Source organism: Lampetra fluviatilis, chromosome 4 (assembly GCF_964198595.1).
Source record: "Lampetra fluviatilis chromosome 4, kcLamFluv1.1, whole genome shotgun sequence".
Lineage (NCBI taxonomy): Eukaryota > Metazoa > Chordata > Hyperoartia > Petromyzontiformes > Petromyzontidae > Lampetra > Lampetra fluviatilis.
This window is the reverse complement of record NC_136278.1, coordinates 14,608,673-14,680,761: the sequence shown is the minus strand read 5'-3', so window position 1 is coordinate 14,680,761 and position 72,089 is coordinate 14,608,673. Positions and strand designations below refer to the sequence as shown.

General features: G+C 46.6%; 3 protein-coding genes across 4 annotated transcripts; all 3 read right to left on the bottom strand.

The window, feature by feature from the left end:
- Nucleotides 1-2,628: 2,628 nt before the first annotated feature.
- On the bottom strand, nt 2,629-3,573 carry LOC144931298 (proteinase-activated receptor 1-like). Its single transcript, XM_078855104.1, has one exon. The coding sequence runs from the start codon at nt 3,571-3,573 to the stop codon at nt 2,629-2,631; it is 945 nt and encodes a 314-aa protein (XP_078711230.1).
- Nucleotides 3,574-22,737: 19,164 nt separating this feature from the next.
- NELFA (negative elongation factor complex member A) lies at nt 22,738-42,400 on the bottom strand. Of its 2 annotated transcripts, none has more exons than XM_078855639.1 (11): nt 42,032-42,400; nt 39,399-39,570; nt 38,289-38,450; nt 36,264-36,353; nt 35,512-35,639; nt 29,755-29,824; nt 29,386-29,474; nt 28,560-28,671; nt 27,757-28,109; nt 24,907-25,006; nt 22,738-23,719 (listed from the first exon to the last, which is right to left on the bottom strand). In XM_078855639.1, the coding sequence occupies exons 1-11, from the start codon at nt 42,239-42,241 to the stop codon at nt 23,535-23,537; spliced, it is 1,671 nt and encodes a 556-aa protein (XP_078711765.1). In that variant the 5' UTR covers nt 42,242-42,400; the 3' UTR covers nt 22,738-23,534. The 2 variants fall into 2 exon arrangements, with proteins under 2 accessions (XP_078711765.1, XP_078711766.1); XM_078855640.1 differs by lacking the exon at nt 42,032-42,400 and adding an exon at nt 40,659-40,965.
- Nucleotides 42,401-55,914: 13,514 nt separating this feature from the next.
- LOC144931597 (uncharacterized) lies at nt 55,915-68,377 on the bottom strand. Its single transcript, XM_078855644.1, has 2 exons — nt 65,790-68,377; nt 55,915-58,239 (listed from the first exon to the last, which is right to left on the bottom strand). The coding sequence occupies exons 1-2, from the start codon at nt 68,044-68,046 to the stop codon at nt 57,503-57,505; spliced, it is 2,994 nt and encodes a 997-aa protein (XP_078711770.1). The 5' UTR covers nt 68,047-68,377; the 3' UTR covers nt 55,915-57,502.
- Between the last annotated feature and the right edge of the window lie 3,712 nt (nt 68,378-72,089).

The following is a 72,089-nucleotide window of genomic DNA, read 5'->3' as shown; positions in this document are numbered from 1 at the left end:
CCCCTAGGTCGACTCAGCCTCAAACGAAGTAACTGCTGTGGTGTGTGAACATCGCCACTGGGGAGACAAAGGCGGCTGGGCGTGATGAAGTCCCGGGCGAAGCCGTGTAGTACAGCTAGTTCTATATAAAACTTTCGTGACTGCAGGAATTCAAGTTCTTTCGGTAAAGTCGCGTGACTTTATCGAAAGAACAAAAGAGTATGAGATCCTCTCTATTTGCTTTAATTGTTGTCAATTGCTCGAGTTGACTGCGATTAACCACAGCAACGCTGTGATTGTCATGGTAACTATGGAAATATCCCAAACTACCTAAATGTTGGTGTACTGCAGTACGTATCTGATTCATAATGAGTTGATTTTGGGTTAGATCGAGCAGGAGGTGTGAAGCCACGTTTTAACGATAACCCTTCACCACCCGACAGAGCCAATACAATCAAGTTGTTACGTAGACAAATATGCAAATCAGCTTAGTTTACGCGATTTAACCCACAAAAACCCTCTATTATTGATGATATTGGTCGCGAAAGCCTACGTGTTAAACTAGCTTAGTTTATTTTCTTGCTGTGGTTTTCCCACCTGATGATGATTGCTTGTGTTGCAATCGAAACGTCGTGATTTGTTTTATTGTATTTCTACCTACCTGACTTTACTGAAATAACCAAAGAGTATGGATTCCTGCAGTCACGAAAGCTTCAAATCAAAAACAAAACCGGAATGTTGAAGGGCAAGCATTATGTTTGACAATTTATATTGGCCTTTTCGATGAGTATTACTTCCAGCGTCATTATCACCACCACCACCATGACCAGGTGACGCTTCTGGCTGTGAGGCTGGTCCCGGTTGTGCGACCACGGCCTGCGCTCCTTCCCACCACGTGGGGCGGACTCTATGAATGTTTTGAACTGTAGGTCACGTGAAACGAGCCCAGCTCAGCGACAATAGAAGACACGAGGTGGACAGGGAGCAGGCGCGCTCGCAAGGCCGCCACGGGTGGGTGACGTTCACTGACTGCGTGGCGGTGGTGGTGGTTGGTGGTGGTGGTTGGTGGTGGTGGTTGGTGGTGGTGGTTGTTGGTGGTGGTGGTTGGTGGTGGTGGTGGTTGGTGGTGGTGGTGGTTGGTGGTGGTGGTGTCCACGGGCCCTCGTCGTGAAACGGCGCTCGTCACTGGAAGTGCCCCATTCCGTGGGAGCTCCTCTCCTGAACGCGACGGCGTGTGCTGTCAGCTGCAACAGCAGCAGCAGCAGCAATCTTAGCCAACGGTCCAGACCAATTATAATACCAACACAGGCGCCATTCGCCACGAAGTGATGGTGACGTCACCACGGCGCCTGTGCCAGGCAAGGTGCACTTTGAGGCCACGTGAAGTGTCGAAGGCTCGCTGGCAGGAGGTCATGGGACAGACCCAGCAGGTGCCACGGGCTGACTAAGATGACCGGCAGATGCACCAACTGTGCCCCCTACTGCCGTCCAGACCACGAGGTCAATCACCCACTACCTCCCGTCAAAATATACTTTTAGAATACTTTTAGGACTCATTCGGTGCTTACTTAAAGGATTAACCCATAAATAAAGGCGACTGCATTGGACAATACTCATGTTTACCATTATAACAGTGGGTGTGCTTCAAAGTGACATCACGAACCTTGCAAGAGGGCTGCTGACACGCAGCAGCGCCTTCCGTGTCCGTCCCACGGGAGGCGGAGAGCGGCGCCGTCTCGAATCGCCCTGCTCGAGGCTAACCCTGAGTCACTTTGCCATGGCATGGGACAATCTTGCTATAGATCAACCTCTTCTGACCTCCCACAGTCGTACTCATTTTATACAAATAATAATATTAATAATACCCTCACTGCTGTTAAAGTTCAGGTGCACGACTTTGCTCTTTGCCGATGAACACTTCCCTATGAAACGTCTTAATTCAAAACTCACCGTACTATCACCTCCTATCCCTCTGCCCTCTAAACCTATATCCTTCACTCCCTCCCTTCTGGAAAACAAACATCAATCTGACGTCAAATTCCCGACTCTTTTCCAAGGCCTCTCCACGCACACATCCCATATTCACAAGAACATTCATTATCCACTCACGATTGTCCATTCATCAGAGCCCCTCCCTCCAATCACTGTGTCCTGCACTCTTTCTACAGCCCCCTCTTCTTTCGCATAACCCTCTCTCAACCATCTCCTCGTCTCTCCACACCACTCGGACTACCACGACCTCTCTCCACACCCAGCATGAGTCCACTCGGCCGCTCTCATCACGACCCTTTCCATCGGTGCCGTTGCCATATTCATTCTCTCCTCCTCGTTGCTCTCTTCCTGACAGTCCTGACGTCACCGCTCTTTCTGACTTTGACCTGCAACTTTCCGACACCACAGTCAACAAAACAGGGCTTGGACTCTGCATGTTACAGGGACCACGTTCGCGGTGTTATACAGGAGCAACTTCAATTCCTCAGTCTGTAGTTCCTTGTCTATTTCTTGTATATTCTACACAGGGAACGAACGACTAAGGGTTCTAGAGACATATCCAGACTCAGAAAGATGTTTGGCTTCAGCTCTAAGGCGTGGTGGTAATGGTGCAGATGTGCTGTTTGCGTGAGCTGTGCAGTTTGCGATGCGGCTCGGTCAAGTTGCTGCATCTTCTATGCGGTTTTTTAAAAGTCTACACTTGATGATACTTTTGCACGAATTCCTAAATGAGGACGATGCAACGAAGGCAACCACGGGGTCGAAGAGGCTGTTGAGAAGGCTGAGGCCCAGTGCAATGTCTCGCAGCAGAGCCAAGCTCTCCCAGGACATGCTGTTGTATCTACTCTCGATGAAGCCGATGATATGAGACACGTTGTAGGCGGTGAAACACACGAAGAAATTGCTGATAACCAAGACGGTCAGCTTGATGGCGCGGATCTTCTTGTCGCGTTTCATCACCTCGACCCGATCGTCGACTTTGAACAGAGATTTGATGACATTGATGTACGAGAAGAGCATGGCGACTAGCGAGGGGAGGTAGAGGGAGAAAAACAAGTAGAGTCTGTAAACGGTCAAGAAGTCCATGTCGCTGGTTGAGAACTTCTCGTAGCACTTGATGGTGGGGGGAGCACTGCCGTTGGTGGCGTTGACCATCACGGTGAACGTGACGTTGTTGATGGGCGCGATCTCGGCGATGGTGATGACCCAGATGACGGCGCACACGATCCACGCCGTCCTGGGCTCCCGCCAGCGCGACATCTCCAGCGGGTGCACCACGGCCTTGTAGCGGTCGACGCTGATCGCCGACAGGATCATGATGCTGGCGTAGATGTTGGTGAAGAATATCAGGTTGCTGACGCGACAGAGAAATATGGGGAAAATCCAGTTGTTTCCGTTGAAGGTGTAGCCGATTTTCATCGGAACGACGGCCAAGTAAAATAGGTCTGCGATGGCGAGGTTCAGCGCGTAAATGGACATGGAGTTTTTTTTGGTGCGTCCCAGAACCCAGCACACCATGACATTGAGGGGCAGACCTGCGAGAAACGCCACTAAATAAATTGGGAATACAAAGCAATATTTCACCAACTCTTGAGGATTCATTTTTCAAAAGCCAAAGGAAACCTGAAAAAAAAGAAATTAAGCAAATTTTACGATAAAAAAAACTAATTAAAATAAAACAATTTGTGTATACAACAGTGCACGTACATAAGTGAGACCATGTGATCCATGACTTCACTCCCTCCACAATTTCAAGATCCCACTCACTGCCTTCAAGATCTTCCATAATCACCCCTGCCTCCCTCTCTTCTCTCATCTCACTCTACTCTCCTTCACGCATTCTCCTACTTGTCCCTTCTGATCTCACTCTACCCCCCCCACCATCTCCTCCCTATCCCATCATCTCACTCTACTCCCCTCCACACATTCTCCTACCTCTCCCCTTTCATCTCACTCGACTCCCCTCCATGCACTCTCCTACCTCTCCCCTCGCTCTACTCCCCTCCACACACTCTGTCTTCCAGCAACCAAGACTTAATTTATTATTTGGTTCTTTCGGTTAAGTCACGTCTAAAGATAAAATAAAAGATAAGCTTAAAACTTCCCCGTAGAAGTGGTTCAATCTTAATTTTAGAACTTTCGTGACTGCAGGAATTATTATTTGGTTCTTTCGGTTAAGTCACGTCTAAAGATAAAATAAAAGATAAGCTTAAAACTTCCCCGTAGAAGTGGTTCAATCTTAATTTTAGAACTTTCGTGACTGCAGGAATTATTATTTGGTTCTTTCGGTTAAGTCACGTCTAAAGATAAAATAAAAGATAAGCTTAAAACTTCCCCGTAGAAGTGGTTCAATCTTAATTTTAGAACTTTCGTGACTGCAGGAATTATTATTTGGTTCTTTCGGTTAAGTCACGTCTAAAGATAAAATAAAAGATAAGCTTAAAACTTCCCCGTAGAAGTGGTTCAATCTTAATTTTAGAACTTTCGTGACTGCAGGAATTATTATTTGGTTCTTTCGGTTAAGTCACGTCTAAAGATAAAATAAAAGATAAGCTTAAAACTTCCCCGTAGAAGTGGTTCAATCTTAATTTTAGAACTTTCGTGACTGCAGGAATTATTATTTGGTTCTTTCGGTTAAGTCACGTCTAAAGATAAAATAAAAGATAAGCTTAAAACTTCCCTGTAGAAGTGGTTCAATCTTAATTTTAGAACTTTCGTGACTGCAGGAATTATTATTTGGTTCTTTCGGTTAAGTCACGTCTAAAGATAAAATAAAAGATAAGCTTAAAACTTCCCTGTAGAAGTGGTTCAATCTTAATTTTAGAACTTTCGTGACTGCAGGAATTATTATTTGGTTCTTTCGGTTAAGTCACGTCTAAAGATAAAATAAAAGATAAGCTTAAAACTTCCCCGTAGAAGTGGTTCAATCTTAATTTTAGAACTTTCGTGACTGCAGGAATTATTATTTGGTTCTTTCGGTTAAGTCACGTCTAAAGATAAAATAAAAGATAAGCTTAAAACTTCCCCGTAGAAGTGGTTCAATCTTAATTTTAGAACTTTCGTGACTGCAGGAATTATTATTTGGTTCTTTCGGTTAAGTCACGTCTAAAGATAAAATAAAAGATAAGCTTAAAACTTCCCCGTAGAAGTGGTTCAATCTTAATTTTAGAACTTTCGTGACTGCAGGAATTATTATTTGGTTCTTTCGGTTAAGTCACGTCTAAAGATAAAATAAAAGATAAGCTTAAAACTTCCCCGTAGAAGTGGTTCAATCTTAATTTTAGAACTTTCGTGACTGCAGGAATTATTATTTGGTTCTTTCGGTTAAGTCACGTCTAAAGATAAAATAAAAGATAAGCTTAAAACTTCCCCGTAGAAGTGGTTCAATCTTAATTTTAGAACTTTCGTGACTGCAGGAATTATTATTTGGTTCTTTCGGTTAAGTCACGTCTAAAGATACAATAAAAGATAAGCTTAAAACTTCCCCGTAGAAGTGGTTCAATCTTAATTTTAGAACTTTCGTGACTGCAGGAATTATTATTTGGTTCTTTCGGTTAAGTCACGTCTAAAGATAAAATAAAAGATAAGCTTAAAACTTCCCCGTAGAAGTGGTTCAATCTTAATTTTAGAACTTTCGTGACTGCAGGAATTATTATTTGGTTCTTTCGGTTAAGTCACGTCTAAAGATAAAATAAAAGATAAGCTTAAAACTTCCCCGTAGAAGTGGTTCAATCTTAATTTTAGAACTTTCGTGACTGCAGGAATTATTATTTGGTTCTTTCGGTTAAGTCACGTCTAAAGATAAAATAAAAGATAAGCTTAAAACTTCCCCGTAGAAGTGGTTCAATCTTAATTTTAGAACTTTCGTGACTGCAGGAATTATTATTTGGTTCTTTCGGTTAAGTCACGTCTAAAGATAAAATAAAAGATAAGCTTAAAACTTCCCCGTAGAAGTGGTTCAATCTTAATTTTAGAACTTTCGTGACTGCAGGAATTATTATTTGGTTCTTTCGGTTAAGTCACGTCTAAAGATAAAATAAAAGATAAGCTTAAAACTTCCCCGTAGAAGTGGTTCAATCTTAATTTTAGAACTTTCGTGACTGCAGGAATTATTATTTGGTTCTTTCGGTTAAGTCACGTCTAAAGATAAAATAAAAGATAAGCTTAAAACTTCCCCGTAGAAGTGGTTCAATCTTAATTTTAGAACTTTCGTGACTGCAGGAATTATTATTTGGTTCTTTCGGTTAAGTCACGTCTAAAGATAAAATAAAAGATAAGCTTAAAACTTCCCCGTAGAAGTGGTTCAATCTTAATTTTAGAACTTTCGTGACTGCAGGAATTATTATTTGGTTCTTTCGGTTAAGTCACGTCTAAAGATAAAATAAAAGATAAGCTTAAAACTTCCCCGTAGAAGTGGTTCAATCTTAATTTTAGAACTTTCGTGACTGCAGGAATTATTATTTGGTTCTTTCAGTTAAGTCACGTCTAAAGATAAAATAAAAGATAAGCTTAAAACTTCCCCGTAGAAGTGGTTCAATCTTAATTTTAGAACTTTCGTGACTGCAGGAATTATTTGGTTCTTTCGGTTAAGTCACGTCTAAAGATAAAATAAAAGATAAGCTTAAAACTTCCCCGTAGAAGTGGTTCAATCTTAATTTTAGAACTTTCGTGACTGCAGGAATTATTGTTTGGTTCTTTCGGTTAAGTCACGTCTAAAGATAAAATAAAAGATAAGCTTAAAACTTCCCCGTAGAAGTGGTTCAATCTTAATTTTAGAACTTTCGTGACTGCAGGAATTATTATTTGGTTCTTTCGGTTAAGTCACGTCTAAAGATAAAATAAAAGATAAGCTTAAAACTTCCCCGTAGAAGTGGTTCAATCTTAATTTTAGAACTTTCGTGACTGCAGGAATTATTATTTGGTTCTTTCGGTTAAGTCACGTCTAAAGATAAAATAAAAGATAAGCTTAAAACTTCCCCGTAGAAGTGGTTCAATCTTAATTTTAGAACTTTCGTGACTGCAGGAATTATTATTTGGTTCTTTCGGTTAAGTCACGTCTAAAGATAAAATAAAAGATAAGCTTAAAACTTCCCCGTAGAAGTGGTTCAATCTTAATTTTAGAACTTTCGTGACTGCAGGAATTATTATTTGGTTCTTTCGGTTAAGTCACGTCTAAAGATAAAATAAAAGATAAGCTTAAAACTTCCCCGTAGAAGTGGTTCAATCTTAATTTTAGAACTTTCGTGACTGCAGGAATTATTATTTGGTTCTTTCGGTTAAGTCACGTCTAAAGATAAAATAAAAGATAAGCTTAAAACTTCCCCGTAGAAGTGGTTCAATCTTAATTTTAGAACTTTCGTGACTGCAGGAATTATTATTTGGTTCTTTCGGTTAAGTCACGTCTAAAGATAAAATAAAAGATAAGCTTAAAACTTCCCCGTAGAAGTGGTTCAATCTTAATTTTAGAACTTTCGTGACTGCAGGAATTATTATTTGGTTCTTTCGGTTAAGTCACGTCTAAAGATAAAATAAAAGATAAGCTTAAAACTTCCCCGTAGAAGTGGTTCAATCTTAATTTTAGAACTTTCGTGACTGCAGGAATTATTATTTGGTTCTTTCGGTTAAGTCACGTCTAAAGATAAAATAAAAGATAAGCTTAAAACTTCCCCGTAGAAGTGGTTCAATCTTAATTTTAGAACTTTCGTGACTGCAGGAATTATTATTGGTTCTTTCGGTTAAGTCACGTCTAAAGATAAAATAAAAGATAAGCTTAAAACTTCCCCGTAGAAGTGGTTCAATCTTAATTTTAGAACTTTCGTGACTGCAGGAATTATTATTTGGTTCTTTCGGTTAAGTCACGTCTAAAGATAAAATAAAAGATAAGCTTAAAACTTCCCCGTAGAAGTGGTTCAATCTTAATTTTAGAACTTTCGTGACTGCAGGAATTATTATTTGGTTCTTTCGGTTAAGTCACGTCTAAATATAAAATAAAAGATAAGCTTAAAACTTCCCCGTAGAAGTGGTTCAATCTTAATTTTAGAACTTTCGTGACTGCAGGAATTATTATTTGGTTCTTTCGGTTAAGTCACGTCTAAAGATAAAATAAAAGATAAGCTTAAAACTTCCCCGTAGAAGTGGTTCAATCTTAATTTTAGAACTTTCGTGACTGCAGGAATTATTATTTGGTTCTTTCGGTTAAGTCACGTCTAAAGATAAAATAAAAGATAAGCTTAAAACTTCCCCGTAGAAGTGGTTCAATCTTAATTTTAGAACTTTCGTGACTGCAGGAATTATTATTTGGTTCTTTCGGTTAAGTCACGTCTAAAGATAAAATAAAAGATAAGCTTAAAACTTCCCCGTAGAAGTGGTTCAATCTTAATTTTAGAACTTTCGTGACTGCAGGAATTATTATTTGGTTCTTTCGGTTAAGTCACGTCTAAAGATAAAATAAAAGATAAGCTTAAAACTTCCCCGTAGAAGTGGTTCAATCTTAATTTTAGAACTTTCGTGACTGCAGGAATTATTATTTGGTTCTTTCGGTTAAGTCACGTCTAAAGATAAAATAAAAGATAAGCTTAAAATTTCCCCGTAGAAGTGGTTCAATCTTAATTTTAGAACTTTCGTGACTGCAGGAATTATTATTTGGTTCTTTCGGTTAAGTCACGTCTAAAGATAAAATAAAAGATAAGCTTAAAACTTCCCCGTAGAAGTGGTTCAATCTTAATTTTAGAACTTTCGTGACTGCAGGAATTATTATTTGGTTCTTTCGGTTAAGTCACGTCTAAAGATAAAATAAAAGATAAGCTTAAAACTTCCCCGTAGAAGTGGTTCAATCTTAATTTTAGAACTTTCGTGACTGCAGGAATTATTATTTGGTTCTTTCGGTTAAGTCACGTCTAAAGATAAAATAAAAGATAAGCTTAAAACTTCCCCGTAGAAGTGGTTCAATCTTAATTTTAGAACTTTCGTGACTGCAGGAATTATTATTTGGTTCTTTCCGAAAGAATGAACATTGGCATTTACACGTTTAATTAATTAATTAGTATGTTTTTATTGGACATTTATGTTGGAAAAAAAACAGACTGCAAGGTATTCATCAAAGTACCACTTAGTTTCGAGACTGTCCGACTCGTTTACAGATCGAACTGCAGATCTGCCAACCCACTGATTATAGTAAAATCTCGCAGATCGTTCTATGCTCTGCGCACCAACGAGTCGTCTCGCGACCCCCGTGCTCTGTGGCGCGTTGTGCGGGGTCTGCTGCACACCAACCACCCATCAACTAGTCAACGAGGTCTGTGCACAGTATATGCGATGTTCTTCGCCAACAAAATAGTGACGATCAAGACGTTTCTAACATGAAGGCAACGCATTCTCCTGGTCTGCCATCTGTGTTGGATCAACATCAACGTGGGAACAATGCAAAACTCGAGACCCATCGGTGGTTATAGGTGTCCATGTTCATTGCACCGCTGCCGAATAAGACATCGCCACTTGACTACATCCACAAGTCGATTGTCAAATCATGCTTGGACGTTTCTTGTGCCGCTGATTGTCCACCTGGCATGTATTTCATTCAGTGAGGGCCGTTTCCCAGACCGGTTCAAAATGGCGCGGGTAACAGCGCTCCTAAAAAAAGTTTGCTTGAGCCATAGTGACCCCACAACTATCGCCTGATCTCAGAATTGAGTACCATTTTAAATGTCATAGTCTTCAAACACTTCGGTTACAAATACCATCCTGAGCTCCTGGAAGAATCATGTGGCCTCCTCGTTCACCATGTGGCATAACTCCCTACTCGCCCTAGCAGCCTTAGAACATCTGCGTCGTAAACTGAGGAATAGGGAAGGGGAATCCACCGAGATCTGAGGGGCCCTCGTTAGAAGTGCCGTGTCCAGGCACTTCAAACCAACCCGCGTGGTACAGCATCAGCCCAATGCCAATGTGCATGTTGTAACATTTCTCTAAACATTCAAACCCTGACTAACACGTAGAGTCAGCCTGCTCATTGTCAGTAGACAATTCTAGCTCCAATTATTAACGCTGATTGCCAAATATTTTATTATATTATGCGGACATTGCTGCTGCTTGCTGCTGCGATGATAAATTTCCTGGCGTGTTTTTGTGCAGGAATAAAATGTCCCACCGAAATGGAGCTGTTTTGGGTCTTTCTGCTGTGAAAACAGAGCAGGCGATTCGTAGCGCGGCATTTATCACCACCACCACCGCCTCCTCCTCGCGGACACCCACCGCTTGTCATCGCTGCCATTTTGCCGGCAGCGATGACTGCGTTAATACAACAGAGCGGGAGACCCTGCCAGGTGAACAACCTGCACACAGCACACACCGTGGGACGCACCACAGAGTGGATAACACGTGGTGTATGAACGACAGTGTGGGACACACAACAGAAACACACGTGGTGTATGAACGACAGGGTGGGACACACCGCAGGGTGGGACACACCGCAGGGTGGGACACACCGCAGGGTGGGACACACCGCAGGGTGGGACACACCGCAGGGTGGGACACACCGCAGGGTGGGACACACCGCAGGGTGGGACACACCGCAGGGTGGGACACACCGCAGGGTGGGACACACCGCAGGGTGGGACACACCGCAGGGTGGGACACACGTGGTGTATGAACGACAGTGTGTGACACGCAGGGTGTGTGACCCACAGTGTACACACCACATAGTGAGGTATAGATCACAGAGTACAGACCACCGTATGACGTTGTATAGAAGGCGGTGTGTGTGTATATCACTGTGTTGTTGTTTATTCATTTCCCTGCGCCCTTCCATTAATCATGTCGAGGCTGCCCCCTTCGTGAGCTGCAGATCTGCCCTCGCAGTGCCACGGTCGTTGCCTGCTGCTGCTGCCTAGAAGTCGGCGTCATCAGCAGACTCGCTGAAGAAGCGAGGAGCAGGTGTGGCTCACACACGCAGAGCGGCTTCTCCTCACTGAGATGCCCTCCCGTGCGAGCCCGAGAGCCGTCGCATGCTAACGCCAGCTCAAATAGTTCACCCCAACTCGGTGTTAGTCACTTTTAAATTACCGCACATTTATTCGAATTTTGAATTGCAATCCTAACCATGTTTCTTCATGCAAGTATCGAAATAACTTTATACGTAGACTTTCACGAACAATATTATGATTCCTAATTCGTATTTTTTGGGTTAGATCATCGTGTAGGTATAATGTAATTATTCAACTCTACCCTCCGCCAATTGTAACAAAGAAAATCCTTTGGCTTTTCAACAATTCTCCGGTTTGCTGACAAACCAAATCAAGTGGCACATTTACCCACGCGACAACTTGATTTTACTTACTATGTCGGGTGGTGGAGCGTGCAGCTAAAATTTGGCATTACAACTCCACGACCTAGTCCAAAAGAAAGGAAATATGTATTCAATAAAACAGATGTGCACTGTAAATTAAAAAAAAACATACTTTATCAGTAACGCTGGTGCACACTTAATCAGGTTTCACATTTTGACTTAAAACTTTCGTGACTGCTTCTTTCGTTAAAGTCACGTAGATAGAAAAATAATTTAAAAAATAAGTGAATAAAAAATAAGTTTGGTTAGTGTAAGAACCAGGCTACAGTCTACATTATAGACTGACAGTACGCTCACCGAGGTTAAGAACCAGGCTAGAGTCTATATTATAGACTGCTAGTACACTCACCAAACTTAATAACCAGGATACAGTCCACATTAGTGTTTGTTTATTTTTTTTATTCACCTTTTATATTTGTATTGTTTTATCTACGTGACTTTACCGAAATAACCCAAGAATACAGGTTTCACATATCACGCTTGTTTCAGAGATATTTGTAAAATAAACGCCAACATTGTAATCTTGATTTGAAGCTTTCGTGACTGCAGGAATCCATACTCTTTGGTTCTTTCGGTAAAGTCACGTAGGTAGAAAATAAAATAAATCACAACGTTTCGATCGCAACACAAGCGGTCATCCCCAGGCGGAAAAAATATAATCCAGCAGTGGAACTTCTGATCCAACACTGTAGTTGAGCACTGAGAAGACAAAACCCCGTTGCCTCGGCTGGACACCCAAACGGGAAGTAAATAGCTGAGGGATAAATATCGCCTGTCCATCCACGGGATGAAAATAATCAGCTGCGTGTTTACCTTCACATCAGCTTATAATAAAGACATGCTAGAGGGCCGCAACTGGGCACCTGCTCACTGCATTGTGTTTGCAGTAGGAAATAATGAAGTGTAAACACTTACCCTTGACTTAATTTACCAATGAGTCCTGCAAACTTCGTTCTCTCCGTGTGTGTGGAATCGGAGTGGGTGGCCCTGTGCGAGTTCCTCTCTCAAACCCTCGCTCTACTTATACCGACGTGGGAGGAACCTTCAACTGCTGTGGCCCCTAAGTGTTTGAACTGCACTAATTGCTGAACTTTGGCGGTAGCAGCTTAAAGGTTGCCGGAGCCATTACGCAGACGGTACGATCGCGTGCGCCTGTGTGTCACAGTATGTCCGCACGCAGAGTTCAGCCATTGCACCTGTCCACAGTGTTCTGCCCCTCGAATAAATACATACAAATCATCATCCATTCTCGCCCGATGCTGACCGATGGAAATTCTTTGCCACAGCATACTCCGTCAGACGGCAATAAAAATGGTCGATCCTGGAAGCCAAGTTAAGATGTACTTGTCTGTGTGTGACTTAGATCAAGTTTGTACAATATTCTACAATCATGTACAATCATCCAATCAGCTGTAATCACACGTCACACGCTGGAGAGGGAGCAGTCACGCGAGTGATGACTCAATTGAGATGCCCCCCACACCTGCGGGATGGCCACGTGGGAGGCTCCCATGGCCGCCCTGATGTTTGCGTCGTCTCCTTGCGCTCTCGCGTCGTCTCCTCGTGTGTCGCAGACTTCCCACTCCCTACCAACGCGTGCAGTGGCTGCGACACAGCTCACCAGCGGCGCTGTGCCATCCACGCGACACACCGCCACGTCAGTGATACCGTGACCTCCGTGCGTAAAGGTCACCACCAGTGCCTCTAACGTCACGAGCTGCCCGGCCACGGCTGGGACGGCTCGCTCCGTGTGGCATCACGCATCGGAGCACTGCAACGGCACGATCGTTTAAAACGGTTGTGGTCTTCGGCTAAGGATTTTACCGAACAATTTCGAGCAACAAAACTCAACACACCAGCACCTTGCGCGTGGCATTTCCAGAATTTCTTATGAAGACTTATATTTGCATGTACAACCTGACTATTTAAATAAGTGTTTTGTTATTTCGACTTCAGTTTAGCAAGATATTTCATTCCGATGCCTCATTCTGCCATGTAAGTGTTCTGTGTGAGGGTTACACGCTCTCTCCGATCCACACATTCACGTCAACTCGCCGAGCTTTTAGATGATCCATTGCCCTCATTCCCGTTGTTGTCATTTTACATCATTACCCAAAAACAGGAATGTATTTTCCCGACATTTCCTCCTGCGCTGTGCAAACGGAGCACAGGGACGTGGCATTATTCATGTGTACGGTGGCCTCCCGCACTAGAATGATTCCCTGCACTGGTTTGACAGCCATGTGTTTGTTGTGCCATGACATATCGCGATCTAAATGACTGCTCAGAAATAATAACGCGTGCGACAGACAATGCGTGCGAGCCATTTCGCAGAGACAACAGCAGCAGCTGATCGCGGCTTTGGCGTGGGTTTCTAAGACGCCGCCTACGCCATACGCAAGGGAACAGGAGATCTCTGAACTCGTCCAGTTCAGCTTTGTTTTGAGGCTGCACGTAGGGTCCAAATTGATCGTGTTTAGCACGACCCAAAATGTAGGTTCTAAAATAACTGTGAACATTCGTACGAAGGAATACACGATGGGAACATGGCAGAGCCTCTCGAATATTTTGAGGGCCACTTTGTAATAAGTGTACGGAATTCATGTGCGAGACACTCGCATCCTCTGCAACACAGCCAGCACCATGTATGTGGAATGATAAACTTGTCCGATGTCAATTCGTGGGAAACATATTAATGAGAAACATTCATCCACTGGCCATAGCCTGATTGTCAGAGTATTTCCTGTCGTTAAACGAACCTGCTTCCCTATGTATCTATTTAAATGCAATTCATTCACTATTCTTGAATATGGCAACGTGTTCAGGAGCTATATGGCAATGCCGAGGTCTGCTGGCCACGATGAGAGGGCTTCAGGAAGAGAGTTCGTGTCGTTTTGCTTCTCCGATGAAGGGGCGTTCGCCCCAACGGTCACGCATTATTTTCGTGTCACCTTACACACAACTAACGCCGTCACCTGGGCGAAATCTACGTCATTAATTAATTCACCGTTGGGGCAAAGGTGCTTCACGTGGACAGGAGATGACCCCGGGTCACGCCTGGAGTTGGGTGTCACCGGAACATTGCGTCCACAGTCGCTTCCTTCTCCCCCCTCCTCCTGCTCCTCGTGTGACCAACACTGCAATTGTTTACGTGGATGCATCGTCTGTTTATGTATATTCTCAACAATGACCCGAATGATTGTTTTGTGTTTTATACGATAAAACAGAATTGGTCAAATATCCCAATGCAGGAAACGTCGTGCGTCAGTGCCGCGACTCGGCACGTCCCCCCCAACCTCGGTCGCGGCGAGGCGGACACCGCCTCTGGTTGTTCGGGTGACCCGGGCGAGGGGGGGGCCGTGACGCACGCAGCAGCACGTGGGGGAACAGGCAGAAGCTGGACCGCACCACGTAGGGGGAAGCACCTCCATGGACTCGATATGCAAATCAGTGTGGATATGGCATCCCTTGTCCACACATTTGTTTTTGTTATTTTACTAGGCGCGGCCGATGTATGTTGTAGAGCGGACGGCTGTGATTGTTCCAAGGGGGTGATCACGAGCCTGATGACTGCGCCACGGGTGGCGGAGTGAGTCGCTGCGATTAGGCCGCCTCCGTGTTTGTGAACTGGGCAGATTCGTTCTGTGCTGCGTGGAGTATTCTGGATGAGCGCAGGTGCAGAATGGAGTGTTTAATTTTCCATTTGTGCATCAAGAATCCGCAGTTGCCGTGGTTTGTGCGGATACGGTTTAATATTTGTGCCCAGGGATAGTCTTCAATGCATGCGTCACAATGGTAGACCTTCTGACACATTTTACAAAAGGGGACATTCACCCAGTACACACATCTTTTAAAATTACATGCCAAGAAGCTCGACATTTGTTCTACAAACTGCAAGTCGGCCACTGCTTAGGGGTGGACCTTGGATGACAACAGCGGTTGGCAGTGCGCACTCTGTTGACGAGGCCGCGGCGTTTGCTTTGGAGGGCACGGGGAGCCAGCAGCGCCGCGCACGTGGTGGCCGCATTGAGCGCAGTGGAAAGAGAGCGCCTCGCTCGACCACAGCGCCCTCTCTCGACGGTGGCCACTGGCCCCGTGCTCGTGGCCCCGTGGCCCCGATCCAGGCCCCGTGCTCGTGGGCTGCGTGCGGCGCCTCCCCCCCCCACCCCGAGGAGCCGGGGTTCACTCGGCAGCGATGCCGCGCTGTGGTCCGCATGGCGCCGTGCGATTAGTCACCTCTGCTGTTCACCCTTCGTCTCGGTGGAGGGGTGAAGGGACGCATGGTGGCGATATCGGCGCTATGCGACACCACGGCATGGCCTCAGTTGCCACAGCAATCAAACGACAGGGGATAATTATAATACTACTGATGTTTTGGTGCCGTGGCACCTCGTACCTTATGCGTGTGAACATTTTAAGTGTATTCATAATGAAGGTTTTTGGGTTAGATCGCGTTATTTATAAATGTGTGGCAACCCTCCACCACCCGACACGGCCAATCAGCAAAAAATGTGTCACGTTGACAAAAGACAAATAGTTCACTACTTTAGCCCAACGGTGTGTTGAAGAGTGAATCCACAACATTTACAATTTTGAGTACGACGTTTCGCTGGTATCCAGCATCCTCGGGCAATTTGCCAGAATGGTGAAGCCCTCTACTTGCTCCCGGTCTTAAATAGAGCAGCAGCAGGGTGACGCCATCGTTTAACCCAATCAGGTGCAGAAATCAGAGGCGGGGGGGGGGTTGTTGTATATGTTGGTTATCAAAATTTGTTATGTTGTATGCGTGCGTGGGTGAAATTATTATGTTGTATATGTGGGTTATGAATATTCAGTGAAAATAATAATAATCAAATGAAATTTGGCCAAATGTGTAATTATCCGGAAATATGTTAATTTATGTAATTATGCACATTTAATTATGCCAATTCGAGAGGTAATCGTAGTAATTATGCGAGTGGGTGTAATTATGATAATGCAAGTCGTTATGATAACCAGACCCCGCCTCGGTGACGAGGGTGGGTTATCGATCGGAATAAGGCAATTAATCGTATGCAGTTATGCAGGTGTGGTGTAAGTATGCAAGATTAACTTAGATTAACTCGGCATCGTTGTCTAGGTTCGTCTCATTCTCGCTTTAACATTCCCAGAGTGGGTATTCGTGGTTATATTTTAGGTCCCCGGTTCACCCCGTTATCGCTTTAACATTTACTGAGTATGTATTAGTGTGTTTATTAAGGTCACCAAGTTCAGATCTCAACGCAGAAGCAGATCTTATGCATAGATTTCAGGAAAGAATCACACAACCACTTCTGTATTAATCAATTTATTACTAATTCAACTTCAACTATGATATAGTATGCGAACTCTCAATCCCGGAACGTCAACACGGCATCAATACAGTATCATCAACGATTGTCTGATTTCACTTTGACAACGGCACATGGATCCCGCATAACGCGATGGTTGTTAGTGAGAGAGAGAGTCGTTAAAATATGCAAATACTATGCTAAGAAAAACCTTAACGTTAATGAATGATTATACTCAATATTGTTCACGCAGTACCGCACTCCTTATTGATCATACGCAACCCTTATCACGTTGTTAGCACCTTGGGTCACGGGACAGTTGAATATTCTGTAGAGGATGCGAGTACGTGCGGCGATTATGACTGAAAGATACTTGAAAGATTATACGGCGATAAAAAAAACACAATCAAAAACAGTTATTATTCTTAAAGGCACCAATCTCAACAGATACATCGGCAGGTTATCTGACAACAGAATGGCTCGGAGTAAGGGCCTGCGACGGTGCTCCTTTCCCGAAGATCGTTATCTTATACCAAGTTTACTAATTGGGGACCAGATCACCTGATAAGGATCTGGTGGGCCACCACTCCCCACGTGAGCGTGGCTCGGCGGAAGGAGGTGCCAAGAATCAATTCGTATTGATGGATCTGTTGGGAATTTATGCGATTAAGAGTACAGCCCACTAAATATTAAAGATAAAAACTACGAATACACTTATAAACGACGGATGGCCATCACTCGGTCTCATTGTGATGCCTTCACAGCCACGGATGGCTTATGGGTTCGAGTGTGTTTGAGTGGTAAGAGTTGTCTTGAATAGTCAGCGTTCGGAGTCGGTTCTTTATGTCAAACAGACGCCTGGTGGTCGTGTGGTGAGGGGGCGGTGCGCGTCATACGTATCAGTCGCTCCCCTGTCACCGTGGTGAACTGGTTCGGATGCTCGTTGATACGCTGTCGCAGTTCGGAACCCGGTCGGTAGGTGGCGCCCACAGCTCGCTCGCAGCGTGCAGTGTTGGGTCGTCGACCAGGGTTAGCACGGAGCCTCGTCGCCAAACCGCGACCCTCACCACTCCGGCGACAGCAGAGACCTCCGACTCGGCAGAGGTTGACCCACGCAGGCCGAGTTGAGCTGTCAAGCGGGTCTTGCCCGCCTGCAGAGGAGATGGGGAGCCGCTTGAGTCGAGCCCCGAGAGCCGGCTCCGGTGAGCCGATCGAACTCGGCTGAGTCCCAGACGAGCTGAAGATGAGTCGAGCCGACCCGCTGGTCACAGCTCGCTCCTGAGTCGACCCTCCCGGTCGAGCTGGTTTCCAATGCTCAGGGTCCTCTCTTTTATGCCGAAAAATCCCTTTGGATCCTGCCCACAAGGCGGGGTTTCTTTCGATTTTTGCTGTGTCAGGATCTGTCCGTAGGTAGGTGTGTCCATGTGTGTGTCCGTACGTCCGTATGTCCTTGTGTGCATCACCCACGGTATATTCCGTTGTCATACTCCCTCCATAAAATCCACGAGCAAACAATCAGATGTTACAAATTGCCTCGAAGTCGTCTCTCTGTCTGGGTGCGATATTATCTCTTGTCTGGCCTTCTTCATGAACCAAAACACAGACGTTACAAATCGTCTCATAGGCGTCTTTGTCCGTGTTGCACCACCTGGAGGGAGGGGCAACACTCCCTCCGACCCTCACCGACGCACAAAGAAATGGTTAAAAAGTTTTAAGTTAACATTTGTCCCTTACCATTTCACAGTTATGATTCTGTATGTAACCTAAGGTCTGTCGTTTCCCATCGTGGTGCTTGACTCAAGTGGAGGTGTTTCCCCGAGCGTATACACACTCCTATCCCGCGCTGCAGGGATACAAAGACGGCAGGGATCTCCCTTTCTCTCCGACCCTGGGTTTAACATCGCTCTTTTATTATGTATTTTATATTCGACCTGGTGGTGATTCATCCCGTTATCCTGGCTTTTCCATAAGTTTTACTTTTGTCTTTTCATGCATATGCTTATTATTATTAATTTATTTCCGATATCTTAGGTTAAGGGGTAAGTTTCTTGATCCTAGGAATTCGTATTCCTTGGTGTCTGCATGGTTATATAAGCGGAATATAGTTTACGGTGAATAGCGTTAACATTGATGTTATGTACGATATTATGTATTGTGATGTCTTTAACTTAACTTGTTTGTCTGGGCTTTACTGACATGAAGTTGCATTCCATAGCCCCGCAGTCTTTGCCCCACCCTATCTCTGCTCGCCGTTGTTGTTGCTGAGTCTGCATCCTTGAGAGATACACAACACTCTTATTCTCGTCTCACTGTGGCCATCCAACCTTCTGCTCTGGGAGTGTTATTCTTAATCAGCTCCCTCCCCTGTGCACACAGCCTTGAGCTGACCCACTTCCTTGGCCTTTTTGGGTTTATCTTTGCTCCCTCAGCTGCAGGAGGACAAGGCGTATTTCTACCTCCTCCCTGTGTGCACGTGTTCCAACTAGCTCGGAATCCCTAAACACACAATCAGTGATGATTCCTGGCTTTCTGTGGTTGTGATTTAGACAAAGGCGCCTCTGCTTCCTTCCATTGCCTTTGAGTTGACACTGCCCTATTATTCGCCCATGTGCTGAGGTCATAGAATTCGTTTTGACTTCAGTAATATTAACATTCAGTATTGGATTAGCAAATGGGCAATGGTTCATTGATGTAGCTCGCAGCCTGGTCTCCAATTTGAGCGAGCGCGAGGATCGATAATTTAGCCTACTCTGTTGTTGAATTTCGAATTTTGACGTTACTTTAAAACCATGCAGGATGGTTGGGCTTTTTGCCTTAACTATGTCTGGCTGACTCTCCCACTGTCTCTGCCGCCTGCACGGGTGACATGTGCCCGTTCATCAGGCCTTATCTTTCCTTGAAGCAAGGTTGCAAATTCTGCCATCCTAGCCCTCCTCCAGTTCATTACTTAACAACACCTGGTGTTTTGCAGTTTGCTGCGCTTTGGTGTGTTTTCATTCTGTGGTTGTGATTTAGACAAAGGCGCCTCTGCTTCCTTCCATTGCCTTTGAGTTGACACTGCCCTATTATTCGCCCATGTGCTGAGGTCATAGAATTCGTTTTGACTTCAGTAATATTAACATTCAGTATTGGATTAGCAAATGGGCAATGGTTCATTGATGTAGCTCGCAGCCTGGTCTCCAATTTGAGCGAGCGCGAGGATCGATAATTTAGCCTACTCTGTTGTTGAATTTCGAATTTTGACGTTACTTTAAAACCATGCAGGATGGTTGGGCTTTTTGCCTTAACTATGTCTGGCTGACTCTCCCACTGTCTCTGCCGCCTGCACGGGTGACATGTGCCCGTTCATCAGGCCTTATCTTTCCTTGAAGCAAGGTTGCAAATTCTGCCATCCTAGCCCTCCTCCAGTTCATTACTTAACAACACCTGGTGTTTTGCAGTTTGCTGCGCTTTGGTGTGTTTTCATTCATTATAAAAAACAAGTAAAAAGATAATATATAAAAATATCAATTTTGGAAGAAGGGGTTAGTATACAACAGGGTGTAGCTATATAATAGACTAGTAATCAGTTAATTGCTCTCTGGTTCTTTCGGTAAAGTCACGTAGAAAGAAAATACATTAAATAATAGAATACGACGTTTCGATTGCAATACAAGCAACCGTCATCAAGTAGAACTACACTGGAGAGACACAACACAGACACGGAGACACAGAGAGACAAAGCACAGACACGGAGACACACAGATACACACACAAGCAGAGAGACAACACAGAGACACACAACATAGACACACAGAGACCCAATGCCTCTGTCGAGGCCTTAAATAGAGAGAAGGGGGGGGGGGTCTGCTGGAGAACTCATTTCTCTCTCGCGAAAGCCTACGTGTTAACTGATTTTAAGTGTAGTTTAATCAGGAAAAGTCTACGTACGTTTTAAGTAGTTATCGGTATTTTGTACTTCTCTCTCACAATCTTGGAATTGCTCGTGTATCTGTGCCCCGAGTGGCTGGGTGCGGACATTCAAGGGCGTCGCGGTGGCGAGACGTTAACCACCTCCTCGCCTTGTATACTCGAGGGCGTGGGTTCCATCCAGACCCTTGACGACTGCTGTATATTTGGACTCTGCATGTCTCTCCCTCTCCCCGTGGTCGCGTGGATGTTCTCCATGCCCACCAGTTTCCCCCTCCACATTTAGAATCAATGTGCATTCGGAGTATTTGGCTGCTATACATTTCCACATAAGCCACTGCGCGTTGTGGCCAGGTCGCTTCTGAAAAAGAGCTGTATAGCTCAGTGGGCCCTGACCTGGATAAAAAAAACAATGCTTAGAGTTCATAAGAGGCGAGGCAAAGCACTAATTGCTGCTACCTCAGACACGTGCGCAATGGGCTCCGTGTATAAACCCAACAATATCTAGTTCCACGACAGGGGACACGATCAGAGGAGTTCACAAGTCCCGGGCAACCTTTGCGTACTCAGCACTGCCGATTTAAATTAGCGCACGATAACGGTTGAGCATTTGCACACACCTAATATTAGCAAAGTTGGCTACGTATGGTGCGAAATAAGTTCAACATATTTACATTGGATAGCTTTCTGGAGAACATAACCCAACATGAGCCAAGCATGCTTTGAGATAACGAAGAGATTGCCCAACAGCTGTGAGATCATTGTTATTTTAGTCCACCGACGCCGTATGTACATATTTTATTGTTCCCATTTAGCCTTCCACTCATCTCTTGTATATACAGCCTCAGTAAAGTCTGCCGATTGACTCCAGCAATGGGCAGGGCCTGCTGTTGCGCCACATTCTAGAGGGGCTTCCAGTGCAGAAAAGTGTCACCTCCTCCTCAACATAGTCCGCAGCGTACAACTGTGCAACGCCCCTTGAAACCACGACTTATCCAGACCACCATCTCAATGTTGAACTTCTTTCACACCGTACGTAGCCAACCGTGCTTAAAGGAGAAATGTCTGGCCATTGGCGTTTTTGCCACCAGCTCTAGGAGCGCTGACAAATGTGGCCGCCCGAACCGGCAGCTGTGCCCACAACAGGGGCCTTCCTCGGGACTAAACGCACAACCCCGGCATAAAGGAGATGTAACATGAACTAAGGATTTCATATTCCACTTTACCAAATTGTTAACTTGACTCAAAATCAGACTATCTTGACCACACTACAATTGAGGCCACTGCTATTTTATGTACATTTACTGTGAAAAGTCGGGGGGGAAAAACATGGTAGAGTAGTATCATGATTCGGTTGAAGGCCCTCAACTCAGGAGAGGCCGAGAGCGGTGCTGTGCTGACCTTGCAGTTCAAATGCCCTTGCAGGTACATGCATCATCACAATAATTTTATTACGTTATTTAGCCATTATATTTCTCCGTGATTAAAGCTTTAGTCCTTTGGTGACTTTCTTCTGCTGCCTGTGATCAGTGTCAATCGCCAACTGTCTTGATAAATCCCCTCATGCACACAGCACCAGCCTCTCGTTCTCCACGCGAGATAGCCAATCGGTATCGGCATGCACAGGTCTCACCCAGGCTACCTTAGGAATGTACTTAATATGGAATTACACAAATGTTGAATTGCTCATTCAGCTCACTTGTGGTATTCCAAGCCACTGAATGGTGTTGGTCAGTAAGGACTTGAGAGATAGGACAACCGGTTTTCATCTACCAAGAGCTAAAACGCTAAAGTCGATGAAAAAGTTAATGTGCCATGTTAGAGATGGCTGGACGGATATAGGTGTATGCTAATGTCTGCACCACAGCACCGAGCCAGGAGAGCCGAATGGCTGGGTTTGAATCCCGGGCCTTGACCTGCAAGTGCGTCGGGCTGTGATAAGTGAAGTTACCAACGACTGAACATTTTTTCAGGATTTTGTTTGGCTTTTCATCCAGCGTTGCCCGTCTCAAGAGCGCTTCTGCTTCAGAGCGACGCTCGACAAACCAGGCGTCCGTCCGCACAGGTGCGTCCGTGCGGTCTCGAGCGAATGCGTGCATCGTCGCCCGTGGGTGCCCCTCTCTCGGAGAGATCGTCGCCGTCGCCACGGCGAACGCCGGCAGGGAACCCGCGCCCGAGCGCTCGTGGGCAACGGGGCGACCGTAGGCACAAGGGTGCGTCGAAGAAACATGCAAAAAGGTCCTTTAAACAGAAGTTTGACGTTGTTTTAAATACCAGAGATTCTCCGAGGTAAATATCAACCATCGAAACAATCTGAAAAATATCAACCAAGGACACCTCTTCGACAAACACGTGACAATTTAGCAATGTTCAACAACATGTAACGAAACCACGGCCATACACACGTCGGGAGGTCAGCAGCATTACACACGTTCATTGTAAAAGAAATCCAAACAGAGACCATGTGTATTGTTAAGCTTTGACGGGATTAACAAATCAAAACAATATTCAGGGAAAGGACACAGGGCATTGCCAATGGCGTTTTACAAAATATGACGGCACTATTAACATCACCACATTTCCATTTTAGAAAACTAATAAGGCAAAGGCATATTCACTTATTTACCATCTTGCGCGAGTACATTTTCGGTAAGTGAAATGACGTGTGCAGTTGGGACTGCTAGTCCGATCAGAATTAGAGTCCGAGAGCAATCGTATGTGATACAGGGCAGTGCTGCTACAAGGGCTCACATCTGACCACTGGACTACACTGGTCAAGACGCTCCCCCTCCTCTTAGGAAGTCTACATTTATAAAATCAGTCAAGTCTCGTGGTATTGTTCCGACAGCGTGAGGAAACTAAAGCAATTTACACAACGCGTTCGTCTCATGTTGTGCCCGGTGCAGGAGAAACGGCAGTCCCGGGTTACGGGGCACGGCGAGGTTTAGCACGGGGCCCGTCACCAGGAGCACAACTCTCCACGAGCGCGCGTCGCCGCCGCCTCAGGAGGTGTTGGTGATGGGCTTGTACTTCTTGAGGCGCGTCCACTGGCCTGTGGCGTAGTTCATCTCAAACACGGTGTCCACCAGCATGGTGGTGCTGCCGGTGCCGTCGGCCTTGGGCAGCACCTCCGTGTGCTCGCTCAGCTTGATCTGGATGATGTCGCCCTGGTCGGGGCACGGGTTCTCTGCGCGTAAAAACACACGGGACGCCACGTGCCGGTGGTCACACACACGCGCGACCCTGCAGCGCGGACGCTAAATAAATGCAATGACGACGCTTGTGAGTGTTGCCGCTGCGAGGCGAGCGCGGCTGACTGGCACAAAGCTGCATTGAGAGTTGCTGCACAGAATGCAATCATTGGCAATGTTTTCACTCCGACTTGCCTGTTAAGTATTCCCCTTAATCGATGAGAACACATTTTCACTTCTTTTTGAATGAATTATCGATTATAACCCAGATTGAGCATTACGATGCACGTGACCGTGATTGCACCAAAATCTTTTCTGAATTGTGTAACAACAACAACAACAAAACACTTAAAATAATTACTTATTTTCAAGAGCGTCCTGTCAAAGAAGTTTGGCCCCATACCTAGGTGACAACTTTGGTTAATTTGGGAATAGACTGGGACACTCAAAGAAAACTCACAAATACGTGGAAGAACTACGACTCCACACGATCAGTGAAGAAACTGGCTGCTGTACTGCCTTCTGAAGACACGCTTTTCTCTCTCTCTGTGCATGTTCTACCAGTGCCACCACGCCCCGCGATCATCCACTCCGAAACCCAGCACAAGCTGCACGTCTACAAATAATAAATCTTGAGCGAGGAATGCATTGGCGTGTGGATTTTGAGAGTGGGAGTGCCTGTAAGATATACTACTCTCTAGAATAATGGTTTTTAACCATTACTGCAGCCTTGTACCCCTTTTGTTTTCAATCGTAAAAAAAAATGCACAATGTCAATAAATACATAGGTTTGATGAAACCAAGTAGATGTACTTGCGTGCCTAATTTGTTTCGATGATTTACCTTCTAAAAAAATCTGCCCATGTCCCGCACCCCCAGAAAAGGTCATTTCGCACTCCCAGGGGGTGCGTGCACCCCAGGTTAAAAACCACTGCTCTAGAGTAAGCCGGAGGTCCTAGAGAGCTGGGCTGATATTAAATGTGGCCTCCAAAAGGATGGAAGTTGTAATGTAGCGGCATGGAACCACGCATTGGTCATTGCGTCAAAAGTTTTGGTTATATTATAATATATTATCACTACAACAGCTCTACCTCCGATAAGCAGTTGGCTACGTCTGGTGCGAAAGAAGTTCAACATCAATACATTCACACTCGGCATGAACCCAGGCAAGAGCACCACTCACCTCTGGATCCGGCCATGAATCCCAAGATCAAGGCCTTCTCTGGCCTTGTAACTTTGTTTGCAGTTTTAAACATCTCTTGCGCAGCATACATCTGTTCTCTCTGTAGCATAACACCAACAAAGACAGAGAATGAACACAAAACATGCAGAAGTATTCAGCATGTACACGACAGGAAAGAAAATATTGAGAACCTCGCCGTACACATTTTTCAGCGATACCCCTAATCAGTCCCTCCGATACAGTGAGAAGCGTTTGACTCCACAGTCGCACGGCCCCTGAAGCTTCGGGACAAGAAGCAGTGTTGGGCTGCCCTGCATGGCTCCAATCTGCTTTTCGGCAGTGGTGCAAACAAAGCCATGAGTAGAAAAGCTTGGCTACCTGGGGCCAGCGATCAACTTACATTAGTGTGATCACCGTGCAGGCTGGTGGCACCGACTCGCGACTACATTTATTTTTAAACGTTCGCGTACCAGTGACTGCGGGATTTATTGTGAAAGTAATTTCTGTGGTTTGTGAGCATGAATGGCGTGGAGGCTCTGGGCCGGGATGGTGTGTGGCCTGCGGGTGGGGAGACACAACCCCAAGGGCCAGACACGAGAGCCAGCGGACAGCGGCTGCCCATGTCACTGCCGGCTAAGATAACTACTAATCAGACATTAATTACTACCGATTTAAAAGAATGGAATAAATCTACCAATTGCAAATATATATCTTGTCCATTTTAATATTGTGATGGTTGTCTAAGAGTGTTTCGGAACACACCGATGTTGAGATGGGTCATCTGCAAAGTCGCAGCCATAACCCCCAATTGTTATTCCTTGCTTAATGGGCGTGACCACTAGGCCTGGGCATCTGCGTTTTACAACTATAAGTGGCGGCTCCGTATCTTGCGAGTTCATCTCCGGCTATCTGGCTGAGTGTTAAGTCATCGAGGAATGCAGGAACCATAAGGCCTGGCTTTGAGACAGGCACTATTTTACTTTACTTTACCGAGTGTTAACATCCCCAGTGTTTAACAGTACTCTCTTCATTGTTCAGCCAGCATTGGTATAAACATGGGCATTTTCGTTCTTTTCTATCATGTGTATCAGGCCTCCCCTCCCACTCTCTGTCCAATGCGTTGGCGTGTGCAGCAGTAGTCGCTTGTGCTCAACCGCTTCCACGCCGTCGCCCATCCTTTTGGCCCCGCCCCCCCTCCCCCTCCCGATGCGTTGTACGTAGCACTCCGTGCCGTCTTTGAGCCCCGCCCCCCTCCCTCCCGATACGTTCCATTCATTGGCTACCACATTCTGATGAGCTCCCCCCCCCCCTCTCCTCCCCCCTCAACTTGCTTTTAAGGGATTACATCTTGAATCATTGCCTCACTTGATGCAGCTAATCTGGCTGTGACGGTCCCACCTGATGACGGAGACTTGTGTTGCCTCCGAAACGTCGTGATCTTTATTTTATTTTAATTTTATTTTTATTAATTTTGATGTTTTACCTACGTGACTTTACCGAAAAAACCTAAGAATATGAATCCATGCAGTCACGAAAGCTTCAAATCTAGAATTAAAGCATAATAAATTATTCTGGGATGTTGAGGCCAAAATTCCCATTTAAACTGCACTGCGTAGCACACAAGTCGGCTTTTTGCTCTCGCAAAGCTCCGAGTGCTCTGCTCGTAAACAAAAATACTTTGTGTCACTACTCTGCAGAATGGCGTAGCCCATGAGCAGAACTGCCTACAAGTAAACGTTGTCTGATGCAATACGAGAGTTTATACATCTCACCGTCTAAAGTGTGTGTTTCTATGCATGCTTTGAGCCAAACCGCTCGCTACTTTAAACGTGTGTGATTGTTAACGCACAGGCCTCGAGGCCCTCCCCTCGCACATGTGTCGAACTGGTAGTTGTGCACAACTCCGGCCTCCAACCTAATACACGTTAAGTCACTGATTGAGCGCACTCATTGAGTTATGATGAACTGCAGCACTGCTAATGGCATACTTACTAAAGAGTGTGCCTTATTAATGTGCATGCTCATTTTATTCGGGATAAGGTGAAGGGTGCATGTTTAACGGAGTGTGACAAAGGCATTTCCGTGCGTGACACCGGGAGGAACACAGAGATGCACTGTGATCTGGAGAGACGCACGACAGCTGTTCATCAGCACAGGTGGGGCCGTAGCGGCCAGCTGCAGCCTTACCGGGTGATTGTGGACCTCGTGTGGCTGAGATAGAGACTGGTGACACTCTTAGGCATCACTTGCTTGTGCAAATAAGATATATTCGCATTGAGAGATAGGAGATCTGGCCTTGCGGGTAGGTCTGCTATACCTAGATCACCACATCATACCTTTCAGTTAATAATCTCACTTCAGGACATGTAGGAGCCTTGCAGACTCAACTTCATACAAACTCGGACACCTAAATGTTGCCTATATGGCGTGTATGTGGCGCGTGTTATGTCGATCGAGCGGGTTTTTCTTTAATCTTCTTGTAACAAGTGGTGCTAAATATTATTGATACAATGCTTGAAACTATGATGTTATTAAAATACCAAGATGTCTTGGATGCTGCAGTGGTTTTTTATGAGTCCATGTAGTGTCCCTCAATTGTCTTAGTCTGTATCCTGCTCGTGAGAACTTTGGGGCGAGATCTTTAATTGCGAAAATGATTAAATCTAATGTTATTTAATGAAGAGCAACCTCTGCAAAACTGGTCAGATATAAATTCAAGACCGCTTTCTTCCAAAGTCGACGAGAACCACTGTACGTGCCACCATCGATTACGATCGCCGTCCAACACTCGCCAGACCAGGGAAACGCTCTGCCCGGACTCGGGAATGCACCTCCGAGCCGGCCACTCACCGTGAGCGAGAGGTTCTTCTTAGGCTGGCTCTGCTGCGTCTGCTGCGTCTGCTGCTGCTGAGCGACGGTGGCGGTGGCAGCAAAGGCGGCGGTGGCGGCAGGAGGCTGTGGAACGGGCACAGGCTGCTGCTGGCTAGCAGGGGCCTGCGTGAGGGTGGGGGTGGTGGGCTGCGGCGTGGTGGGGCTCGGGGAAGCGGCGGGGGCGGTAGCGGAGGAGGGCAGGGCACTGCTGTAGAGAGGCGCCTGCTGCTTGAACGGGTTCTGCACCATGGGGACGGTCGGGGAGCTGGGGGGCTCCTCGGGGGTGCGGTTCGACTGCAGGGCGTCGCGGATGGCCGCTGCCCCACTGGCGCCTGTGAGCCGCAACATACACGCCGAGCGGTGCTTCCATGCGGACCTTCACCACGACATACAGTCTGGCAGTTTCGCTATTGCTGGTATGAGCGAGCATGCAAGTTTACTGCCGCTTTTAAGTATGATTTAAAAAAAAAATGTGTCCATTGACAATGATGGAGCAAAATGTCCAGGTTTGTGTGTTCGGGCTGTTTGGTCAAGATGTCAATCCAGCCTGAGATTATGTATAATGCTGAGGTTCACATTACATTCCACAAACAAGGATGCATTGAATTAATCTGTGTGGCAATTCACTGCAGCCATTAACAGGGTGGATAGGCCTAACGCGTGTAATTTGCATAGCATGTTTTTAATCGATAATATCTCCGATGGAACGGACCAGGGAAATCGCGACAGAAGCAATCTTTGCATGCAGCTGTGCGACAGGGTGGGGGGCGAGTTTCTCTCACCAGAGGGGGCGTCTGCGCTGGGGTTGTAGGACGAGGAAGGGATCATGCTGGGTGTGGCCGGCAGGTAGCTGGTGGAAGGCATCGAGCTGTCATTGCTCAGTGCTCCCAGTTTCTGCAAGACAGAGGGGCGGTAGGCGTCACCTTTCGCGCTGCTACGTTACTAAACAACAGAGGAGGCAGTTCACACACGGGCAGACGTTGCATCACACATTGCACTTGCATAAACAACCCTTTGTTTTTCTTGCCATTTTAATAATTTTTTTATACTCAACCTCATAACCCTTCAAGTCAAGTGGCCACATCATGCGAGTTGGGTTGTAGTTGCGAGTCGTGCATGTGGTTAGCGAGTATGGTGCGAGTGTGTATGTGTATGGTGTGAGTGGGGTGGGAGTGAGTGGGGTGGGAGTGAGTGGGGTGGGAGTGAGTGGGGTGGGAGTGAGTGGGGTGGGAATGAGTTGGGGTGGGAGTGAGTGGGGTGGGAGTGAGTGGGGTGGGAGTGCAGTGTTAGTGAGTGAGTGAGTGGGGTGTGAGTGCAGTGTTAGTGAGTGCGGTGCGAGTGCGGTGCGAGTGCGGTGCGAGTGCGGTGCGAGTGCGGTGCGAGTGCGGTGCGAGTGCGGTGCGAGTGCGGTGCGAGTGCGGTGCGAGTGGAGTGTGAGCGAGTGGCGCGAGTGCGGTGTGATTGACTGGGGAGTGAGTGCTGTGTGAGTGGGTGAGTGCGGTGTGAGTGGGTGAGTGCAGTGTAAGTGAGCGAGTGGCGTTTGTGTGCAATCGGGTGTGAGTGCGGTGAGCGAGAGAAGTGCGAATGCGGTGTGAGCAGGGTGAGTACCGGAGTTGATACAAGTCCAGCGGCGTAGTCTGGGGTCACGGGGTTCACGGCCGCCTCATCCTTAGCCGCCTTCTCCCCCTGCTCCGCCTCTGCCAGAGCAGAATCACATCGCACAAGACGGCGCGCACATCGTATTCAGTGTGCCGGGGCAGGATACGCGACGATAAGGGACGGCCGAAGGTCAAGCACGAAGGTTGACCACTGTGGAGATGTTGCAACGAAATCAGTTAATGTTAGGGAGTGAAACGAATTGTCATCATAGGATGGCGAGAGTTTGTGACGGCGTGCGGGAAGCCATCGTCCGGCGGTGGACAAACGTTCCCGAGAGGAGCAGGGGCTACGAGGAGACCCAGCACTGGGAATACCGACCTGGGGCCTTTTTCCTCCGCTTGGCCTCGCGGCCAGCTCCCACCGCGTCCAGCTCCGAAATGTCCAACAGCTGCAGATGGGCACGCACAAAGGCACGAGCAGACATGGGCACGAGCACTCAGATGGGAATGTACATGGGCACAAAAAACATCCCATATATAAGATTTAACAAACTGTTAGGGCAAGTTCTAATAGGAAGGACATATTGTTGTACAAGTACCTTTTCCTAAAAACTTATATTAAGAGTGCTTCTGCCTATTTTTTATGTCATAGTGTTTTTAGATCTGGATTTAGCGCTGTGGCACAAACACGTGGTGAATCACCCCCCCCCCCCTGCCTCGACCACACAAAAGACACCTGGAGGTTAATACTTCACTAGCTGGCTTGAGAAAGTCATAAAATGTTATATAAAACAGCAAGCCCAATGGGGGCTAATGAAATTCCCGGGGAAACCCCGAAACTGGCTTCTCAGAGGAAGCAGCAATAAAGGAAGACGAAATAAAGAAAATGACACACAAAGACAGAACCCCACAGGGGACCAGGGGCCTTCCACCAGACAGCAACATCCACCAATGGGCGGTTAATCATTACAAGCTGGCTGGGGAAAGTTTAAAAGTTCAACAGTAGAGTTACAAGCTTAGCTATATCTTCAACATCAGGATATATATCAAAAGATAACGTGAGAATAAGAAGCACGGATTCTTGGCGATAAAGATGGTGAACTGATGTATTTTCGGTACAAGGAAAAACGCTGGACGACGGCTCGTCGCCATCTGGACCCCAGAACCACAGTTAGCAGAGATAGTACGTTGACAACTCAAACCATGCTACCCACTACAATAATATGATTGGACCTCGTGGTGACTGCCCTCCAACACACACACACAACGCGCATATCGGTACCAATAAGATGTTTCCACGGGGTTTTTGATTCGAAAAGGGTTGCCATTCCAAAGTGGTGAATTAATTACACTGTGTAACAATTTGTTTTGTTCCTGGGTAGCAAGTGTTATTTTCTATTTGCTTGTGCCTCAAAAGTACAAAAAACGGCTATTATTATTTCCCACAAACTTTGCTTTTGTGACCAGGACAGTGATATTATTAAATTTACCTATTTTCCAGAACATTCCAGATAGATTCAGTGCTAAGTAAACTTCGAGTAACTTCTAGAACATTCTAGAACTTTCCAGTAATAAGCCCACCAGTTCAGTTTAGGTTTAGCTGCCTAAGTGGATACATATCTGCATTTTTCTGGGATGACATCAAGAGGCTGCAAGCATCCGGCAGATACATTTTTGCTTGGTCTGTGGCTAATTTATCAAGACAAGAGCGAAAAAGTACTCTGTGGAAGCATTTGCTAAGATGTGCGAGGCCTATTTCGGCATGCCTGTCGGGGATCAAGACAAACCCTGGGCACCTCATTTCACCTGCGAGCAACGCAAAAAAACTCTGGAAGGTAAGATGGACAATTGTTGCTCAGAATTTTATGTTATAAAATTTGTTACAATTTTTTTTATTGGAAAAGTTTTTCATTTTTAAATGTTTTACAATTTTCAATGTCATTGAAAAAATATATATCATACATGAAAAATGTTGCGAGAATCTCTTACATATTAGTCATGGGTGAAATTACTATATTTTTGTAGGATGGTACAGAGGGGAAAAGAGAGCCATGAAGTTCACTATCCTAAGAATTTGGCAGGAACCCACTGACCACGAAAGCAACTGCTACTTCTGCATGGTGGACCCTTCCAAACGTCAGACTGGCAAGAATGCACCTGCTATCACGTATCCGGACCTTCCTTCATCCATCGCCCCGGTGCCACACTGCCATGAGCTCCCCGTACCCACTCCTCCGGAGAGAGAGCAGCAAGTCAGAGAGGGAAGAAGACGTTGTAGATCCAGATGACAATTTCAGAGGTGGAGCTGAGGAGAGAAACCCATACTACCTCAACCAAAAAGACCTCAACGACTTGATCAGAGATCTTGGTCTCACCAAGTCCAATGCCGAGCTTTTGACATCTAGGCTCAAGCAGTGGAACTTGTTGGATGAAAGTGTGCAAGTCGCAGATCAGAGGAAGCGTTACCAATCTTTTTGCAGCTTCTTCACCTGTCAAGATGGGCTCTGCTTCTGCCACAATGTGACCAGTCTGTTCGAGGCAATCTGAATCACCTGTAACCAGAATGAGTGGCGCCTCTTCATTGACAGCTCATCCAGGAGCCTCAAAGCCATGCTGCTCCATAATGGTCACAAGTAGCCATCTCTTCCCCTGGCTCACTCGGTGCACCTCAAAGAGGATTACAACAGCATCAAGACCTTGCAGGACGCCTTGAAGTATGACGAGTACGGCTGGGAGGTCATCGGAAACTTCAAAATGTTGGCATTCCTGATGGGTCTCCAAGGCGGTTTTACCAAGTTTCCCTGCTATCTTTTTCTTTGGGACAGCAGGACACCAAGGCGCACTGCCACAGGCGGGACTGGCCACAGCGGACAGAGTTCTCTGTGGGGAGGAACAACGTCAAGTGGGAGCCACTGGTGGACCCCCGGAAGGTGCTGATGCCACCACTGCATATCAAATTGGGCCTTATGAAACAATTTGTCAGAGCTGTAGATAAGGAGTCGGCAGCCTTCAAGTACCTTCAAGACTTCTTCCCGAAGATGTCTGAGGCAAAGGTCAAAGCCGGTGTCTTCGTCAGACCACAGATAAAGAAGATCCTGCAGTGCAATGAATTCTCCAAGAAGCTCACTAGTAAGGAGAACGTGGCTTGGAACAGCTTTGTCACAGTGGTTCGTGGCTTCCCGTGCAATCACAAGGTCGAAAACTATGTGGAGCTGGTTGAGACTCTGGTGAAGAATTACGGCACAATGGGCTGTAGGATGTCCCTCAAAGTCCATATCCTTGATGCTCATCTTGATAAATTCAAGGAGAACATGGGAGCGTACTCAGAGGAGCAAGGGTGAGCGCTTCCACCAGGATATACAGGTAGTCCCCAAGTTACGATGGTCCAACTTACGATATTTCGATCTTACGATGGCGATACGACAAAATTGCCATCAGCAACCTAACATCGTTCAAGTATGCAGACGACGGACAGAATCTTGGTGAGTACAGTACAATATGATATGTTACGATGCGTTCAATGCATGTATGATACGTAGCTTCAGCGATTTCATTTTAAGGTTACCACAATACAATACGTTCAATGCATGTTAAAAGTTTTTATAACAGATGGGATTGTTTCCTGAAAAAACTTTCTATTAAATTGCAGTTCATATAGGTAGGCTAAGAATTTACCTTGGTTTTTTAACTTTACTGTGCAATACAGTATTGTAATTAATTAATACATAGAGTATATAGTTTACAGTGCGGTACTGAAAATTGCTCTGTTTTGCTAAATTATCACCATTCTTTAAGACTCCTGGGTAGGCTAAGCCATCTTCGACTTACAATATTTTCGACTTACGATGGGGTCGTCGTAACGCATCTCCATCGTAAGTAGAGGACTACCTGTACTGGACTTTGAACGCCGCTACCAAGGACAGTATAACGTGAACATGATAGGAGACTAAATTTGGGGGATGATTCGTTAAAGTGATTTACAGTATAATCATAAATCTCGAAAAACTACTCACTTCTAAATCTTTTGGAGTCATTTTTTTATTACTTTAGGATAAATACATGTTAATTTTGATTCATGTTTTTTTTCTGACTTTATGTCAACGAAGATTCAAATTCGCCTGTTTTCTCATTGAAAATAGGGAAATTTCAAAACATCACTCTCCTGGTCACAAAAGCAAAGTTTGTGGGGAATAAGACATTTTCTATACATTTTAGGCATATGCAATTACGAAAGAACACTTACCACCCAGGAACAAAAATTGTGTTACAGTGTTGTTCTGCAGCATTGTTCTGTCCCTAAAGTTGCATGAATACGGTCGTTTAGAAGTATTTTAGTCATTCGTTTTCTTTTCATCACATAATCTTACCAATGAATTCACACTAAACATTTATAAGCATCTACGTCACGAATCTCCACTCACATGAATATTATTGTTTTGAGATTTCTTGTAATTGCATAATCTTACCAATGAATTCATTGATGTCCCACTAGCCATTTGATAAGCATCTATTAGCCAAACCTACACACTCGCATGTACACGATTGTTTCGGATATTTATTTAATTGCATAATCTTACCAATGAATTGATGTCACACTAAACATTTATAAGCATATATGCTACGAATCTACACACTCGCATGAACACTATTGTTTTTAGATATTTATTTTAATCATCTAATCTTACCAATGAATTCATTGATGCCCCCTTTTGCCTTTGGGCACATGTTTCTTTAGCACGGTTCAGTATGAAGTCATTTTTAAGGACTTTCCTATCGTCGTGTATTGTCGCGCTACTATGAAGAGTTAGCCGATTGTTCTATTGCTCAGTTTAACAACGTAACCATTGAGGTTTAATTGGACGGATCGACGAGTATGATATCTGCAAGAGCACTGTTGTGGCAATTCCGATCATAAGTGTGTTCGCATATTAGAGTGTTGATAGATATTAAAGTTGCTTCACACAGAAGAGCCCGAGTGGTTCCTTCCTAAGTTCATGCATAATTATATTAATTATAAGAACTGTATCCTGTAGCGAGATCCGAATCCTGAGACCTGACATAATTCCACTAAAATCATAACCAGAAAATGTTTAAGCGAGAATCATGATCAGTAAAAGTTAAAGCTAGAATCATTGTATTATCATGATTGGTAATACACCTCGACACAACGAAGCTAAGCATCACACACACACCGTCACACACATAAGATACACCCCTAGACAATGAAGCCGAGCATCACATCACACACACATCAATCACAAATAACCACACACAAGATACACCCCCTAGACAGCGAAGCAAAGCCAATGATAATACACATAACTACATGCACACCTATCGATCATAATACAAACTAACACACACACACACATTCATAATACTCCTATATACACACACATCGACCATATACATACATTTTCACGTAATATTTTACACACATACGATTGATCACATTACACTTGCACTCAATAAACATCAATTAACATGAAACACGTTAAATTATTTGATACATTTTTTATCATTTGCATAATTTCATAAATTCCCACAGTTTTCATTTATTTTATTCTTTTTCACAACACAGTATATACAACACTATGAATGCCTGTATGGCACACGAGGGGAGGCCCGGGACCAGTTCAAATATTGGACTCTGTTATTGGTCGTGAGCAGACATTTAACTGTTCACCGGATTTGTAGCGCAGTGCGCTAATCACTAAACAAACACTCCCCACACAGCCACACACGAGCACTCACACGGGCAAGTACATGCGGACATGCAGGGCAGATGCTGCACATGGCACCCCTCTACACATTCACATAGAACCATTCATGTTCACAGGTTCACGTCACCACTCGGCACAGTTCGAGATTTCCCAAAAAACTTCAGAACATTCCTGATCAATCAGCAGCAAGTCACACGATTTGTATATCGACACCGACAATGGGCCCGCAATGTTACAAAACCAAATATTCCCGCGTTGTGTTTGGTATCCCGCGCCGTTATCTCAGGGTAAAATATCATGCGGCCTCTCCGGGGCGCACGCTATCGCGTTTCGTGCTGCACGGTGCAGCCACAGTGGTAAAGCAACGAGGGCAGTGTTCGCGGCGATCGTGGAGCCGGGCCGCCGGGCCTCACCTTGACCCCGCGTTCCTTGCGGAGTGGCGTGCGCGCTGAAAGGGGCGTGCGTGTGCCGGGGGAGCCGAAGCCGGGGGAGGCGCTGGGGCTGCGGAATGGCGCCTGCTTGGGAATTCCTTTCAGTGGCGCTGCACAACAACCACCACCACACATGGTCAGGTGTGAACCACAACCACCACCACACATGGTCAGGTGTGAGCAACAACCAGCACCACCACCACCACACGGGTCAGGTGTGAACCACAACCACCACCACAAACTGTCAGGTATGAATAATGACCACCACACATCACGTAGAATTAGTTCAGCAAAGAGGGAGCGGATGATAATTTCGGACCCAGGAACACAAACCTATTTTTTCCACGAGGTCTATTATTTTTCAAACGCAATTTTGCCCAACACGGCATTTTCTAGGAACATAACCCCCACATCCGGCGAGATATTAGCGTATATGTTTACCTTTGGCATGTGGTTACATGTAGATGCTTGACTAATCAATTGCCATATTTGAATACAAAAATTATTCACCTGGATAATTGCGAGGGTGTCCAGGGACTTCATTCACTTGTTGGTGAAAGCAAATGTTTTCGAATTCATGGGATTTATAGGAGGTTTAAATCACTAAAAACTGCCCAAGAAAATTCCGGGCTGGCTTACGAACGTCGTTAATGTAAACGTTAACACCAAACTTAAGATTTAACGAATGCGTCGAGGTGATGCATAGTTGAATAATGGGCGAAGCAACGACTCACTGGTGGTGTCAATCTTCTTCACAAGGCCCCTCCCTTTGGCATGGAAGGGGATTCCTGAAGTCTTCTTCAGCTGTTGTGCCGTTTCCGTAGCTGTGAAATAAACACCGTCAAACAACATCATGGCCAAATCGACAACAGCTCATCTTTACATCGACTCATCCATTAACAATGATTATTAAGCTCATGATATGTAGATTGAATCGTGTATGTGGGAATCAATGTTTCTTAAAAGGAATGTGTTGTATGAATTGGGATAACATCAACTATTTTTATTTTACCAGGTAAGGCCCACCGAGCTATATAGCTCTTTTTCAGAAGTGGCCTGGCCACAAATAATAGCTCAACGAAGTCGCCGATCATGTGGCCATTTATAGTCGCAGCCAAACACTCTAAATGCACGTTTCTAAACGCGAGGGGAAAAAGTGGAGGACCCAGTGAACAATCCAGGCAACCGCGGGGAGAACATGCAAACTCCAAATATACAGGCATCAGGGTTGGGATCAAACTCACGACCTCCTGTATACCAGGCAAGGTAGTTACCATATCAATATCTTGAACAGACCACACAACTTGAATCGTCACAATTTGTCGGCTCGCCAGGTGTAGTCAACTCTTACACCTCGATTTTACACCAACTGATGCAACTCTCTTAATAAGCAAAACCGAATAAAAGTATAAGAACGCAACAGAGCATGAAATGTAGCAATGTAAAACATTATTTCATAAAAAAAAAGGTTCCCAAAACTTTTAAATCAGTTTGTTATCTTTAAAATCCAATTCATGTTTAAATTTTATATTTACTATACAATTCAGCCATCAAGAATGCCATAAAAAACCACCAGTAACAAATTTTAAGCAAACAAACATCCAACTACTCCTACTTTAGCTGTCAAAATAATACTGACACAGCCATTCAGAATGGTATACTGCAAGTTTAACACACGTAGGCTTTCGCGACCAATATCATCCATAAGAGGTTTTTTGGGTTAGATCGCGTAAATATATAAATGTGTCGTTAAAACCCATCACCCGATGAAGCGAGTTGTAATTACTGGCGAAACGTCGTACTCAGATTGTAAATGTTGTGGCTTGGCTCTCCAACACACCGGTGTGCTGTACTAGTGACGAATTGGCATGTTCTGTTTACGTGACAACCCTTACTAGTTGCCTGTGTCGGGTGGTCGCAGGTTAATGACACATTTATAGATTTGCGCGATCTAACCCAAAATAAGATATTTAAAAAACTTTTTTTTAAACACGCTTTTATGAAATGTTCCAAAAAGTTAAAAATATATTTTTTTATGTTCATGCATTATATATGTTTAATATACTGTTGTTGTAACCGACTAAAAATAAAAGCGTGGGGCATAACGTAAGGGAGCGTGGGCAATTACAGCCATTAGTTGACCATGGACAATTAGACCTAAGCCGAAACATGACATATAAAAAATAATGTTTAAAAAAATATATTTTTTATTTTTTATGATATAATATAGTATTGCCATCAGTATGACATAAGTATACAAAGTTTGCAGTCGATACCACATTGGGAAGTGGGTTAAAATTGAGTTACAAGATTTGAGGATACAACAACGACAACAACAACAGACAGAGCGAGTTAAAAGAAAGCGTGTAAAAAAAACCTCTATTATGGTATACTGCAAGTTAAATGACATGAGGTGGTGTCCACAGATCCAGGGCTGCACCCCACACATCACCAGGTCTGCATCACACGACAAACAAAAGATCCCCCGTATAGCCTGAACAGACTGTTGGGACAAATGCTGTTAGCGAGGACCTATGCGGGCCGGCACGATACACAAGGGGGTCGGTGGCCAGCACCACGCCTGGCCGTCTTTGTCTCCCTTGTGGCGATGTTTACTCATTTGAGCCTGAGCCTACCTAGGGGAGGCCCAGGACTGGTTAAAATAACCGTCACTGGTGTTGGCCATGAGCAGGAATCACTCCCAAGCGCTGCAGCACACATTGAGGGTGGATGCACCGCACATCACCATCGGGGCTCACATTTCTGCAGGAGCTCTGCCCTCAGCGTGGCGCTCTTGGGCTTGCGGCGCAGCTGGAAGTGCTTGGCGGGAGGTGCGAGCGGCCCCACCAGCGTGGTGAGCGCGCTCTTGTTGAGGAACTGGCACTCGAGGGGCAGCATCGTGGAGGCGTCGCAGTCCACCACTGCGGCACAGCAGAGGCGCCCGACACTGTTAAAGCCAAGCTCACCCTCGCGCCCGCAGCTCCTTGCCGTCGCCAAAGTAGCGGCGGCCAGAATGGGGTCATGTAGAGGATGTCTCTGCACTGCCTTCACGGGGAACAGAGCTGAGGGAGCTGCGACGTGCGTATAATGGAAACCCTGGATGTCATTACATCTGGCAATATGAAATCTGGAATTCAACAGTACGCTCGTAATGGATGCACTACGCATAGCGACACTCTAATGGCAACACTTCGGCAGCGCCGTGTCATGTTCAGTCAAGGGCTGGTGCAGCTCCCATTAGAAATTTAAGTTTAATTGATTGAAATGTTGTTTCATTGTTTCCATGTGTTTGCAAGCCAGGTTTGGAACGTAAAGCAGGACATTTTGGAATTCTGAAGACTGTACGAGTGCTCAAATTATCCAAGCATTAAAAGATTCAGAGCCAAATAAATACCTGATGTCACGATTATTCGCAAGTCATTGTAACTTTCTGACCTGCCCCTACTGGACATTTGTGAAAAAGGGATTCATGGTTCGTTAAATTTCTCCAGGATAAATAAAGATTCTGATTGTGAGTGATATATGCATATGAAGAATGGAAGCCCTGTTATGTTCATACAAGAGGTCTACTGGATCTGGGCAAGGCCAGAAATGAATCTCAACGAAAAAGTCATAAAAGTTATACAAGCTGCCCTGCCATTATAGTACCAGGCACACGTAATGCATCCAAAAAAGGGAGGCAATGAATTTCGATGAATGCAGTACTGGAAAACGTATCTGCCACTTATTTTCAAGAAACCATTCCACCACTCCACAAAAAGTTGGTGAAACGGTGGCATCTGATGTCGCTCGAATGAGGTTCTGCAGGTTTTCCATCATTCCTCTCGTAACGCACCATGTGCAGTGCGATGCCTCTGCATCAGACAAACCTTTCTCTTTGAGGTCCCCCAGGACACTCTGCGCGTTGGAATTCTGCTCCTCCAGCTCGAGGTTGAGCGTACCAGAATCCGGGAATGTCCTCACGACATCAGCGATCATCTGAACCCACAGGTCCGGGTCGCTCCGGGCCAGCGTCAGAATGATTCCCAGGGCACTCTTCATCTACAAGGTTTCAGCAGTGGTGTTAAAGGCTTCACGTGTAAGAATCACATTACCTCTGCCAGACCTTGCAATGTGGGAAATTCCAAATTACACAAACGCTCACATTGGGCAACATTTGCATCTTACAAAGTTCACAAGTACCATGAAATATTAACAAGTATGAACAATAGACACAATTAGCTTAAAGTACCAATATAATATTAATGAATATATACATTTTACAATGAAAATGTGCATTTAAATTCCATAAAGTGCAACCAGGGCAGGAAAAAACATCGAGAGGGTAATGCACCAACTTTCCACAGCTGAGAAGAGTTTATATTCTACAGCTCATAGCACATCGTGAGGTTGACCCACATCCAAAACATCTTCTGGTCCCATATTTTAATCTGCTTTCATTCACCATTGTCTGGCAAAAAACATCTCCAAGCATGCGTACAAGCTCGTGCAAAAAGCATCAAGTGTGCAGCCTGTGTACGGAGCACAAGGGAGAGCAGCACAAGGGGGCATTCCGGTTGGTGCTCGATTGATGTGGTTGAGGTGTGCTGCACTCTTCAGCGCTGCACGGCCATTGCAGATCCTGTTATCCGTGTTTACCCACACATCTACTCCTCTTGGTAAGGTGTGGATAAACGTAACGAAGTTACAACCACTTACAAATAACCGCTCATAAACAATCACTTTTCAGAGCATCCAAGCAATATGGTCTCGCCAACAGCATCCTGAACTTGATCCAATCATACCAAAACCAGCCTTACTACAGTCGACCTCACACCACTGTTCATGGCAGCAAAATCAAGGTGGTAGACAAGTCACCCCGTCTTGGCAGCACCCTTTACAGGTCACGAGGAGGCAATGACAAGACTTACTCCACATTTACAAAGCTCATTCTTGGAACGTTGAAAAAAGAGAGGCTGGAATGAGCGAGTGTTGGATTCTCAGGGAATATTGTGGTGTACAGAGTTGTTAAGCTTATTACTTTCCGCTGCAGTCCTGAACTATATACAGCGACAATATCAGACCGCCTGAACAAGTACACCAGCACCGACAGCACCAAACACTGGGTACACACTGGCAGGATCATTTACCAAACACAGAAGTTCTACCATACAGCGGTCCACCCAGCAATGAGACACGTGTATGAAGTCGGACAGGCATGCCAAGATACGGGACTTCAGGATCTTCAAGCAGGTCTTGCACAGCCAATAGTGACTGGCGGCCAACATCAGCAGCACCAAGGCACCCCAAGTCCACCATCAGAGCACGTCAGATGAACATCTGTTGGCAGAGGTCATTTCTGCAGCTTGTTGAGGCGGACTGCCAAAAGCCAAGCTGGAAGCTGAGTGCAACACCTCGCACTGAAAATCGCTAGAATAAATCGACACTCAAGACTCGATGAGACCTCATAGTGTGATGAAGCATCTGTCAGCATTGACTGATGGATGGGCATTCATTAATCCTTCGCAATGAGCTTTAGGGAAGTGTACAATCGGCTATTAATTCTTCTCTTGTAGGGCTGGGCGATGTCGATGTTGGATGTTGTTGAGCCAGTTGAGGGCTGTGAGAGCGATGTTGTGAATGTCAGAGATGCTGCCGGCAAATGTCCAGAGGATCCGTTATTAATATTTGTTTAGACAGCGGATGCGGTTTTTGTATAAGCTCGCACCTGATAAGTCAAATGGATAGCCTGTAGTTATGGGTGATGGTATATCTGTAATCTCAGTACTGCCACTGGACATCACATTACCATGTACTGTTTAATTGTCATATCAGATATCGTCCAAACACTGGGCGCAAAATGATCATAATCGCTACAACCATCCATATTACCACCACCACTTCCTAGCATGACCACTGTTATCATTACAATTCCTATCTCCATCACCATTCCCAAAACCACCACTCCCAGAATCACCACTACTATCAACCACGACCACCACTACACACTTTCTATCATCACGACCACTCCCACCAACATCACCCCCCATCATCACCACTTCAATCACTTCCTCCCATCACTATCACTTACCTAATCCTATCACCACCACTCCCATCACCATTACCTCCCCTCATTACCACGACCTCCCCTCATCACCACTACCATCACCACCACTACCTCCCCTCATCACCACTACCATCACTACACCACCACCACCACCACCACAACTCTCATCACCACCACTACCTCCCCTCATCACTACTCCCTCCCTCATCACCACTACACCGCCACACACTACACCACCACCCCTCATCACCACCACTACCTCCCCTCACCACCACTACACCGCCACCACCACAACTCTAACCATCACTACACCGCCACCACCACCACGGCCCCCGTTCCCGCGTGACCCCCCTCCCCCCCCGCTTGTTTCGCTCCCACCAATGAGAGGCGAATGCGCGCGCCCACGTGACCGCCGCGTGCTCAATGAGCGCCGCGGGCGCGCGGCCCGCGCCTTGCCTCGTCCACGGTGCGGCGCGGCAGGTGCAGCACCCCGAGCAGGAGCTTGAGCTTCACCGGCGACGAGAGCGCGTGGAAGCACTCCTGGATGTTGCGTATCACGTCCTTGGTGAGCAGCGACACGATGCTGGAGGGCGTCCACAGCTCGTCGGGCGAGCCCAGCTTGTTGTGCAGCCACAGCGAAGTGTCGCTCTCCCGCACCGACGCCATGTTGCCCCGCGAGCGCAGGCACCGCACCGGGCGCCGCGGACACCTACGTAGGCCCGAGGACCCCGCGGACACGATATATAGGGTCCGAGGACCCCAGGCCGGCGCCGCGGACACCTATAAGAGGGCCGAGGACCCCAGGCCGGCGCCACGGACACCTATAAGAGGGCCGAGGACCCCGCCGCGGACACCTATAAGAGGGCCCGAGGAGGACCCCTGGCCGGTGCCGCGGACACCTATAAGAGGGCCGAGGACCCCAGGCCGGCGCCACGGACACCTATAAGAGGGCCGAGGACCCCGCCGCGGACACCTATAGGAGGGCCGAGGACCCCGCCGCGAACACCTATAAGAGGGTCCGAGGACCCCGTGTGGGCAGTGGACGTTGCAGCGAGGCAAAGCTGCCCCGTGTAGCCTGAGGCGGCTGTTGGGGCAAGTGCTGTTAGCGAGGAGCAGCGCGCCCCATGACGTTCCGGCAGCGCACACCGAGGGGGGTTCCGTGGTTCTGGGCAAAACAAAGTGCGGCTCGAGTTGTCATCAGCCATGGCCATTCCACTGCTGGATGAGATCGCTCCGTCTCGGTGACGGACGTCGGCTACCTCGCCTGGGGTACAAGACGGCGTGGGTCCGACCCCGACCCTGGCGGACGCCGCCTGCTGCTGCTGCTGGACTCTATTTGGAGTTCGCGGGCCTCTGCCAGTGGTCAAGTGGAGACTTTTCCCTCTGCGTGCTCCGGGTTGTCCCTCCACATATAGAATCAACAACACGCGTTTAGAGTGCTATTTGGCCGCGATACATTTCCACGTGATAAGCCACTTCGTTGCGCTATCATTTGTGGCCAGGTCGCTTATAGAAAAGAGCATCTTAGCTCGGTAGTAAATACAAGTTTAGTTTTAGACGAATTCTATTTGGCTGCCGCTCAGTTGTGTGGGCCATCACCGCCCCTCCTGGCCGTGACGAATTGTCGTCCACGCGAAGTGTTTTGGGGTTAGATCACATCAATAAATATACATGTGTCGTTAAACCCGCCACCACCCGACACAGCCAATGGGTAAGGTTTGTCACGCAAACAGAACGTGGCAATTCGCTACCAGTGCAGCACACCGGCTGTGTTGGAGAGTAATTTGTAAATGTCGTGGTTTACTCTTCAATACACCGCTAAGCTAAAGTAACTAACTGGCACGTTCTGTTTACGTGACAACCCTTACTGATTGGCTGTGTCGAGTGGCGTTTCACGACACATTTATTTCGATCGCGAAAGGCGACTGCGTGTTGAAGATAAAATAACTCATTCGTAGGTGTCATAGGTGCAGCTCTGCAATAACCTGCTCAAGCCCCTGCTGCGGGAAGGGCCTCCACGAGAGCGACCTCAAGTGGTGTTTGGTCTACTCATCCACATTGACCCGACTCGCTGGAAGAGCTGGAGCCCACTGTTAACCCCACCACACGCGCCGGGAGATGGACTCGACCCGGTGCCGCTGACGACGCCACCACAGGCAGCTCCCAACACAAGCGAGTGCAACACTCCCTTAGGGGCCGTCCATAAATGACGTCACGCACCTAGGGGGGGGGGGGGGTCAGACATTTGTGACAATGTGTGACGAGAGGGGGGGGGGTTGAGAAATGTGACGTCACATCGAAATGCACAACTTTAAATATATACAACACGTTCTACTTAATTAAACACATTCCTGCGGAGGGAGCTGGTAGGAACGTTGGGTTGCTCGGTCAATGACCAGGGTCAACGGCAGCGTGGTGTATTCCGCAAATATGCCCGACTGTGAGGACGGGCACAAGCCGGCGTGAGTAGGTTAAACGGTGCGTTTAATAAGGGCACCACGGGGTTACCAGCCCCTCCCCACCCAGCCCCACCCTCCCCACCCAGCCCCTCCCCACCCAGCCCCTCCCCACCCTCCCCTCCCTCCCCACCCAGCCCCTCCCTGCACGACGGACGGACGGACACAATAATCCCATGTGGGCTGGTGTAACCAGGAGGTTCCTACCAGTAATAGACTTTTTTCATGTTTTCTCTTACAACATCATAGTGCAGCGCCACATTAAATACGCATTACAATGACAATAGTTTAAAGCTATTTGAAGCATGTTTTATTATTTGAGGGGGGGGGGGGCAGAGCCCTGTGACGTCATATTTGAGGGGGGGGGTCTGACTTTTTGTGACGCCGTGTGACAAGGGGGAGGGGGTCAAAAATCGTCCAAAATCGCTTGACGTCATTTATGGACGGCCCCTTAGCTCTGAGTTAAGGTTTCCACTTTACGTGCTGTATGCAACTGGTGTATCCGCCCATAGTTAACCTGACACACTGTGATCCAATTGTATTTGAATGCTCAAAACATTTCAATGCTCAATGCTTTGAACACTCAAAGGACAGCCCCGTAGGGTCAGTGAGCCCAGGAGGGGGAGGAGGCGGGCACCACGAGCCGTAGTGGCAGCGTTAGCAGGGAGACCCTTGCCGTGCTTGACGAGTGCGTTCGTGCGTGACCACGCTCTTTGTAAACAAACACGCGCCGAATCGAGAGCAGAGTCTGGGCCTCCTCGTGTCTGGGGTTACCGTGCCAAGCGAATGGCTCGACTCGTGTTTATGTGCAGCCGCATTTAGTCAGAAGTCCACAATGTTTTGTAATTGTTTAATATCATAGTGGATGTGTAATGACAACAGGGTGTTCTGCCACGAAACTTTAAAACGACTGCGTGCACTCTGAACGGTGACGTCTGCGGTGTTTTCCGGTGTTCCATAGATTGTTGGATCCGTGCCGGGAGTGGCTTAAAACTAGTATAGTTCGCTAAAGTCCACATTTGCTGGAAAAAAAAACTGAATCTTTACAATTTGATTCCAAGGAAGACTTCAAATTAAAAGTGTGATAACGGAAGCTACGCCTATAAAGCGCAATAAGCTGCATGTGTTCAATTAAATTAATTATTGCCATAGAAGGTGCCTCAGCTCGAAATCTGCAAGGAAGCTCTTAGAGCAGTGTAAGATAAGAAGAGCCAAGTCGGTGTAACGAGGTGTCTTGCCCAGAGCTTTGCGAGAGCAAAATAATGAATTGTGTGCTCCACGGTCCAGCTTAAATGGGAATTTTGGCCTCAACTCCCAGAATTATTTCTTTATATGCTTTGTTCTGTACTTGTCCCAAAACCAGGCCTTATGGTTCCTGCCTTCCTCGATGACTTAACACTCAGAAGGTTAGCCGGAGGTGAACTCGCAAGACATGGAGTTGCCACTTATCTTTCTTCTTATATATAAAAGGGAAATTTGGGAATGTGTGTCTTTTAAAAATGTTTAGCGTACTTCCCGACATGCAACAAACTGGAAACTTGCCATGTGGGTACTTTCCAGACGGTACACCATGCAAGAATTATAAAAATACATTTAGGTTTTTTTTTTGGGGGGGAGCTCAATAATGCATCTTTTTTTGCACGGAAAGTGAGCTGTGACGTCACATGTCATGTGACCCGCGCATGTGGAAGCGCGCCGCGCTACGAATCCGGCGACCCGAGTTCGATTCCCGCTCAAGGCCACCACCGGTGACAATTATTTGAACCGGTCCTGGGACTCCCCAAGGTCGACTCAGCCTCAATCGAGTAACTGGTGTGGTGTGTGAATATCGCCACTGGGGAGACAAAGGCGGCCGGGAGTGGTGAATCCAAGTCCCGGACGAAGCCGGGTAGTAAAGCTAGTAGATGTATAAAACACAGATGCCCCGAGACCCAACAGTGACCTCTCCTCCCAAGGGGAAAAACAAACAGGGACAGTGAGTGAGAACAGGGGTCTTGGGCCCTCCTCGTGTCTGGGGTGACCGTGCCAAGCGAGTGGCTCGGCTCGTGTTTATGTGCAGCTGCATTTTGTCAGAAATTCACAATGTATTGTAATTGTTTAATATCAGTGGATGTGTAATGACAACCGAGTGTTGTGCCACAAAACTTTAAAACTACTGCGTGCACTCTGAACAGTGACGTCTGCGGGGTTTTCCGGTGTTTTCCGGTGTTCCTTCGGATTTTGGATCCGTGCCGGGAGTGGCTTAAAACTCCTATAGTCCACTAAAGTCCAAATTTGCTGGAAAAAAACTTAATCTTTACAATTTGATTCCAAGGAAGACTTCAAATTAAAAGTGTGATAACGGAAGCTACGCCCATCAATCGCAAAGAGCTGCGTGTCTCCAATGAAATTAATTATTGCCATAGGAGGTGCCTCAGCTCTAAATCTGCAAGGAAGCTCTTAGAGCAGTGCAAGATAAGAAGAGCCAAGTCGGTGTAACGCGGTGTCTTGCCCAGAGCTTTGCGAGAGCAAAATATTGACTTGTGTGCTCCATGGTGCAGCTTAAATCGGAATTTTGGCCTCAAGTACCAGAATTATTTCTTTATATGCTTTGTTCTGTACTTGTCCCAAAACCAGGCCTTATGGTTCCTGCCTTCCTCGATGACTTAACACTCAGAAGGTTAGCCGGAGGTGAACTCGCAAGACATGGAGTTGCCACTTATTCTTATATATAAAAGGGAAATTTGGGAATGTGTGTCTTTTAAAAATGTTTAGCGTACTTCCCGACATGCAACAAACTGGAAACTTGCCATGTGGGTACTTTCCAGACGGTACACCATGCAAGAATTATAAAAATACATTTAGGTTTTTTTTTTGGGGGGGAGCTCAATAATGCATCTTTTTTTGCACGGAAAGTGAGCTGTGACGTCACATATGTCATGTGACCCGCGCATGTGGAAGCGCGCCGCGCTACGAATCCGGTGACCCGAGTTCGATTCCCGCTCAAGGCCACCACCGGTGACAATTATTTGAACCGGTCCTGGGACTCCCCAAGGTCGACTCAGCCTCAATTGAGTAACTGGTGTGGTGTGTGAATATCGCCACTGGGGAGACAAAGGCGGCCGGGAGTGGTGAATCCAAGTCCCGGACGAAGCCGGGTAGTAAAGCTAGTAGATGTATAAAACACAGATGCCCCGAGACCCAACAGTGACCTCTCCTCCCAAGGGGAAAAACAAACAGGGACAGTGAGTGAGAACAGGGGTCTTGGGCCCTCCTCGTGTCTGGGGTGACCGTGCCAAGCGAGTGGCTCGGCTCGTGTTTATGTGCAGCTGCATTTTGTCAGAAATTCACAATGTATTGTAATTGTTTAATATCAGTGGATGTGTAATGACAACCGAGTGTTGTGCCACAAAAATTTAAAACTACTGCGTGCACTCTGAACAGTGACGTCTGCGGGGTTTTCCGGTGTTTTCCGGTGTTCCTTCGGATTTTGGATCCGTGCCGGGAGTGGCTTAAACTCCTATAGTCCACTAAAGTCCAAATTTGCTGGAAAAAACTTAATCTTTACAATTTGATTCCAAGGAAGACTTCAAATTAAAAGTGTGATAACGGAAGCTACGCCCATCAATCGCAAAGAGCTGCGTGTCTCCAATGAAATTAATTATTGCCATAGGAGGTGCCTCAGCTCTAAATCTGCAAGGAAGCTCTTAGAGCAGTGCAAGATAAGAAGAGCCAAGTCGGTGTAACGCGGTGTCTTGCCCAGAGCTTTGCGAGAGCAAAATATTGACTTGTGTGCTCCATGGTGCAGCTTAAATCGGAATTTTGGCCTCAAGTACCAGAATTATTTCTTTATATGCTTTGTTCTGTACTTGTCCCAAAACCAGGCCTTATGGTTCCTGCCTTCCTCGATGACTTAACACTCAGAAGGTTAGCCGGAGGTGAACTCGCAAGACATGGAGTTGCCACTTATCTTTCTTCTTATATATAAAAGGGAAATTTGGGAATGTGTGTCTTTTCAAAATGTTTAGCGTACTTCCCGATATGCAACAAACTGGAAACTTGCCATGTGGGTACTTTCCAGACGGTACACCATGCAAGAATGATAAAAATACACTTTAGGTTTTTTTTTTAGGGGGGGGAGCTCAATAATGCATCTTTTTTTGCACGGAAAGTGAGCTGTGACGTCACATATGTCATGTGACCCGCGCATGTGGAAGCGCGCCGCGCTACGAATCCTGCGACCCGAGTTCGATTCCCGCTCACGGCCACCACCGGTGACAATTATTTGAACCGGTCCTGGGACTCCCCAAGTCGACTCAGCCTCAATCGAGTAACTGGTGTAGTGTGTGAATATCGCCACTGGGGAGACAAAGGCGGCCGGGAGTGGTGAATCCAAGTCCCGGACGAAGCCGGGTAGTAAAGCTAGTAGATGTATAAAACACAGATGCCCCGAGACCCAACAGTGACCTCTCCTCCCAAGGGGAAAAACAAACAGGGACAGTGAGTGAGAACAGGAGTCTTGGGCCCTCCTCGTGTCTGGGGTGACCGTGCCAAGCGAGTGGCTCGGCTCGTGTTTATGTGCAGCTGCATTTTGTCAGAAATTCACAATGTATTGTAATTGTTTAATATCAGTGGATGTGTAATGACAACCGAGTGTTGTGCCACAAAACTTTAAAACCACTGCGTGCACTCTGAACAGTGACGTCTGCGGGGTTTTCCGGTGTTCCTTCGGATTTTGGATCCGTGCCGGGTGTGGCTTAAAACTCCTATAGTCCACAAAAGTCCAAATTTGCTGGAAAAAACTGAATCTTTACAATTTGATTCCAAGGAAGACTTCAAATTAAAAGTGTGATAACGGAAGCTACGCCCATCAATCGCAAAGAGCTGCGTGTGTCCAATGAAATGTATTATTGCCATAGGAGGTGCCTCAGCTCGAAATCTGCAAGGAAGCTCTGAGAGCAGTGCGAGATAAGAAGAGCCAAGTCGGTGTAACGAGGTGTCTTGCCCAGAGCTTTGTGAGAGCAAAATAATGACTTGTGTGCTCCACGGTGCAGATTAAATCGGAATTTTGGCCTCAACTCCCAGAATTATTTCTTTATATGCTTTGTTCTGTACTTGTCCCAAAGCCAGGCCTTATGGTTCCTGCCTTCCGCGATGACTTAACAGTCAGAAGGTTAGCCGGAGGTGAACTCGCAAAACATGGAGTTTCCACTTATCTCCATATATATAAAAGGCAAAGTGGTGATTATGTGTGTCTGTTCAAAATGTTTAGCGTACTTCCCGACATGCAACAAACTTGAAATTTGCCATGTGGGTACTTTCCAGACTGTACACCATGCAAACATTATAAAAATACACTTTTTGGTGGGAGCTCAATAATGCATCTTTTTGCACGGCAAGTGAGCTGTGACGTCAGCTCTGTCACGTGACCCGCGCACGTGGAAGCGTCACGCATTGTAGTGTCGTGGTTAGCGCGTTGCGCTACGAGCCCGGCGACCCGGGTTTGATTCCCGCTCACGGCCACCACCGATGACGATTATTTGAACCGGTCCTGGGCCTCCTCTAGATGGACTCAGCCTCAAACGAGTAATTGGTGTGGTGTGTGAACATCGCCACTGGGGAGACAAAGGCGGCCGGGCGTGGTGAATCCAAGTCCCGGGCGAAGCCGGGTAGTAAAGCTAGTAGATGTATAAAAGACAGATGCCCCGAGACCCAACAGTGACCTCTCCTCCCACGGGGAAAAACAAACAGGGACAGTGAGCCCAGGAGGGGGAGGAGGCGGGCACCACGAGCCGTAGTGGCAGCGTTAGCAGGGAGACCCTTGCCGTGCTTGACGAGTGCGTTCGTGCGTGACCACGCTCTTTGCAAACAAATATGCGCCGAATGGAGAACAGGAGTCTTGGGCCATCCTCGTTTCTGGGGTTACCGTGCCAAGCGAATGGCTCGGCTCGTGTTTATGTGCAGCTGCATTTCGTCAGAAATCCACAATGTATTGTAATTATTTAATATCATCGTTATGTATATATCACTTATTGTAAAATTTCAATCACACTTTCTATGATCACTGTTACATTGTTTTTATAGCTTTTTGGTGATTTTTTAAACGTTTTGGTTTAGCCATGTTTGTTGTAGTACAGAGTTAGACTGATAACTTTAATCTAAATTGTCTTATGGCTTTTATTGTTTGACTTGCATCCCACTGGGATTTTTGCACTCAGCATTGATATGCGGTGCTTTTTCTGGAAGACTTTGCTGTTTTTTCCTGAATTTTTTTTGTTGCACGTCGTCACTTTAAGATGTTTCTTGTTCATGTTTTTTGTTGCGGTTGCACCCGATTCAAGAGCCGAATGGCTCACAGGGTTATACCTAATAAATGAGCTGAACTGAACAGCGTGGATGTGTAATGACAACAGAATAACGGTGTTCTGCCACAAATCTTTAAAAACGACTGCGTTTACTCTGAACAGTGAATGTTTTATGGCCATCTGCGGAGTGAAACTCGAGCTTTTTTTTACACGCTTTCTTTTAATTCACTCTGTTGTTGTCGTTGTTGTATCCTCAAATCTTGTAACTAAATTTTTACCCACTTCCCAATATGGTATCGACTGAAAACTTGATATATGTCATACTGAGGACAATACTATATTCTATCATAAAAAAAAACATTTTAAAGCATTATTTTGCGTATGTTATGTTTCGGCTTCGGTCTAATTGTCCACGGTAAACTGACGGCTGTAAATGGCTACGGCCCCTTACGTTATGGAAAGCTTCGGGGCCACTTCCTGGAATCGTGGAGTTTTTCCATCACTAGTACGGTACATTTCATTAAAGCGTGTTTTTAAAAAAAGTTTTTTTAAGTGTTACTTTTACGACTCTCATTCGAGCCTCGTTATTTTCTATCGCCCTGTAGTGTACCGGTTCTCTCGACAGTGATTTATTCATACTCCACTGCTCTGCTCGCACTTTCGCTTTGTCCTGGAGCTTTAATCTCGCCCACGGTCTCTTGTCTATCCTGCGTATTTGCTCCATTCGGTTGCTTGTCTATAATTCATGCTAACATAGCAACGTCTCTTTAGACTGTAACACTGACCTATTTTTTTGCAAACCCAAAAAAGTCTGGTGGTTCGTATCAACTCCCATAATCCGCAGGGGAAAATGGGGACACCCCAAAGTCTGCGGGGTTTTACGATTTTCCTTCGATTTTTGGATGCGTGCTGGGAGTGGCTGAAAGCTCCTATAGTCCGCTAAAGTCCACATTTGCTGGAAAACATTTTTCTTTACAATTTGATTCCAAGGATGACTTCAAATTAAAAGTGTGATAACGGAAGCTACGCCCATCAATCGCAAAGAGCTGCGTGTCTCCAATGAAATTAATTATTGCCATAGGAGGTGCCTCAGCTCGAAATCTGCAAGGAAGCTCTTAGAGCAGTGCAAGATAACAAGAGCCAAGTCGGTGTAACGAGGTGTCTTGCCCAGAGCTTTGTGAGAGCAAAATATTGACTTGTGTGCTCCACGGTGCAGCTTAAATCGGAATTTTGGCCTCAACTCCCAGAATTATTTCTTTATATGCTTTGTTCTGTACTTGTCCCAAAGCCAGGCCTTATGGTTCCTGCCTTCCGCGATGACTTAACACTCAGAAGGTTAACCGCAGGTGAACTCGCAAAACATGGAGTTGCCACTTATCTCCATATATATAAAAGGCAAAGTTGTGATTACGTGTGTCTGTTCAAAATGTTAAGCGTACTTCCCGACATGCAACAAACTTGAAATTTGCCATGTGGGTACTTTCCAGACTGTACACCATGCAAACATTATAAAAATACACTTTTTGGTGGGGGGGGGGGGAGCTCAACAATGCATCTTTTTGCACGTCAAGTGAGCTGTGACGTCAGCTCTGTCACGTGACCGGCGCACGTGGAAGCGTCACGCATTGTAGTGTCGTGGTTAGCGCGCTGCGCTACGAGCCCGGCGACCCGGGTTTGATTCCCGCTCACGGCCACCACCGGTGACGATTATTTGAACCGGTCCTGGGCCTCCTCTAGATGGACTCAGCCTCAAACGAGTAACTGGTGTGGTGTGTGAACATCGCCACTGGGGAGACAAAGGCGGCCGGGCGTGGTGAATCCAAGTCCCGGGCGAAGCCGGGTAGTAAAGCTAGTAGATGTATAAAAGACAGATGCCCCGAGACCCAACAGTGACCTCTCCTCCCACGGGGAAAAACAAACAGGGACAGTGAGCCCAGGAGGGGGAGGAGGCGGGCACCACGAGCCGTAGTGGCAGCGTTAGCAGGGAGACCCTTGCCGTGCTTGACGAGTGCGTTCGTGCGTGACCACGCTCTTTGCAAACAAACATGCGCCGAATGGAGAACAGGAGTCTTGGGCCATCCTCGTTTCTGGGGTTACCGTGCCAAGCGAATGGCTCGGCTCGTGTTTATGTGCAGCTGCATTTCGTCAGAAATCCACAATGTATTGTAATTGTTTAATATCATCGTTATGTATATATCGTTTATTGTAAAATTTCAATCACAGTTTCTATGATCACTGTACATTGTTTTTATAGCTTTTTGGTGATTTTTAAAACGTTTGGTTTAGCCATGTTTGTTGTAATACAGAGTTAGACTGATAACTTTAATCTAAATTGTCTTATGGTTTTTATTGTTTGACTTGCATCCCACTGGGATTTTTGCACTCAGCATTGATATGCGGTGCTTTTTCTGGAAGACTTTGCTGTTTTTTCCTGGAATTTTTTCTGTTGCACGTCGTCACTTTAAGATGTTACTTGTTCATGTTTTTTGTTGCGGTTGCACCCGATTCAAGAGCCGAATGGCTCACAGGGTTATACCTAATAAATGAGCTGAACTGAACAGCGTGGATGTGTAATGACAACAGAATAACGGTGTTCTGCCACAAATCTTTAAAAACGACTGCGTTCACTCTGAACAGTGAATGTTTTATGGCCATCTGCGGAGTGAAACTCGAGCTTTTTTTTACACGCTTTATTTTAATTCACTCTGTTGTTATCGTTGTTGTATCCTCAAATCTTGTAACTAAATTTTTACCCACTTCCCAATATGGTATCGACTGAAAACTTGATATATTTATGTCATACTGATGACAATACTATATTCTATCATAAAAAAAACATATTTTAAAGAATTATTTTGTGTATGTTATGTTTCGGCTTCGGTCTAATTGTCCACGGTAAACTGACGGCTGTAAATGGCTACGGCCCCTTACGTTATGGCAAGCTTTGGGGCCACTTACTGGAATCGTGGAGTTTTTCCATCACTAGTACGGTACATTTCATTAAAGCGTGTTTTAAAAAAAAGTTTTTTTAAGTATTACTTTTACGACTCTCATTCGAACCTCGTTATTCTCTCTCGCCCTGTAGTGTACCGGTTCTCTCGACAGTGATTTATTCATACTCCACTGCTCTGCTCGCACTTTCGCTTTGTCCTGGAGCTTTAATCTCGCCCACGGTCTCTTGTCTATCCTGCGTATTTGCTCCATTCGGTTGCTTGTCTATAATTCATGCTAACATAGCAACGTCTCTTTAGACTGTAACACTGACCTATTTTTTTGCAAACCCAAAAATGTCTGGTGGTTCGTATCAACTCCCATAATCCGCAGGGGAAAATGGGGACACCCCAAAGTCTGCGGGGTTTTACGATTTTCCTTCGATTTTTGGATGCGTGCTGGGAGTGGCTGAAAGCTCCTATAGTCCGCTAAAGTCCACATTTGCTGGAAAACATTTTTCTTTACAATTTGATTTCAAGGATGACTTCAAATTAAAAGTGTGATAACGGAAGCTACGCCCATCAATCGCAAAAAGCTGCATGTCTCCAATGAAATTAATTATTGCCATAGGAGGTGCCTCAGCTCGAAATCTGCAAGGAAGCTCTTAGAGCAGTGCAAGATAAGAAGAGCCAAGTCGGTGTAACGTGGTGTCTTGCCCAGAGCTTTGTGAGAGCAAAATATTGACTTGTGTGCTCCACGGTGCAGTTTAAATGGGAATTTTGGCCTCAACTTCCAGAATTATTTCTATGTTTTGTTCTGTACTTGTCCCAAAACCATAAGGCCTGGCGCCTTATGGTTCCTGCCTTCCTCGATGACTTAACACTCAGAAGGTTAGCCGGAGTTGAACTCGCAAGACATGGAGTTGCCACTTATAGATATACAAAACGCAGATGCCCCGAGACCCAACAGTGACGTTGCAGTCGCCACAAAGTTGTAAACAGCATATGCCCATACCTAATGGTCACGCTTGTTACACAAGGAATAACAATCAGGAGTTACATGGCTGTGACTTTGCAGACGACCCATCTCAGCATAGGTGGGCTCCAAAACACTCTCATAGACAATGTTGTACATTGTGTTGTGAAAAAATCTGAAAAAGTATAAAATTATGCCAATTGGGCAACAATGATGAAAATAATGAAATGTGTGTCTAATGTTAATTGAGTGTAAGTATAATGTATGTGATTAAATGAAAAATGATCGTGTGAAGGCAGTATATAAAGCGAGCTCGCCACTGGGGGGCAGCCTCGTTGTGAGTGCTCGCAACCCACGTATTGTGTCACAATGCCGCATGACACGTGACAAGTATGAAAAGACTATCCCGCGATACGTAGAGTCTGTCAGTGTAGAGCTCCCGACTATTGCCAATCACGATGGCGAGTCCCGGAGTCTGCCTGGAGCAGGTGTGGTTTGTGTGTTTTGGCTTCCTCCTTATATCTGATATTTTCCTGCCTTGTGCTTCCTTGGGTCAGCTGTTGGCCTTTTGCATTTTTCCTTCTCACAAAAGCGCAGATATTCCTTTGATTTCGCTCCTCGGTCATCATTGGTCAGTTGTTAATCTTTGTGAGGTTGTTGACCCTTTATCCTCCGGGTGTGTGTGTGTCTTCACCATAGCCATGTTTGGTTCACGTTGTGAGCAGCGTGAGCAGCACTCACGGCGCGGTTGTGGAACTCAGAGGGAGGCACTCCACGCATAATATTATTTCCTGCTACAACGTGCTATGATGGGTACTGGGAAGATAAAGGCGGTTGGTTAAACCCATGGATACATTATTTTGGTCGTATTATGTATTTTCATGAGTGATCTTAGGTCGAATACTTCCATAATTTGTTATTGGGTTGATGCTTAAATAAGATTTGTGGCATACAGTAATTGTTACCAAGGATATTCCGAGGGTCCTATTAACCTTTTGTTCCCCATCTGTATCGCCAAAGACCAGCACTTCCTACTATCAAATAATGTTAATGTTGTTGACGGTGATGGTTGCTGCTAGAGGTGATGGTAGTAGTGGGTAATGATGGTACAGGTGGTGGGCTTCCACCAATAAAGCTACAACTGAGCTACGCCCATGTTAAGCCTTTACCTGGCAGCCCTTTAATTGGTGGAAACCCACCACCAACGCCACCGTTGCCCATCACTTTACATTAACATTAGCTGTCTCGGCCATGCTGCTGACACTTGGGCTACACCCATTTTAAACCTTTATAAACAGTTTGCCTTAAGAGGCTAACCCCCCTTTTCCTGATGACGACCACTTGTGTTGCGATCGAAACGTCGTGGTTTTTTATTATATGTATATTTTCATTTTCATTCACTTCATTATTATTTTTCTATCTACCTGACTTTACCGAAAGAACCAAATAACATCACAATATTAATATCTTGACAAGGCACACAGACAGCAGCTGCACGGTGTTCAATAAACAGCAATAAAACTTGTCTGTACCAGTGAGATGTCTTTTTTTATTAAAATATATAAAACACAATTAAAGAGGTAGCGAATATCTGCAAAAATGTGAAGTTTTGTTTAATCACTGCGTGTTTTAATTGTGAAACACTGACAATTTTTTATTTAAAAAACAATGCAATTGCACAGAATGTAAACATCGGGTTGTGATATGGAAGCTGCTGGTAGACAGCTGGCGAGAGCGCTCCGGTGCATTTCACCAACACTGCAAGAGCATCAACATTGGAGCAACTTATTCACCTGAGCAGGGCTCCATTTGTCTTTTCGGTGAATATAATGCTGCCCGGTGTGTGGAACACCTTTGCCAATGGTGGTAGTGAGGTTATGATGGGCCAGGTGGCCAGCGGATAATGTCCGGTGCACCCTCCCACACGGCCGCATGGCAGGCAGACTTCAGCCAAAAAAAGCACTGATTAAATACTTTCTTAAATACTTGCTCAAATATTCACAAGTTATTTCGAAAGCGGTAACTGTGCACCTTTCATATTACAACAGACTTCACGCTGTAATGAATCACCATGAAGGCGAATAATACCTAATTCCACACCAGTTATGGTTTGGGCATTGATTCATAAGTCACAGTGTCACAGAGTCTAGAGAATTTGAGCATATTGTATCTGGTCCGTAATAAAAGACTCCGTCAGGCGATGCTGGTCTCCGTTTGTCTTTTATTTAGGTTCTTCTCCGCACCCACACTGGCCTCCTCTCGGACCAGTGTCGTCTCGCGCGCGCGCCCCGCGCACGCTCCCTCTCGCGTGCCACGCACGCTCTCTCTCTCTCCCTCTCGCGTGCCCCGTACGCTCCTCCGTTAGCTCCTCTATTCCCGCACTCCGCACACCGCTGGCCGACGGCGTGCAGAGGTCCTTCGGTCACGTGGCCGATGGCGCGGATCTTTCCTCACCACCCAACGTGGCTCAGCCTCTTAACTTCCCCGACTGCCCCGATCTCTTCCGGGCTCCCACTTATATACATTCCCTCCACGTGACCCTGACTCCTCCCCTTCCGGATCCTCAGATCCGGCCTTCCCATACTACCCCGCTGGCTACGCCCCCATTCACCTCGCCTCCCATTGGAGCTGAGGTGAACGGTGGCCCCTCCCACACGCCCCGCAGACCAGGCTCCGCCCCCCAATACCCCGGGCCGTGTGATTGGACCCGAGCCCAGCAACAACCCCATTTACGCTCGCATTACACTTTGTACGATACACATATAAAGCAATGCTACTGCAACACAGCAAATAACACAGCAAATAACTTCAGTGCTTCAGAACACAATGGTGACAATTTTTACAAACCCCACTGGCTGCCTCCCCAGTGTAGCTGCAAGTGTATATTGCCCTGGTCAGCTGGCACGAACCAGGATGCTGACCCTCGTGCCGAGCGCTTCGTGCTTTGTATACCAACACGGCAATGTGCATCACTGAGGGGTGGCCTACGAGCTGACACTTTGTTTACAGAAGGCGCAAGGAGATTGTGCGGAGCGCACAGCGAGCACAATGTGCATCGGTGCAGGGTGTACTGTGCGGGAATGTGCAAGTCACGTGAGTCTTGTGGGGCGTTGTGCTGCAGCGCTTTGAATCCGGTGAGCTCTAAACCTCTAGCATTGCGTACTGTGCAATCGGAATACCGTCACGTATCAGTGCATCGTGCACAGACTACAACCACCCTGGCAATGGCAAGTCACCATGGCAGAAACAACTACACCAATGCACGATCCCTGACAATCATTCTAATTTTTGTCTCTAAACGGAAGATGATTTTCCTTTCTTGAAGGGGAGTGCTGGCTCTGCCTCTGGCGTAGAGGCTGTGGGCCCATGGCCGGTTCTGCCGGTGGCCAGGCAAGAGCAGCGCCACTCCCTCCGCGCCGTGCTGCGGAGGCATCCAGGCACTTGACGCTCACCCTCGGGAACGTGAAAATGTTGTGCCGGGCACACGCACGTTTTCCCTCCATCCACCATGTGCGCATCGCTGCAGTCTCCCCGTGCCGCGGGTCCGGAGATGCTGGGGACGCTGTGGGAAAAGAGGCGCCTGCTGGCGACACGACGGAAGGACGCGCCCAGCAATCGTCCTCAGTGCGGCGTTCACTCCCCAGCCTTGCCGGGGCATGTGCCGAGCCGTTCCGCCCAGGAGCCACGAGCCCGGGCAAGTGAGCGACTGGGGGGGCCGAGAGGCGCGAGGAGCGATTGGCGCCACCGGCGTCATGCGGCATATTCGGAGGCTGGGTGGACGTGGCGCCGCGAGCGGGAATCTTGCCGGTGCCGGTAGCGGTGGGGCCTGCGGAATTGCTCCCGCATGGACGTCCCCAGGTGGCCCCGGTGCCGTGACTCTGACACGCTTCCTGGGAGGTGGAGGTGGCGCTGCCCGTGGAGATGCGGGAGCCGAGCTTGTACTCCAGGGTTTCTGGGGCTCCTCTTTCGCCCTCCAGCCACACTTTGCATGTTGTCCATGAAAAATTACTCCCGCCCCCTGAAAGACAAAGCACGTTGTGGGTCAAGTATGCTTTGTGTAACCAGGAGAGGAGCCCGGGAGGCCAGGATAAGGGTCATTGAAATAGTTATCCTGGGTCACCAAAATTTAAGCAAATACAAATCGGACCAAAAATAACTCCCATGAGAAATCGATATATTTCACGAACAGAACCGCACAAGTGCTCACACTAGTTGGGTGCATATAAATGAATCGCTTTGTTATACGGATAATTGTGATGCCTTAATTGACTTGATTACAGAAATGTATGTAAAGCATTAAGAGAATTATACCATGAGGTGAATAGAACAAGACAGAATAAGTGATTCTTAAATCCCAACCATGAATCGTTACCAGTCATCAAATTGCCTTACATGGTGCCATCAAATTTGGCCAACATCTATATCAAAATGGAGACGAGTTGTAGCAGCGGCCATGGGGACGTTGGTTAAGAAGAAGCGATAGGGGGATATCCGTTAGAGTGTTGGTGGACATGGGAGCATCAGTCACCATTATTTCCGTGTTCGTGTTTGATACGAACAGTATATAGTAAATTTTTCGCGGCAAATGGTGGTAGCTTGGGAAATGTCAGTAAAGTAAAGATGGAAATCCGCATAGGAGAAATGTGTATCGGGCCCGGTATTGGACTCTTCGTCCAAAGCAGTGCTATGCTTATTGCTAATTGATTTACTTAAGTCAGCTACCAATTAAAATACAAATGGACCAGGGCTGTATAGAGATGCCATTGGGAAGACGGATTTATTTTCTGTGGCCCGACACGGAAACAGGAAAGGCCGTCAGAGTACATGCCCTGATGGAAGAGTCGATGACGATTCTGCTACGCGCATAGGTGTTGGTCCCTTTGCAATATCACTTGCCATTAATCACCTCACGTGTGGATGTGCCGATTATAGTTTCACCACTGGGACCAACGTTTAGTCGCCATTCATTAGTGGTGGCGGACACCATTTTAGACAAAACCAACGGTTGTGTATACAAGTTTTCAAAACATTAAAGCAGGCAATTGCACTATTAGAAGGGATAGTAATGGCCCAGATTTCCCCAGCAAGTGAATTACAGCAGGATGAAATAGTTACAGGGAAACAAGAAGTGAAGGATGGGGTAGGGTTGCCCTGGGTAGAAGAAATCGTTCAGCGGAACCCCGAATTGACTCAAGGTCAAAGAGACCGACTTCAAATTTTGATATTTTCATTGAAACCGTGGAGTGCTCAGCCCGCGAGGCAAAACTCGTATAGAGTAGGACCGGCAGAAAGGGAGCAGATCCGTCGAGATTATTTCTCCATCGACTAACCCCTGGGAAGCATCACTAGTACTAGTTTAAAAACCACATGGCTCCATGAGGTTTTGCGTAGATTTTCGGTGACTAAATAAAGTTACGATAGCGGACGCATATCCCCTGCCGCGTATTGAGGACTCATTGGATGCATAGGCAGGAGCTAAATATTTTACTACGTTAGATCTATCATCAGGATTTTGGCAACTCCCCCTGGATGATTAATTTCGGACACCGCAGGGGTTGTTTCAATTTAATCACCTCCCGATGGGATTACTCATTGCGTCGGCAACCTTCCAATGCCTCATGGAGCTAGTACTGTCGGGTCTACAATGGGAGATATGTTTGGTCTATTTAGATGATGACATTGTGTTTAGTAGGTCAGTTGAGGAACAACTGGTAAGGTTACGACAAGTTTTCCTAAAGATGCGAACAGCTAAACTGAAACCATAAAAATTTAATTTTGTACAGAATTTCGTTGGATATTTGGAAATGTGGTCAGCAGTAAGGGTGTAGCAACAGACCCTGAGAAAAAGTCCACCATAAAGAATTGGTACAGGAAGTGCGGCGATTCCTAGGATTTTGTCTTATATTATCGCAGATTTGTACCCCAGTTAGCTACAGTAGTGAAACCCTTGCACGCCCTGACACCAAAAGGGGTGTGATTTTGGTGGGTGGAGGAAGAAGAATCGGCATTTCAAGCGCTTTGTTCTAGGTTGGCTGATGCTCCCCTACTAGCATATCCAGATGTTTCACTACCGTTCATCCTAGATACTGATGCTAGTGATGTTGGTATAGGTACTGTGTTGTCACAAATACAAGGAAATGTAGAGGTGGTAATTACGTACGGGAGGCGCGTGCTTTCCACCGCAGAACAACGCTACTGTATGACTCGTAGAGAACTCCTAGCAGTGGTACATTTTGTCACGTTGTTTCGGCCATGCCTATATGGCCGCCAGTTTACTGTGCGGACCGATTACGCGGCATTGCAATTCTCATTGAAAATTGATCAACCTTCGGGACAGATGGCAAGGTGGATTGAAAAACTCCAGGAATACTCTTACGATGTCATGCACAGGAAGGGTTCCCCGCCATTGTAATATTGACACGCTATCGAGGTTACCGTGCAAAGATTCGTGCGCATGCACAACGGGAGCAGCTTGGTGTAAACCGACCCTCCCTGACTCGCCTGGACCTGGCGACGTTAATAAATGTTCTTGATTCTTTATTATTTCCCTTCTACGTGATTTTACCGAAAGAGCCAAGAATATGAATCCCTGCAGTCACGAAAGCTTCAAATCAAAAGTTAATAAATGTGGCAAAATTTAAACATTTGTACCGCCCGTAGATCATGATCTCGGGCTGATAAGGACCGAATGGATCCTACTACAGAAAGATGATGACTCACTGGAGTCCTTTTCTGCACAAGAGCTGAATCCAGAACCGGCCCTAGACCTTTGGGGGCCCTTAGCAAAATTTGGTTGGAGGCCCCTTTGATGTATGATTTTTTTCACCCACTAGCTAGCAGTGACTCTAGGGGGCCCTCTGCTGGCCACGGGGCCCTTTGCAATTGCAAGGGTCGCTTAGTGGCTGGGCCGGCTCTGGCTGAATCTGATCAAAATGGACAAGCAGGGACGCCATTTGTAAAATGGCGTCAGGCTTTTGATGAGGTGGGACACTAGGATGCAGCGTAAATGCCTGGTGGTACCCACCTCCCTACGACAACAGTTATTAGAAATGCACGCCGAACAACTTATGCACTTGGACCACCGTAAAGCATTGCTCATGCTGCTGTCGAAGGATGTGCAAGAGTGGGTAAATCGTTGTCAAGATTGTGAAACAATAAAACCTCCTTCCCAACCCATACAACCTTCCCTGCAGTCGATCGCAGTATCTCGGGTGAACAAGCTGGTGGCATTGGATATCCTGGGTCCATTCCCTAAAACATCAAGGGGAAATAAATATTTGCTTTTTGGGACGGAGTATTGCACTCGTTGGCCTGTCGCATGGCCACTACCAGACCACACGACTGTGACTATAGCAACGGCCTTTCTCCACGTGTATGTATTGGACACAGGCCCCCCTGAGAAACTGCTCACATACCATGGTCGACATTTTTCTGCTAAACTGTTGCGCAATGTCTATGACATCATGGGCACTAAGAAAATTAGAACCTCACCGTACCACCCTCAATGTGCTGGAAAAGTGGGAAAGGCTTAACCGCATGGTCCACAATTTTGTGCCATGTTGTCACGGATGATCAGACAGACTGGGACTTACACATCCCAGGAGTCCTAGGGGCATACCGTACAGCACCACACGCATCGACCGGGCTCTCCTCCTTTTAATGTACAAGAGAGACCAATTGGTGGTGGTCCCTGTGAAATCGGTTATGTGGTCAGCCTCCGTCAGGGTGCTACTAGAAAGGCTGCAAGAAGCTCGCGAAGCCGCGATAGTGGGGTCTGGCAGATCGCAATCAGCAAATGAACGCAAACTAAAAAATACAGAAACGCCAGTGTATTTTTAGCAGGGGGATCAGGCCTGGTTACACTGTCCCCAGGTCCGGGTGGGCACGTGAGCTAAGCTGCACCATCCCTGGCAGGGTCCTGTAGAGCTTGTCCAAGTTATTTGTCCACAAAGTGTATGCATCCAGATGGGACATCGGCAATGGGTGGTCCATCAGAGCCATTTAAGCCCATATAAGGAACCACCAACAAGGTGTCATTCAGGTTCAGAAAGACTGGGTCCGGAGGCATCGTGACGAAAGCCAGGGACAAAGGCATCCTCCTCCGGAAAATACTGCTCCGGCACTCTTTTCCCCTCTCTTCAGGAATGACCACAATGAAGATCAGGATGGGGGAGGCAGACGAAGTAATCCAAAAAAGCGCCGGGGAGGAGCGTCGCCAGGACAGACGTGTCATTCAACCACACACACACATATTGACGGATTGGAGTAGATGTGAGTACCTTTTGGTTGTGTCTTACCTTGTCTTGAAATATTCCCCCTTAACAGGGTAGTAATGTAAAGGTTAGCTTAGTTAACCATGCCTACGGTACGCAGTGGTCATTTTTGGTCATAATGCCTTCCCCCCCTTGCTTCAAGGGCCTATGCTATGCGTTGACCTAGAAGTTAAATGTTAAATATCCCATGTTCCCAGAGAAAATTCCCTTGAGATCCCATAGTCCACTTGTGTTCAGTCCCCTATTGTAAAAATTTAATTGTAGCCGGGACGGCTTTGTTTTTTGTCAGGAGGAGGGGGGGGGTGATATAGGGAACTGTACAGGGAAAGGGCTAGAAGGCACGCGTGAGATAATTATGAACAGGTGGCCGGAAGGCACTGTACTTATTATTTAATAAAGAACACATGTGTTGTAGTAGAGTGGGGGGGGGGGCACTCTCTGATAGTAGGGCCAATCGAGTATATAAGTGGGGGAGAGGCCCGCGGTCAGGGCGCTTGCTCGGGGATTAATCTACGACAAAGGTGGACGACATCGGGGCCGACTGTTCGAGAACAAGTGTAAACCATCGAGGCTGAAGAAAGCCATAGTAATTACGAGTTTGGTGATTGTTACATTCGGAACTGTAAATACATTATAATAAAAATTTACTCTTTGGTTCTTTCAGTAAAGTCACGTAGAAAGAAAAATAAATTAAATAATAGCATACGAAGTTTTGATTGCAACACAAGCAATCATCATCAGGTACAAATGAAAGAGAAAACAAACCTCGTAAACTTAGAAATACAGTCATACCTCGGTATACGACCGCTTTGGAATACGTCGAATTTGGTATACGTCGTGTTTTGACGAGAAAAAGATGTCTTGGGATACGACGTCTTGCTTGGGATACGACGCGCTTGCTAGAACTTGTATGGGTCGGGATGAGTCACCGCGTATAGTACCCGCATACACAATACTGTTACGGCTCTAACAAGCCGTAACAGCATTGTGTGGAAGGACCAGACAATGTCACACTTCAGGAACATTCTTAGAAGGCAAAAACAAACAAGACAGGTTTTTAGTAAAACTCAAACCTGGTGAGTCTCAACCAGGTCTAAGTCAAGAAAAAAGACAGAAAAGAGAAAGAGAAAAAACCCCAGAATTTCAGCTTCCTGAAGTTTTAATGGAAGGGGACTCTCCTTCCAAAAAAGAACATCTCCTCCTCCCCTTCCTCACCACCATCCTCATAGGCTATCAACTCCTCTCAGCAAGGTAAAGTAACGTTACATTTTATTTTTATTTCAATTTATTTAAATTAAATTTTTATTTATGTATGCATTTTCGTAATAAGTAGTGTCTAAATTATTTTATACAACCCCATTAATGTATAATATGCCATATAAAATATAATTTCTTATACTCTAGAACGGATTATTTCCTTTCTCTTTATTTCTTATGGGAAAAATTTGTTTGGTATACGTCATTTTCGGTATAAGTCCTACCTTCTGGAACGAATTAACGACGTATACCGAGGTACCACTGTATAATACAATACAACACAGAGTCGGCTAACATAAGAGTATTGCATTATATTTCTAAGTTCACTAGGTTTGTTTTCTCTTGAAGATGAAGGTACAATCTTTAATTTCGTATGTGCTGGAGTTCACATGACTACAAGTACTGCTCCAGTGGAACCACCAACTTGTCTTTGTTCCAGGCAAGCGCCCGGACTCTTGGTGATGCTCCCCTTTTATATCTCGCTCTCCCCGCTTTAAATTAAACAGTGCTTTCTGTTGTATATATGCCTTTCAAAAAATGTATATTAAGAGTGATATTGGCTATTTTTAACGCAAGTTTTTATATATATATGGATTTAGCGAGTTCCAAAAAAATGCAGTGACGGATCCGTGAACTCCTCCCTCGAGACAACAAGGCCAAAGGACCCCCCCTGCCTCGCCCACACAAAAGACATGTACAGATTAATTATTCACAGGCTTGGCTTCATAAAGTTGTAAAACCGGAACAGAGCAACACTTAGGGGCAATTAAAAACATCTGCGTCCACAAGCCTTGAGATGACCGGAGGAAGGCGAGAAATTTAGGGCCTTTATGTGACTTAGGAAATTCATTCAATAAATTAGAAAAGACACACGCGCACACCGGGCACAAACAGTCACAATCAAAAGGACACTTATTCCTTTGTGAGAGAAATCAAAGGAATTCGGGTCCTTTGTGAGAAGGAGCTGGCGGCAAAAAAATTCGGATGTAACGTAGAAGCCAAACCACCCAAACCAGTATTGCAACGGCAAGTTCGGGTTCTGGTCCTCGAAATCAACCATGGGTGCCGAGTCTTGCAGAGGAGAGGGACGATGTGTTGCTAAGTGTTGAGTTCGGCGCTGAAAGTTGTATTCTATATTTAGCCTTGTGTTTTGAGTCGCTTGCAGAGTCAAGGACTGCGAGAAGTTGTATTGTACTAAGCTATCAGCGTAGGACTAAAATAACACCAATGAAATATTAAATTATCTCAAACACAACTATCGGCAATGGCAGAGCATGCCTGTCAACAAGGACACTCAATTGATTTTGATAATGTTGAAATGTTGTGTAAAACGAATTATTACTGGCCAAGACTAATTATAGAATCCATTGAAATTGAGAGAAATACAAATAACTGTAATCGCTTTGACAGCTATAGGCTTAGTGCGGCCTGGAAATGCAATATTAAATAATAAAATATATATTACAATTCATTATAGGGGAAACAAATAATAACAATTGAATGATTACCAATCTATTATATAATTACAATACCCTCCCCGCCACAAATCACTGCACCAGATTGGATTAAATGATGACGTCATCCTGCTGCTCTATTTAAGACCGGGAGCAAGTAGAGGGCTTCACCATTCTGGCAAATTGCCCGATGATGCTGGATGTAATTACCAGCGAAACGTCACAGTACTCAAAATTGTAAATGATGTTGATTCACTCTTCAACACACCGGTGGGCTAAAGTAGTGAACTATTTGTCTTTGGTAAACGTGACACATTTTTTACTGTTTGGTCGTGTCGGGTGGTGGAGGGTTATGACACATTTATAAATAACGAGATCTAACCCAAAAACCTTTATTATGAATAATATTGGTTGCGAAAGCCTACGTGTTAAACTGTAAGTGGGGGTGTGTGTGTGTATTTATGTAGAATTTTTTTCGCACCCTACATAGTCAACCGCACTAATTGGAGGTGTGGGGGAAGGACGACAATCTATACACAATGTGGAGCGAGTGCGACCATCAAGAGATAGCGGAAGACTCTCACCCATGCTGCGTCGCACCCTCCAGGCGGCGTGGAAGAGATGTGGGTAGACGTCGCGCAGCTGGGCCATGCGTAGCAGCGTGAAGCAGCCACGCCGGAGCCATGGCACGCACCGCAGCACGCCCTCCTCCGTCAGAGTGGATGGCCGCTGCGGCACGGCGCAGCGCGCCAGCACGCCCACCAGCTCGTGCCTCGACAGCTCCATGACCATCGTCTCCCGGAGGGCGGCGAGAGGCACGAAGGTCCTGCCATGGCGCAGCACGAATGGGAACGGGCACGAGGACGCCGATTCCATTACCACCAGGGCCCGGACGACGCGCTCCACTGCTCGGCGGACACGCGGATGGTTGAGCGTGGCCGCCTCCTCCTTGTGTTTCGTCCACTCTGCCTGGGACACAGCGTCTTTGTGGGCATCCGTTACACAGTCTGCAATGTTCATGAGTTCTGCGTGCAATGACAACAAAGTGAAGAGATTTTCAATTCTGGTTGCGGTAATCCCACCAAACTCTGATACGCAGAACCCATTCACGGTGATCTTCGACACTTTCTTTTTAGGATACATAGTCGGCAGAGTCATCTTGGCAGAATGAGAGTTGCAGGTCTTGTGTGCAGCGCTCGTTTCTTGAGGAACTGAGGTCATAGTGGCCGTGTGTTCACCCAAACCGGGCGTCGTGCTTTCGATCGCTGCCAGGTCTGCCTTCTCCTTGCTGATGTAGCAAGAGCCAAGACCCGGGCGGCTCACGGTACACACAGACCCGGGGACTACTGTAACCTTGGGCAGGCCTGTGTCATCATCTGGCTGAAATGTGCAGGCTCCGCTCATGGCCGGTGCAGACTGTGGGGTCGCGAATTCTTCTGCTGCAGACTCCTCACTCGAATCGAACGAGCAGCAGGTACCCGCTTCTTTGGCTCCCACTCCGGCTGTGTCCTTGACTGGGGCGGAGCGAGCCACCGGTATCGTGACACTTGCCGTGTCTTCCACTTGGGTGGAGCGCGCTGCTGGCATCACGACACCGGCCGTGTCTTCCACCTGGGAGGAATGTGCCACCAGCATCGAGACACTGGCAACGTCCTCCACCCGGGCAGAGTGCGCCACCAGCATCGCGACACCAGCCGTGACCTTTTCAGGCCAGGAGGCACCAGCGTCTCCCTCGTCCAAGGCCGGCTGTCCATGCTCGGCACCAAACTCGTTGCTCCCAGGCCGAGCCACTCCCACAATCACAGCTGCTGCCTCGATGTGCGTCTCACAATCGCGCGGTGTTGTCTCCCCCTCCGCATATCGTGCAGAAACTGATTCCGGGTCTTTACTCTCACGCCGACCGACAGAAGCGTTCCCTGGGGTTTCTTCTGCTGCACGCAGCTGTTGACTCTCATGAGCACTTGGGGTGGGCAGACGTCGCGATTCCAAATCCATTGCAAGCTCCTTTACTTGTGCCCCTGAAGGAACGGCGCCAAAGGGCAGAGTTACGCTCAGAGGTTCGAGTTTGTACCGGGTTGAAGGCACGGCACCGGGCCCTACGTCGCGCTCATTTGCTGAATGCTCGGCGTCTGTCTGGGCATCTGCAGCTTGGACACAAACGCCTACTTCTTCTAAGGGTTCTTTTTTAATTTCTGGAAGTAAAAATGGCACGGAAGAGGTGGTAGTTTCAGAAGCTGCGTTCATATTTACTTCCGTTGTTACTTTCCCGCTGCAACAGCCAGCGGGGCTTTCGCATTTGACGGCCACAGGGAGGACGGAATTCCCATCGTGGGGCCGTGGCGCTTGTCTATCGGTTTCGTCGTGAGCGCTTCTCCCCCTCGTTGTGCTGGGGGCTTCAGAATGAAGCGGGTCAGGAGCGAGGCTGAAGACGGAGGTGATAATTGGGATTTGTTCTTTGTTCCAAGCGGGCGGCCATTGCTCGTCACAGCTGTAGTGAGTGAGCCTGGAGCAGCAGCTGTGTCCGTGCCTGGAGATGCACGGCGCCGTGGAAGGGTCGGCGTGCTGGCCCCGCTCGGGTTCTTTCCTTGGCAGCGGCCGCTTCTCTCCACACGAGTTGCCGCGCCCGCCGACTTGCACGGTGGCGGGCGCCAAGGCTCCGCGCCCGCGCCCCGAGGAGTGAACCTCCAACTTGTCCGATTGCACCTGGGCTAAGGGTGCGCTGCCGCCCACCTCGGCACCTCTCGCCTGCCCCGGCCGGGCTGCCCTTTCCATTCCCGTTTGGTTTAATGAACCAACGTGGAACGCAGTCTCGCACATGCCGGCGGTGTTCTGTGCGAGCATAGCCGCAGTGACTTGCCAATAAGAAGCATTTTTTGGCTCGTAAATCCATTGGCTGGGAGATGCCACCGAGCCACTGTCCACCGTCGCGAACGGTGCGCTGCGGTAAAGTCACGGATGTGACAGGAGGAGCTTCTGCACAGCAGGATGCACGGATGGCCCGAATTTCTTCACGAACTTTGCGAGGTCGGAATGCCAGAATCCTGCGCTGTAGGATGCGGCCGTATCTGTACCCGCGGTGTTGCTGAAGCAGGGAGGCGTATGGAAGGAGAGGAGGCTGTGAGGAGGAGGCGCGGAAATGGTGACGCCATACAGGAAGACGCCGCTGAGCCACGCTGGCGAATCGCGGCACGGAGCACTCACCGCCATCATTGCCGTCCTGCACACCAGAGACAGCGCACACCGCACCGCTCACCACCCTGCACGACACACTTCACCCCAAACTGCACCACACCGCTCACCAAACCACAACCTGCACTACACACCGCGCCACTAACCTCTGCAAAACACACCTCACCCCACACTGCACCACACCCTACACTGCAGCACACACCGCACCGCTCACCAAACCACACCAACCAAAACCACACCGCTCACTAAACCACACCCTGCGCTACACAATGCAAAACACACCAACCGCTCTCCACTGCACACTGCACCACAATGTCGGCCACCACAGTCGCAGTTCTCAGGCCAATCAGCCCCCCGAGGACGATAAAAATGTACGTATTTTGAAACGATCACAGACACTCTAAAAGACAAATTTTCAATCACCCACTCGTTAAGTCGCCCACTCACAATCACAAACCAAAACTCTCACACACTCACGCTCCTACTTGTTAACTCACACACTCACAATCACACACCCACGCTCTCACACTCAGAAACTCGCCCACTCACAACCACTCGCCTACTTGGAATGAGTTCCGAATCCGGTTCAGGTGCTTTACTGCGCAAGCTTGTCAGTCTTTGACAATTCACAGGTGTTACCGGAGAACAATGAATGGACGTATGGACGTGCATCTGCACAGCGTGGTACGTCCCATGAAGGAGACGGCCAGCGCGCTCCGGGTTCTCCGCGGCCCCCCAGGGCCTCAGTTCCCACACTCCCCTCTACACGATCTCCGGGATGCCCCTGCAAACTCTGCTCCTGCTGGTTCCTGTTAATCCACGCCTTGCTCCATCTCCCACTTTCTCGCTATAATGCCAACTCCCCACTAATCTCAACACCCCCCCCCCCCCCCCCGAGTTAGACCTCACTGGCTCTCCCCGCTCGCCTCTGGCCCATACCCCTGCTCTGGTATCTCACTCAAAACTGCTCTAGAGGAGTTGTACACCCCTAGCTGCCACTGATTTTCAGAATGGCCTGAAATAAAATGTATTGTTCCGGATGACCGCTGCAAAGTATGATCTTGAGTTTTGATTATAGTGTGCTGATCTTTAAAGGTGTATTGATTTTTTTTATTCTACTACTGATGCTCCTGCTGTTATGGAGTGACTCATGCAGCCAGCTATGGCTGCAAAGTTTGGTCGTACATGTTATGTATATCGTTTATTGTTAAATTTGAATCACAGTTCCTATGATCACTGTTACATTATTTTTATAGCTTTATGTTGGTGGTTTTGAAAACGTTTTGGTTTAGCCATGTTTGTTTGTTGTAGTACAGAGTTAGACTGATAACTTTAATCTAAATTGTCTTATTGTTTGACTTGCATCCCACTGGGATTTTTGCACTCAGCATTGATATGCGGTGCTTTTTGTGGAAGACTTTGCTGTTTTTTCCTGGATTTTTTCTGTTGCGCGTCGTCACTTTAAGATGTTTCTTGTTCATGTTTTTTGTTGCGGTTGCACCCGATTCAAGGGCCGAATGGCTCACAGGGTTATACCTAATAAATGAGCTGAACTGAACAGCGTGGATGTGTAATGACAACAGAATAACGGTGTTCTGCCACAAATCTTTAAAAACGACTGCGTTTACTCTGAAGCGTGAATGTTTTATGGCCATCTGCGGAGTGAAACTCGAGCTTTTTTTTTAAAACGCTTTTTTTTAACTCACTCTGTCTGTTGTTGTCGTTGTTGTATCCTCAAATCTTGTAACTACATTTTTACCTACTTCCCAATATGGTATCGACTGCAAATTTGGTATATTTATGTCATACTGATGACAATACTATATTCTTTCATAAAAAATAAAAAACATATTTTAAAGCATTATTTTGTGTATGTTACGTTTCGGCTTCGGTCTAATTGTCCACGGTAAACTGACGACTGTAAATGGCTACGGCCCCTTACGTTATGGCAAGCTTTGGGGCCACTTCCTGGAATCGTGGAGTTTTTCCATCACTAGTACTGTACATTTCATTAAAGCGTGTTTTTAAAAAAGTTTTTTTTAAATATTAGTTTTACAACTCTCATTCCAGCCTCGTTATTCTCTCTCGCCCTGTAGTGTACCGGTTCTCTCGACAGTGATTTCTTCATACTCCACTGCTGTGCTCGCACTTTCGCTTTGTCCTGGAGCTTTAATCTCGCCCACGGTCTCTTGTCTATCCTGCATATTTGTTCCATTCGGTCGCTTGTCTATAATTCATGCAAACATAGCAAAGTCTCTCTAGACTGTAACATTGACCTATTACAGACATTTTTTGTAAACCCAAAATGTCTGGTGCCCCCCACCCCGTGGTTCGTATCAACTCCCATAATCCGCGGGGGAAGGGGGGGCACCCCAAAGTGGTTTTTCGTGGTTTTTCGGTGTTCCATAGATTTTTGGATCCGTTCCGGGAGTGGCTTAAAGCTCCTATAGTCCGCGAAAGTACAAATTTGCTGGAAACATTTTTTTCTTTACAATTTGATTCCAAGGAAGACTTCAAATTAAAAGTGTGATAACGGAAGCTACGCCTATAAATTGCAAAGAGCTGCGTGTGTCCAATGAAATTAATTATTGCCATAGGAGGTGCCTCAGCTCGAAATCTGCAAGGAAGCTCTGAGAGCAGTGCAAGATAACAAGAGCCAAGTCGGTGTAACGAGGTGTCTTGCCCAGAGCTTTGTGAGAGCAAAATATTGACTTGTGTGCTCCACGGTGCAGCTTAAATCTGAATTTTGGCCTCAACTCCCAGAATTATTTCTTTATATGCTTTGTTCTGTACTTGTCCCAAAGCCAGGCCTTATGGTTCCTGCCATCCTCGATGACTTAACACTCAGAAGGTTAGCCGGAGGTGAACTCGCAAGACATGGAATTGCCACTTATAGATGTACAAAACGCAGATGCCCCGACACCCAACAGTGACCCTCTCCTCCCACGGGAAAAAACAAACATAAGGTGCTGTGGGTGGGAGTTAATCGACGTTGCAGTCGCCACAAGGTTGTAAACAGCATATGCCCACACCTAATGGTCACGCTTATTACACAAGGAATAACAATCAGAAGTTACATGGCTGTGACTTTGCAGACGACCCATCTCAGCATAGGTGGGCTCCAACACACTCTCATAGACAATGTTGTACATTGTGTTGTGAAAAAATCAGAAAAAGTATAAAATTATGCCAATTCGGCAACAATGATGAAAATAATGAAATGTGTGTCTAATGTTAATTGAGTGTATGTATAATGTATGTGATTAAATGAAAAATGATCGTGTGAAGGCAGTATATAAAGCGAGCTCGCCACTGGGGGGCAGCCTCGTTGTGAGTGCTCGCAACCCACGTATTGTGTCACAATGCCGCATGACACGTGACAAGTATGAAAAGACTATCCCGCGATACGTAGAGTCTGTCAGTGTAGAGCTCCCGACTATTGCCAATCACGATGGCGAGTCCCGGAGTCTGCCTGGAGCAGGTGTGGTTTGTGTGTTTTGGCTTCCTCCTTATATCTGATATTTTCCTGCCTTGTGCTTCCTTGGGTCAGCTGTTGGCCTTTGCATTTTTCCTTCTCACAAAAGCGCAGATATTCCTTTGATTTCGCTCCTCGGTCATCATTGGTCAGTTGTTAATCTTTGTGAGGTTGTTGACCCTTTATCCTCCGGGTGTGTGTGTGTCTTCACCATAGCCAT

Bases quoted from the DNA above. Each gene is read 5' to 3' on its own strand.
- LOC144931298 (XM_078855104.1), bottom strand. From the start codon at position 3,573: ATGAATCCTCAAGAGTTGGTGAAATATTGCTTTGTATTCCCAATTTAT.
- LOC144931597 (XM_078855644.1), bottom strand. From the start codon at position 68,046: ATGCTCGCACAGAACACCGCCGGCATGTGCGAGACTGCGTTCCACGTT. The intron at 58,240-65,789 runs GTGAGAGTCTTC...TTTGTCTTTCAG, and splicing joins GAGGGTGCGACGCAGCATGG to GGGGCGGGAGTAATTTTTCA.
- NELFA (XM_078855639.1), bottom strand. From the start codon at position 42,241: ATGGCGTCGGTGCGGGAGAGCGACACTTCGCTGTGGCTGCACAACAAG. The intron at 28,672-29,385 runs GTACTCACCCTG...TCTGTCTTGCAG, and splicing joins CTGGACTTGTATCAACTCCG to AAACTGGGAGCACTGAGCAA. The intron at 28,110-28,559 runs GTGAGAGAAACT...TGCGGCTCACAG, and splicing joins CAGCGCAGACGCCCCCTCTG to GCGCCAGTGGGGCAGCGGCC.